This window comes from Nomascus leucogenys, chromosome X, assembly GCF_006542625.1.
Source record: "Nomascus leucogenys isolate Asia chromosome X, Asia_NLE_v1, whole genome shotgun sequence".
Lineage (NCBI taxonomy): Eukaryota > Metazoa > Chordata > Mammalia > Primates > Hylobatidae > Nomascus > Nomascus leucogenys.
The window spans coordinates 78,418,912-78,491,000 of NC_044406.1; positions in this window are offsets into that span (position 1 = coordinate 78,418,912).

The following is a 72,089-nucleotide window of genomic DNA, read 5'->3' on the forward strand; positions in this document are numbered from 1 at the left end:
ATTTCTAAAGAGATTGATATCTTAAGGACTATCAATCAGAAGTTCTGGAAATGTAAGACATACTCAGGGAATTACAAAATACAGTGGAAAGAATTTTCAATGATAGACTAGAACAAGTAGAAGAATGACTTTCAGAGCTTGAAGACAAGGCTTACGAATTAATTCAATCAGAGAAAAACAGAAGAAATAAGAATCAAAAGAAATAAACAAAGTCTTCATAATTACAGAATTATCTAAAATGACCAAACCAAAGAATAATTGGTGTTCTTAAGGGAGAAGGGAAAGCTAAAAGTGTGAAAAACATTTTTGAGGTAATAATTGAGAAAAACTTCCATGGCCTTGCTGGAGACTTATATTCAAATAGAAGAAGCTCAAAGAACTCCTGGGAGATTTATTGCAAAAAGGTCATCACCAAGGTTTATATTCATTAGGCTATCTAAAATCAATATGAAAGAAAGAATTCCAAGAGCAGTGAGACAAAAGCATCAGGTAACCTATAAAAGAAAACCCATCAGACTAACAGGAGACTTCTCAACAGAAACGTTATAAGCCAGAAGGATATGGGGTCCTATCTTTAGCTTCCTTAAACAGAGTAAGTGTCAGCCAATAATCTTGTATCCAGCAAAACAAAGTTTCATAAATGAAGGAGAAATAAAATCATTTCCAGTCAAACAAATGCTGAGGAAATTTGTTACTATAAGACCAGTAGTACAAGAAATGTTAAAAGAAGTCATAAACCTTGAAAGAAAAGCTTGATATGTACCAAAATAAAACCTCTTGAAAGCATAAAACTGAAAAAGCCTATAAAACAATAACAAAACAACAAAAAGCCAAGTATCTAGGTGTATTAGTCTGATTTCATACTGCTATAAAGAACTGCCCAAGACTGGGCAATTTATAAGGGAAAGAAATTTAATTGACTCACAGTTCAGCACAGCTGGGGAAGCCATGGTAAACTTACAATCATGGTGAAGTTGAAGAGGGAGCAAGGAATCATCTTCACAAGGTGGTAGGAAGAAGAAGTGCTGAGTGAAGGGGGAAGAGCCCCTTATAAAACCATCAGATCTCATGAGAACTCACTCACTATCATGAGAACAGCATGGGGGAAAATGCCCCAATGAGCCAATTACTTCCCCCTGGTCTCTACCTTGACATTTGGGGATTATGGGGCTTATAATTCAAGATGAGATTTGGGTGGGGACACAAAGCCTAACCATATAATTCTGCCCCTGGCCCCTCCAAAATCTCATGCCCTTTCATGTTTCAAAACAAATCATGCCTTCCCAAAGTCTTCATTAATTGCAGTATTAACATGAAAGTCCAAGACCAAAGTCTCATCTAAGACAAGGCAAGTCTTTTCTGCCTATGAGCCTGTAAAATCAAAAGAAAGTGACTTCCTAGATGCAATGGAGGTACAGGCATTGGATAAATACAGTCATTCCAAATGGGAGATATTGGCCAAAACAAAGGGGTTACAGGCCCCATGGACCAAAATCCAGCAGAGGAGTCAAATATTAAAGCTCTGAAATGATCTTCTTTGAATCCATGTCTCACATCCAGGTTACACTGATGCAAGAGGTGGTCTCCCACAGTCTTGGGCAGCCCTGACCCTGTGGCTTTGCAGAGTACAGCCCGCATCCCTGCTTCTCTCATGGGCTGGCATTGAGTGTCTGTGGCTTTTCCAGGCACATGGTGCAAGCTTTCAGTAGATCTACCATTCTGGGGTCTAGAGGATGGTGGCCCTCTTCTCACAGCTCCACTAAGCAGTGCCCTAGAGGGGACTCTGTGTGTGGGCTCTGGCCCCACATTTCCCTTCTACAATGCACTAGCAGAGGTTCTGCATGAGGACTCCACCTCTGCACCAGACTTCTTCCTGGACATCCAGGCATTTCCATACACACTCTGAAATCTAGGCAGTGGTTCCCTAACCTCAATTCTTGACCTCTGCACACCCACAGGTCCAACACCACGTGAAAGCTGTCAAGACTTGGGGCTTGCACCCTCTGAAGCACCAACCTGAGCTGTACTTTGGCTCCTTTTAGCCACAGCTGAAGTGGCTGGGACACAGGGCACAAATTCCCAAAGCTGCACACAACATGGGGACCCTGGACCTGGCCCAGAATGCCATTTTTTCCTTCTAGATCTCTGGGCCTGTGATGGGATGTGTTGCAATGAAGGTGTCTCATATGTCCTGGAGACATTTTCCCATCATCTTGGTGATTAACACTTGGCTCCTTTTTACTTATGCATATTTATGTGCCAGGCCTGAATTTCTTCCCAGAAAATGTGTTTTGTTTTTGACTGCATTGTCAGGCTGCAAATTTTTCAATCTTTTATGCTCTGCTTCCCTTTTAAACATAAGTTCCTATTTCAGATTATTTCTATCAAGTTCAAAGCTCCACAGATATCAAGGCAGGGAGCGAAATACCACCAGTCTCTTTGCTAAAGCATAGCAAGAGTTACCTCTTCTTAACCCAAAACCACCTCAGCCTGGACTTCATTACTCATATCACTATCAGCATTTTGGTCAAAACCATTCGACAAGGCTCTAGGAAGTTCCAAACCTTCCCATATCTTCCTGTCTTTTTCTAAACCCTCCAAGCTGTTCCATCCTCTGCCTGTTACTCAGTTCCAAAGTTGCTTCCACATTTTTGTGTATTTCTATAGCAGCACCCTACTCCCTGTAGTATCAATTTACTGTATTTGTCCATGTTAATACTGCTATAAACAACTGCCTGAGACTGGGTGATTTATAAAGAAAATAGACTTAATTGACCACTGTTCATCATGGCTGGAGAGGCCTCAGAAAACTTACAATCAAGACAAAAGGCAAAGAAGAAGCAAGACACCTTTTTCATGAGGCAAAAGAGAGGAGAAGTGTCAAACAAAAAGAGAAGATCCCCTTAGAAAACCATCAGATCTCCACAAGAGCTCACTCGGTATTACAAGAACAGAATGGGGGAAGCTGCCCCATGATTCAATTACCTCCATCTTGCAACTCCCCTGACATTTGGGGATTATGGGGATTATAACTCAAGATGAGATATGTGTGGGAACACAAAGCCTAACCATATCACTAGGTAATAATTAATATAATGAATATGACAATTGCTCCACTTAAATGATATAATTGGCAGAATGGATAAAAGAATCAAAACCAAATATCTGCTGTCTTCAAGATACCTAAAATGTAAGAATTCATATAAACTCAAGGTAAAGGGGTGGAAGATATTCCATGCAAATAAAAATAAAAACCAAAAACAGGCAGTAGTTTTATCTATTCTTGTATCAGATAAAACAGACTTTAAAGCAACAGCAGTAATAAAAGACAAAGGGGGTCATTATATAATGATAAAAGGATCATTCCAACAAGAAGACATTACAATTTTAATTATATATATACCTAACATTGAAGATCCCAGGTTCATAAAGTAATTACTAAGGAAGAGCAAGATGGCTGACTAGATGTACACAAGTGGAACAGCTCCCATGGAGGGACTGAGACTGCTGGCATGCTTTTAAAATATATTTAGAGGGAAGGTGCTGAGAGTGGGCAGAGAAAAGACACAGAAGCTAGGCTGAAGGGGAATAAAACTGGGAGCCCCTCATTGGTTACTGTGCACAGGGACTCATTTTTTAACCACAACAACTCCAGCAGAATGGTGTTTACCTGGCAAGGAGCAATCCACTCTCAAAACAGAACTTTGGAACCCCAAAAGAAGGGAACCCCTTGACCACAGCAGACACTTAAGGTGGCAGGGAAAGCTGCTCAGTTAAGTGCTGGGGCAGCAAGCTAGCTGATGTGAAGCCCATAGGGTTTGGTGTGGTATCATCTAGTGGAGCATGGTCAGAGATGGCCATCACTCTAGGCTTGACATGCTCCCATAAGAGATGTTAGTCCTAGGGGAACTGTCAGACCTTGTCTCTGCAGGGCAGTCTTGCACTAAGATGGGGCTGGCCCAACCTGAGCACTCCTTGGTCTGCTGGCCTCTCCCAGGGCCACAGCCTGGCCATGCCTGCTTAACAGGGAAGTCTTGGGTGACCTGGGGGGCACACACCATAGCTTCTACAACAGTGGATTGTGCCTGATCAATAGAGAGCCCCAGCGAGGTGGCCTCTACATCCATGAACCAGGCCACATGTTCCCTCCTGATACTGCAGCTTCCCCAAAGCCCACAGCATCTCCCCACAGGTGTGTGTCTATATGGGAAGGTTTTGCTTTACTTGCCTTGCCAGCATGCAGAAGTGTAGTCCACCACCAGCACCCCCCAACTAACCACCATTGCAGATACAGCCTTGGTGGGCACAGAGCCAGCAAACCCAGCCCCCGAATGTACCACACCCTTGTGCTAAAACTGCACAGAGAACAGTGGACCTTTTTACAACCTGAGTAATCACAACTGCTTGCAGGTCACAGAAAGGACACCCAGACCAGTGCCGGCCAGCACTCCAAACCAAATCAACACCACCTTCAGTGCAATGGTGCACACAGTCTCCAGCAGGAGCCCCCTGCGTCGCCCAGAGTTTTCTTGCATCTGCCACTGTGGTGAATGCTTGCAGGGAGGCAGGCACACCTGCATTTACTAGCACTCTACTGCAGGTGCTTCCACTCTCCGCACCTTCTGGTGCAATGGACTCCATAACTCAAGGAGACAAAGAACAATGTCTGGAACTGATACAAGTCCCCTACTTCAAGCATGAAGTCCAGGAGTTGAAAGCTGATCCTTGGCAACCCTAAAACATCCAGGAAATGAACCCAGTTAGCTGAATCCACCTTATGACACAATCAAACCCTCAAGGTCATCAAATAGCATAAAAGAGAAAAAATTCATAGGTTAGCAATCTCAAAGATAGAAGGTAAATAAACCCACAAACATGAGAAAGAAAAGTGTAAGAAAGTGAAAACTCAAAAAGTTAGAGTGCCCTCTTTCTTGCAAATGACTGCATCATCTCTCTAGCAAGGGTTCAGAACGGGGCTGAGGCTGAGATGGCTGGAATGACACCCAATACAAGGAGCTAAAAACCATAATAAAACAATGCAGGAGCTGAGAGACAAAATAGCCAGTCTAGAGAAGAAAATAACCGACCTGATAGAGCCAAAAAACACACTACAAGAATTTCTTAATGCAATCACAAGAATTAATAGCAGAATAGACCAAACAGAGGAAAGAATCTCTGAGTTCAAAGACTGGATTTCTGAAATAAGATAGGCAAACAAGAATAGGGAAAAAATAAATAAAAAGAAAGAACAAGACCTCCAAGGAATATAGAATTATGTAAAAAGAAAATAATCTATGACTGATTGGTGTCCCAGAAAAAGATGGGGAAAATGGAACCAACTTGGAAAACATAGTTCAGGATATCATCTATGAGGACTTTCCAAAACTTGCTAGAAAGGCCAACATTCAAATTCAGGAAATGCAGAGAACCCAAGTAAGATACTTCACAGAAAGATCATCTTCAAGACACATAATCATTAGATTCCCCAAGGGTGAAATTAAAGAAAAAATGTTAAAGACAGCTAGAAATAATAGTTAGGTCACCTACACAGGAAGCTCATCAGACTAACAGCAGACCCCTCAGCTGAAACACTGGAAGCCAGAAGAGATTGAGGGACAGTATTCAACATTCCAACCCAGAATTTCATGTTTGGCTGAACAAAGCTTCATAAGCAAAGGAGAAATAAGATCCTTTTTGAACAAGCAAATGCTGAGGAAATTTGTTGCCCCCAGACTGACTTTACAACAGCTTTTGAAGGAACCACTCAATATGGGGAGGAAAGACCATTATCAGTCATTAAAAAAACACACTGAAATACACAGACCATTGACACTATAAAGCAACCACATAAACAAGTCTGTAATATAACCAGTTAACATCATTATGACAGGATCAAATCAACACATATAAATACTAACTTTAAATGTAGATAGAATAAATGCTCCAATTAAAAGACACAGAATGGCAATCTGGATAAAGAACCAAGACTCATTGGTACAATTTCTTCAAGAGACTCATCTCATATGAAATGACACAGAGAGGCTCAAAATAAAGGAATAAAGAAAAATCTACCAAGCAAATGGAAAACAGAAAAAAAGCAGAATTTGTAATCCTAGTTTCTGACAAAATAGATTTTATATAAACAAAAATCAAAAAAGACAAAGAAGGGAATTGCATAGTGACAAAGGGTTAAATTCAACAAGAAGAGTTAACTATTCTAAATATGTATGGACTGAAACACAGGAACACTCAGATTCATAAAGCAATTTATTAGAGACCTACAAAGAGACTTAGACTCTCACACAGTAATAGTGGGAGACTTTAACACCCCAGTGACAATATTAAACAGATAATCAAGACAGAATATTAATAAAGATATTCAGAACCTAAACTGGATCAAATGAACCTTACAGGTAACTATGAAACTTTCCACCTAAAAACAACAGAATATAAAATCTTCTCATTGTCACATAGAGCATACTCTAAAATCTGTCATATAATTGGAAGTAAAACACTCCTCAGCAAACATAAAAGAGCTGTAATCTTAACAAGCAGTCTTGTAGACCACAGCAACATTAAATCAGAAATCAAGACTAAGAAATTTACTCAAATCCCTACAATTAAATGGAAATTGAATAACCTGCTTCTAAATGACTTTTAGATACATAATAAAATTAGGGCAGAAATCTTTGAAATAATGAAGACCAAGCTACACCATACCAAAATCTCTGAGACAAAGCAAATGCAGTGGTGAGAGGGAAATTTATAGTGTTAAATCTCCACATCAAAAAGTTAGAACGATTTCACATTAACAACCTAACATCACAATTAAAAGGGCTAGAGAGCCAGAGAGCCAAGAGCAAACAAATCTCAATGCTAGCGGAAGACAAGAAATAACTGAAATCAGTGCTGAACTGAAAGAGCCAGAGATACACAGAAATTCCAAAGATCAATGAATTCACATGCCGTTTTTTAAAAAATAATAATAAAATATATAGACTGCTAGCTAGAGAAATAAAGAACAAAAAAGAGAGAAGATTCAAATAAACACAATCAGAAATGACAAGGGACATATTACCACTGACCTCATAGAAATACAACCATCAAAGAATATTATGAAGACCTCTATATGCATAAACTAGAAAATACAGACAAAATAGATGAATTACTGGACGTATACACCCTCCCAGGAATGAACCAGTAAGAAAATGAATTCCTGAGAAGACCAATAACAAGCTGTAAAATTGAGTCAGTAATAAATAACCTCCCGCTTTTCTAATTCTTTTAATTGTGATGTTAGGATGTCAATTTTAGATCTTTCCTGCTTTGTCTTGTGGGCATTTAGTGCTATAAATTTCCCTCTACACACTGCTTTAAAAAATCAATGAATCCAGGAGCTGGTTTTTTGAAAAGATCAACAAAATTGATAGACCAATAGCAAGACTAATAAAGAAGAAAGAGAAGAATCAAATAGATGCAATAAAAAATGATAAAGGGGATATCACCACCCATCCCACAGATATACAAACTACCATCAGAGAATACTACAAACACCTCTACTCAAATAAACTAGAAAATCTAGAAGAAATGGATAAATTCCTTGACATACACCCTCCCAAGACTAAACCAGTAAGAAGTTGAATCTCTGAATAGACCAATAACAGGCTCTGAAATTGAGGCAATAATCAATAGCTTACCAACAAAAAAAAGTCCAGGACCAGATGGATTCACAGCCGACTTCTACCAGAGGTACAAAGAGGAGCTGGTACCATTCCTTCTGAAACTATTCCAATCAATAGAAAAAGAGGGAATCCTCCCTAACTCATTTTATGAGGCCAGCATCATCCTGATACATTCACCATTCTTAATGAATCTACAGTGACTATTTAGATTATTGGCTGATTTGATCCACCTGTGCAGAACTACTTGCCTTAGTGGAATCAACTAATTGGTTAATCAGATACTTCTGAACTGAGCTAATTGACTGATAGGAATCACAGGGTTTCAACAACAAAAAAAAAAAAAAAAAAAAAAAAAAAAAAAACCTCCCGACCAAAGAAAAGCCCAGGACCAGATGAATTCACAGCTGAAATTTGCCAGAAGTATAAAGAAGAGCTGGTACCATTATGGCTGTAAATATTCCAAAAATATGAGGAGAAGGGACTCCTCTCTAAGTCATTCCATGAAGCCGGCATTATTCTGATATTAAAACCTGGCAGAGATACAACCAAAAAGAAAACCTCAGGCTAATATCCTTGATGAATATGAATACAATAATTCTCAACAAAATACTAGCAAACTGAATCGATCAACACATCAAGATGCTTATTCACCACAATCAAGTAGGCTTTATCTCTGGGACTGAAGATTTATTCAACATATGCCAATTTATGTGATTTAGCACATAAACAGAATTAAATACAAAAACCACGTGAGTATCTCCCTAGATGCCGAAAAGGCTTTCAATAAAATTCAACATTGATTTATGCTAAAAACTCAAAATGAAGTAGTTATGGAAGAAACATACCTAAAAATTATAAGAGCCATGTATGACAAACGCATAGCTAATATCATACTGAATGGGCAAAAGCTTCAAGCATTTCCCTTGAAAACAGGCACAAGACAAGGATGCCGTCTCTCATAACTCCTATTAAGCATAGTATTGGAAAGTCTTACTCAGGGCAATCAGGCAAATGAAAGAAACTATCCCTGTTTGCAGATGACATAATCCTATATGTAGAAAACCCCATAGACTCAGCCCAAAAGCTTCTTTTTTTTTTTTTATTATTATACTTTAGGTTTTAGGGTACATGTGCACAATGTGCAGGTTTGTTACATATGTATCCATGTGCCATGTTGATTTCCTGCACCCATTAACTCGTCATTTAGCATTAGGTATATCTCCTAATGCTGTCCCTCCCCCCTCCCCCCACCCCACAACAGTCCCCGGAATGTGATGTTCCCCTTCCTGTGTCCATGAGTTCTCATTGTTCAATTCCCACCTATGAGTGAGAACATGCGGTGTTTGGTTTTTTGTCCTTGCGATAGTTTACTGAGAATGATGTTTTCCAGCTTCATCCATGTCCCTACAAAGGACACGAACTCATCATTTTTTATGGCTGCATAGTATTCCATGGTGTATATGTACCACATTTTCTTAATCCAGTCTATCGTTGTTGGACATTTGGGTTGGTTCCAAGTCTTTGCTATTGTGCATAGTGCCGCAATAAACATACGTGTGCATGTGTCTTTATAGCAGCATGATTTATAGTCCTTTGGGTATATACCCAGTAATGGGATGGCTGGGTCAAATGGTATTTCTAGTTCTAGATCCCTGAGGAATCGCCACACTGACTTCCACAATGGTTGAACTAGTTTACAGTCCCACCAACAGTGTAAAAGTGTTCCTATTTCTCCACATCCTCTCCAGCACCTGTTATTTCCTGTTTTTTTAATGATGGCCATTCTAACTGGTGTGAGATGGTATCTCACTGTGGTTTTGATTTGCATTTCTCTGATGGCCAGTGATGATGAGCATTTCTTCATGTGTTTTTTGGCTGCATAAATGTCTTCTTTTGAGAAGTGTCTGTTCATGTCCTTTGCCCACCTTTTGATGGGGTTGTTTGTTTTTTTCTTGTAAATTTGTTTGAGTTCATTGTAGATTCTGGATATTAGCCCTTTGTCAGATGAGTAGGTTGCAAAAATTTTCTCCCATTCTGTAGGTTGCCTGTTCACTCTGATGGTAGTTTCTTTTGCTGTGCAGAAGCTCTTTAGTTTAATTAGATCCCATTTGTCAATTTTGGCTTTTGTTGCCATTGCTTTTGGTGTTTTAGACATGAAGCCCTTGCCCACGCCTATGTCCTGAATGGTATTGCCTAGGTTTTCTTGTAGGATTTTAATGGTTTTAGGTCTAACATTTAAGTCTTTAATCCATTTTGAATTAATTTTTGTATAAGGTGTAAGGAAGGGATCCAGTTTCAGCTTTCTACATATGGCTAGCCAGTTTTCCCAGCACCATTTATTAAATAGGGAATCCTTTCCCCATTTCTTGTTTTTGTCAGGTTTGTCAAAGATCAGATAGTTGTAGATATGCGGCATCATTTCTCAGGGCTCTGTTCTGTTCCATTGATCTATATCTCTGTTGTGGTACCAGTACCATGCTGTTTTGGTTACTGTAGCCTTGTAGTATAGTTTGAAGTCAGGTAGCGTGATGCCTCCAGCTTTGTTCTTTTGGCTTAGGATTGACTTGGCAATGTGGGCTCTTTTTTGGTTCCATATGAACTTTAAAGTAGTTTTTTCCAATTCTGTGAAGAAAGTCATTGGTAGCTTGATGGGGGTGGCATTGAATCTATAAATTACTTTGGGCAGTATGGCCGTTTTCACAATATTGATTCTTCCAACCCATGAGCATGGAATGTTCTTCCATTTGTTTGTATCCTCTTTTATTTCATTGAGCAGTGGTTTGTAGTTCTCCTTGAAGAGGTCCTTCACATCCCTTGTAAGTTGGATTCCTAGGTATTTTATTCTCTCTGAAGCAATTGTGAATGGGAGTTCACTCATGATTTGGCTCTCTGTTTGTCTGTGATTGGTGTACAAGAATGCTTGTGATTTTTGTACATTGATTTTGTATCCTGAGACTTTGCTGAAGTTGCTAATCAGCTTAAGGAGATTTTGGAGACTCAGCCCAAAAGCTTCTTAAGCTGATAAACAACTTCAGCAAAGTCACAAGATACAAAATTAATGTGCAAAAATTACTAGCATTCCTACACACTAACAACAATCAAGTCAAGATCCAAATCAGGAATCTACTCCCATTTACGATTGTTACAAAAAGAATAAAATACCTAGGAATACAGCTAACTAGGGAGAATGAAAGATCTCTACAAGTAGAACTATAAAACACAGCTCCTTGAAGTCAGAGATGCTACAAACAAATGGAAAAACATTCCATGCTCATGAATAGGAAGAATCAATATTGTAAAAATGAACATACAGCCTAAAGCGATGTATAAATTCAACAATATTCCTATCAAACGACCCTTGACATTCTTCACAGAACTAGAAAACACCATTTAAAAATTCATATAGAGCTACAAAAAAACCAGAATAGCCAAGGTAATCCTAAACAAACAAACAAACAAACAAACAAAAAACAACAAAAAACAAAGCTGGAGGCATCATGCTACCCAACTTCAAACTATACTACAGGGCTACAGTAACCCAAACAACATTGGACTGGTACAAAAACAGAAACACAGACCAATGGAACAGAATAAAGAACCTGGAAATAATATTGCACACTTACAACTATGTGATCTTTGACAAACCTAACAAAAACGAGCAATGGGAAAGGAATTCTGTATTCAATAAATGGTGCTGGGATAACTGGCTAGCCATATGCAGAAGATTAAAACTGGACCCCTTCCTTACACCATATACAAAAATTAACTCAAAATGGATTAAATACTTAAATGAAAAACCCAAATCTACAAAAATCCTGGAAGATAACTTAGGCAATACCATTCAAGACATGGGCACAGGTAAAGATTTTACAATGAAGTCTTCAAAAGCAATTGCAAGAAAAGCAAAAATTGACAATTGGGATCTGATTTAACTAAAGGGCTTCTGCACAGCAAAATAAACCATCAGCAGAGTAGGCAGACAACCTACAGAACGGTAGAAAATTTTTGCAAACTATGCATCCCACAAAGGTCTAATACCCAGCATCTATAAGGAAGTTAAACAAATTTACAAAGAAAAACCTCATTAAAATAGTGGGCACAGTACATGAAAGATACTTTGGAAAAGAAGACATACATGTGGCCAGCAATCATATGAAAAAAAGCTCAACCTCACTGATTATTAGTGAAATGCAAATCAAAACCAAAATAAGATAACTTGTCACACCAGTCACAATGGCAATTATTAAAAAGTCAAAACATAACAAATGCTGGCATACATATACAGTGTTGTTTGGAGTGTAAATTTGTTCAACCATTCTGGAAGACAGTGTGGCAATTCCTCAAAGACCTAAAGACAGAAATACCATTCAACCCAGCAATCTCATTACTGTGTATATACTCAAAGGAGTATAAATCTATTATAAAGACACATGCACACATATGTTCATTGTAGCACTATTCACAGTAGCAAAGACATGAAATCAACTTAAGTGCTCATCAATAATAAACGGTATAAAAATAATGTGGTACCTATACACCATAGAATACTATTCAGCCATAAAAGAATGAGATCATGTCCTTTGCAGGGACATGGATGGAGTTGAAGGCAATTATCCTTAGGAAACAAATGCAGGAACAGAAGACCAAATGCCCCATGTTCTCATTTAGAAGTGAGTGCTAAGCTATGACAACATGTGGACACATAGAGGGGAAAAAAACACAATGGGGTTTTTCAGACGGTGGTATGTGGAAGGAGGGAGAGGATCAGAAAAATAACTAAAAATAACTAGGCTTAATACCTGGGTGATAAAATAATCTGCACAACAATCCCCCATGACAAAAGTTTACCTATGTAACAAACTAGCACTTGTACCCCGGAATTAAAAGGTAAAAAAAATACTACAAGACCTAAAAAATGAGGTAGATAGCAACACAATAGTAGTGGAAGACTTCAATAATCCACTGGTGGCAGTAGACAGATTGAGACAGTCAACAATAACAACAACAATGACAACAACAAAATGTACCTAAAACTACACTCTACAATAAATGAACCTTACAGATGTTTATGGATCATTCTACCTGAGAACTGCAGAGTATACATTCTTCTCACCAGCACTTGGAGCACTCTTCAATATAATCCGTATAATTGACCACAAAACAAGTCTCAATAAATTAAAAATATCAAAATCATATCAAGTATATTTTCAGACCACAGTGAAATAAAACTAGAAATCAACTTCAAAAGGAACTCCTCAAACTTTATACATACATGAAAATTAAACAATTTGTTTCTGAATGATTTTTGAGATAACAAAATTAAGATGAAACATTTTTTAAGTCTTTGAAATGAATGATAATAGTGACACTGGTTACCAAAACCTCTGGGATCCAGCAAAAGCAGTGCTAAGAGGAAAGTTTCTAGTGGTAAATGCCTACATTAACAAGTCTGAAAGACCACAGATTGACAATCTAGTGTCCTGCCTCAAGGAACAAGGCAAGAAAGAACAACCTAACTCAAAGCAAGCAGAAGGAAAGGAATAATAAAGATCAGAGCAGAAGTAAATGAAATTCAAACAAACAAAATACAAAAGATCAATGAAACAAAAAGCTATTGTTCCTTGAAAAGATAAACAAAATTGATAGACCATTAGCAAAATTAGCTAAGAAAAGAGAAAATTCATATAAACTGAATTATAAGTGAAACTGGGGACATTCCAAATGACACCACAAAAACACAAAATATCATTTCAGACTACTATGAACACCATTATATATACAAACTGGAAAACTTAGAGGAAATGGATAAATTCCTGGAAACATGTATTAGTCTGTTCTGACACTGCTAACAAAGACATATCCAAGACTGGGTAATTTATATAGGAAAGAGGTTAAATTGATTCACAGTTCCACATGGCTGTGGAGGCCTTACAATCATGGTGAAAGGTGAATGAGGACTAAAGTCCTGTCTTACATGGTGTCAGGCAAGAGAGCATGTGCAGGGGAACTCCCCTTTATAAAACCATCAAATCTTGTGAGACTTATTCACTATCATGAGAACAGCATGGGAAAAACCCACCCCAATGGTTCAATTACCTCCTATTGGGTCCGTCCCATAACACATGTGAATTCTTACAATTCAAGATGGTATTTGGCTGGGGACACAGAGCTAAACTATATCATTCCACCCCTGGCCCCTCCCAAATCTCATGTCCTCACATTTCAAAACCAGTCATGCCTTCCCAACACTTCCCCCATTGTCTTAACTCATTTCAGCATTAACTCAAAAGGAACTAACTCCATGGTCTAAAGTCTCATCTGAGACAAGGCAAGTATCTTCCACCTAGGGGACTGTAAAATCTAAAGCAAGTTAGTTATTTTCTAGCTACAATGGGGGGTATGGGCATTGGGTAGATACGCTCATTCCAAATGGGAGAAATTGGCCAAAACAAAGGGGCCACAGGCCCCATGCAAGTCCAAAATCTAACAGGGCTGCCAAATCTTAAAGCTATGAAATGTTCTCCTTTGACTCCATGTCTCACATCTAGGCCATGCTGATGCAAGAGGTGGGTTCACATGGTCTTGTCAGTTCTTCTCTGTGGCTTTGTAGGGTACAGTCCCCATCCCAGCTGCTTTCATGGGCTGGTATTGTCTGAAGCTTTTCCAGGCACACAGTGCAAGCTGTGGTGGATCTACCATTCCAGGGTCTGGAAGATGGTGGCCCTCTTTTCACAGCTCCGTGAGGCAGTGCCCCAGTGGGGACTCTGTGTGGGAGCTTCAAATCCACATTTCCCTTATGCACTGCCTTAGCAGAGGTTCTCCATGAGGGCCCCACCCCTATAGCAAACTTCTGTGCAGACATCCAGGTGTTTCCATACATCCTGTAAAATCTAGGCAGAGGTTCCCAAACCTCAGTTCTTGATTTCTGTGCACCTGCAGGCCCAACACCATGTAGAAGCCACCAAGGCTTGTGGCTTGCACCCTCTGAAGAAATAGCCTGAGCTGTACATTGGCCATATTTAGCCACAGTTGGAGATGCTGAAACGCAGGACACCAAGTCCCTAGGGTGTACAAAGCATGGAGTCCCCGGGCCTGGCCCACGAAACCATTTTTTCTTCCTAGGCATCCAGGTCTGTGATGGGAGGGGCTGCCATGAAGGTCTCTGACATGCCCTGAAGATATTTTCCCCATCATATTGGTGATTAACATTTGGCTCCTCATTACTTATGCAAATTTCAGCAGCTGGCTTGAATTTCTCCTCAGAAAATGGGTTTTTATTTTCTATCTCATTGTGAGGCTGCAAATTTTCTAAATGTTTATGCTCTGCTTCTCTTTTAAACATAAGTTTCAATTCCAAACCATATGTTTGTGAATATGTAAAACTTATGCTTTTAACAGCATCCAAGTCACATCTTGAACTCTTTGTTTCTTAGAAATTTCTTCCACCAGATACCCAAAATCATGTCTCTCAAGTTCAATGTTCTGCAGATTTGTAGGGAAGGGGCAAAATGCCACCAATCTCTGTGCTAAAACATAGCAAGAGTCACCTTTACTACAGTTCCCAACAAGATCTTCACCTCCATCTGAGACCACCTCATCCTGGACTTCATTGTCCATATCGGTATCAGCATTTTGGTCAAAGCCATTCAACAAATCTCTAGGAAGTTTCAAACCTTCCCACATCTGCCTGTATTTTTCTGAGCACTCCAAGCTGTTCCAACATTTGCCTGTTAACCAATTCCAAAGTTGCTTCCACATTTTTGGGTATCTTTACAGCAGCGTCTTACTACTCAGTACAAATTTACTGTATTAGTCTGTTCTCATGCTGCTAATAAATACATATCCATGACTGGGTAATTGATAAAGGAACGAGGTTTAATTGATTTACAGTTACACATGGCTGGGGTGGCCTCACAATTATGGCAGGAAGCAAATGAGGAGCAAAGTCATGCCTTACATAGCAGCAGGCAAGAGAGCATGTTTAGAACTCCCTTTTATAAAACCATCAGATCTTGTGAGAATTTTTACTATCACAAGAACAGCAAGGGAAAAATATATTCCCATTATTGATTCAATTACCTCCCACTGGGTCTCTCCCACAACATGTGGGGATTATTACAATTCAAGGTGAGATTTGTGTGGGGACACAGAGCCAAACCATATCAACATGTACCCCCCTAGATTACATCAGGAAGATATATAATCTCTTAATCTCTTAGAAGATTAATAACAAGCAGTGAGATTGAATCAGTAATAAAAAATTACCAACCAAAAAATCCAAGGCCAGATGGAGTTAAAGCTGAATCCTACCAGGTGTTCAAAGAGGAATTGGTATTAATCCTACTAAAACTATTCCAAAAGATTAAGAAAGATGGAATCCTTCCCAATTCATTCTATGAAGCCAGTATTACTCTGATACCAAAATCAGAAGAGGATATAACAAAATAAGAAAACTAGAAACCAACATCCTTGATGGACATAGATGCAAATTCTCAACAAATTACTAGCTAACCTAATCAAACAGCAAATCAAAAAGATAATATACAATCATCAAGTGGGTTTCATCCCAGGGATGCAGGGGTGGTTTAACATATACAAGTCAATAAATGCAATACTCACATAAACAGAATTAAAAACAAAAACTATATGATCATCTCAATAGATACAGAATAAGCATTCAAAAAAATCCAACATCCCTTTATAATAAAAATCCTCAACAAACTAGGCATAGAAGGGACTCAACTCAAATTAATAGAAGTCATATGTGACAAACCCACAGCCAACATACTGAATGTAGAGCAGTTGAAAGAATGCTTTCTGAGAACTGGAACAAGACAAGGATGGCCACTTTTACTACTTCTATTCAACATAGTATTTGAAGTCCTAGCCAAAGAATTCAGGCAAGAGGTATAAATAAAAGGCATCCAAATTGGAAAAGAGAAAGTCAAACTGTCACTATTAACCAATGATATAATTATATACTTAGAAAACTCTATAGATTCCTCCAAAAAACTCCTAGATTTCAAAAACAAATTCAGTAAAGTCTCAGGTTACAAAGTAAATGTACACAAATCAGTAGCACTTCTGTACACCAACAATGATCAAGCTGAAAATAAAATGAAGAACTCAATCCCTTTTACAATAGGTGCAAAAAATAAAATAAAATATCTAAGAATATATTTAACCAAGAAGGTAAAATTCTCTATAAGGAGAACTACAAAACATTGCTGAAAGAAGCCATAGATGACTGAAACAAATGGAAACACTTCCCATGCTCATTGATTGGAAAAATCAATATTGTGAAAATAACCCTACTGCCCAAAGCCATCTACAGATTCAATGCAATTCTATCAAAATACCAACATCATTTTTCATAGAACTAGAAAAAAAAACAATCCTTAAAATTCATATGGGACCAAAAAAGAGCTCAAGTAACCAAAGAAAATCCTAAGCAAAAAGAACAAATACAGAGGCATCTCATTACCAAATTTCAAGTAATACTACAAGGCTGTAGTTACCAAAACAGCATGGTACTGGTATAAAAGTACACATAATAGACCAATGAATGAGAATCAATAACCCAGAAATAAAGCTAAATACTTACAACCAACTGATGTTCAACAAAACATACAATAAAATAATTTGGGGAAGAGACACCCTATTAATAAATGGTACTGGGAAAACTGGCTAGCCACATGCAGAAGACTGAAACTATATTCCTATCTCTCACCTTACAGAAGAATCAACTCGAGATGGATTAAAGACTTAAATCCAACAACTAAAACCATGCAAAATTTTAGAAAATAACATTGGAACAACTCTTCTGGACAGTGCCCTAGAAAAATAATTTATGTCTTAAACCCCAAAAGACAATGCAACAGCAATAAAAACAGAAATAAATGGGACCTGATTGAATTTAAAAGCTTCTGCATGGCAAAACAAATAATCAGCAAACAGACAACTCAAAGAATGGGAGAAAATATTTTCAAACTATGCATCCAGCAAAGGACTAGTATCTAGAATCTGCAAGGAACTTAAACAAATCAGCAAGAAAAAATCAAATAATCCCATCAACAACTGGACAAATGACATAAATAGGCATTTCTCAAAAGAAGATATGCAAATGACCAACAAATATATGAGAAAAATACTCAACATCACTAATCAAATTAAAACCACAATGAGGTACCACCTTAGTTCTGAAAGAATGGCCATTATGAAAAATTCAAAAACAATAGATGTTGATATAGATGTGATGAAAGAGGAATGCTTATACACTGGTGGTGGGAATGTAAATTAGTGCAATCTGTATAGAAAACAGTGTGGAGATTTCTTAAAGAACTTAAAGTAGATCTACCATTTGATCCTGCAATCCTACTACTGGGTATCTACTCAAAGGAAAATAAGTCATTATCAAAAAAAAAAACATGCATGTATAAGTTTATTGCAGTCCAATTCACAATTGCAAAGATATGGAACCAACCTAAGTGGCCATTGATCAATGAGTGGATAAAAAAATGTGGTATATACACACCATGAAATACTACTCAGAAATAAAAAGGAATAAAATAATGTCTTTTGCAGCAACTTGGATAGATATGGAGGTCATTATTCTAAGTGAAGTACCTTAGAAATGGGAAACCAAAAACCGTATGTTCTCATTTATAAGTGGGAACTAAATTATGAGTACATAAAAGCATACAGAGTGATATAACAGACTTTGGAGATTCAGAAGGGGGAAGGTAAAGGGGAGGAGTGGGATGAAAAAAGCTACATATTGGCTACAGAGTACACTATTCAGGTGATGGGTACACTAAAATCTCAGAATTCACCACTGTTTAATTCATCCATGTAACCAAAAACACTTGTACCACAAAAGCTATTGAAATAAAAAAAAGAGCAAAATAATAAATAAGTTAATTAATATTATTTTAAAGTGAAATAAACAGCATGAATGCAAGATACAGGTGAAGAAAGCAAAGTTTTAAGCATCAAAGTAGAAAAATATAGCTCTGATTACCTTAATTTCAAGGTAGAGGGTGTTGATAATGAACTTAACCACAAGGAGGCAAGAAGGAGAATTTACAAAAAAGAAAAACAGAGTATGGGATAATAAGCCAAGGCAGAAATATTACAAGAGTGATTTACACATACTTAGTTTCGGGGGTCAGGGCAAGGAGAAGTGAAGTCAGCAAGATGTCATTCTTGGCCTTACCTCTTCTCTTTAAAGCTAGTAGAGGGAGAGTGATAGCCCCCTTCTGCTTCTGGCACTGGAACAGGAAAGCTACAGGAGGAACAATGTAAAATTCCAAATAAACTACTCTTCTGATTTTGAAATGTGGATTATATGCAGATAAAGTTACTATTCTCTGAATGAACAATTCAAATATCTAGGAGACTTGCATTTAACAAGTACCTTAAGTGCTATCCTGATTTAATTTGTTATTCTTATTGTTATTACTATAATAAATCACTTGAAATGATTCTTGTAGGTGGAGCAAGCAAGTATCCTTTATCCAACTTAAAAAGGATGCGAAGTTTATAATCAAAAGGATAAATATTCTGAGTTGTACGAAGAATCATTGTGAAAAAAATTAAGATTAAAAGAAAAAGAATGGATCAAAGTGTTCTTTACATATGCTGTTTTTATTCAACTGAAAATTAACATATGTTGGGAAGATACCCTTAAAGTCACTTCTGTATATTTATCTCTGGCTTGTGTTTAATTAGATAAAAATCAGATTATCCCTTTTATTTTGAGCTGCAAGATGTTAGTGTTGTCTCTAAAGTATTTGCTGCTTCCCCAGAATGACACCTTTCATTTTGATATTTGTGGTGAAGGAAAACAAAAGAAAAATTGCCAGAGTCTCAAATGATGACTAAAAAAATTAAAATTATACCTGATAATGAGTAAAGTTTCCTAAGATTCGCCAGAAAATAAAGTTTGATACTGTCTTAAACAAATATCAGGAATTAACTAGGGTAACCAAGACCAGATACATAATTTGTGGAGCCCAGTGCAAAATGAAAATATGGGGTCTCTTGTTAAAATTTTAAGAGTTTCAACGCAGCAACAGCACAACATTAAGAAAAGCTCAGGGTCCTGATGATAAATACCCAGATTGTATGCTCACAAAGTCAATCCTGGGGGAAAAGTAGTCTTAATAAAGACTTCATTTTTAACCTTTTATTATTAAACGATTATTTAATTATAGCACAGTAATTGCAAAGATGAGAGGTCTTATGTACCCTGGAGTAGTCCCTTCTCATTCTGCTAATAAAGACTTACCTGAGACTGGGTAATTTATAAAGGAAAGGGGTTTAATTGACTCACAGTTCAGCATGGCTAACTGTGAGGGAGTCCTCACAATCATAGTGGAAGGCAAAGGAAGAGTGAAGTCACATCTTACATGGCATCAGGCAAGAGAGCATGTGCAGGGGAACTGCCCTTTATAAAACCATCAGATCTAGTGACACTTTTTTACTATTATGAGAATAGCATAGGAAAAACCTCCCCCCTTGATTCAATTACCTTCCACCAGGTCACTCCCACAACACATGGGGATTATGAGAGCTACAATTCAGGATGAGATGTGGGTAGGGACAGAGCCAAACCATATCATAACCTTTACTCAGTTTCCTCCAAAGGTTATATCTTACAGAATTATAGCACACAATCAAAACCTGAATATTGACATTGTATAACAATGTCAATAACAAATTTGTATAGTTCTACGCCATTTCCTTACATGTATAAGTTCAAGTAACCATCACTGCAAAAAAGACACAGAAATATTCCATTACCACAAAGGTCTATCTTGTGTTCCTCTTTGAAGTCACACCTTCCTTCCTGCTTACCATTGTCCCTAAGCCCTGACAACCACTAATCTCTTTTCCATGTTCATAATTTTGTCATTTCACAAATGGTATATGCATAGAATCATATTGCCTTAGTCTGTTGGTGTGGCTTTAATAAATTACTATAGTCTGGGTGACTTAAACAGCAAATATTTATTTCTCATGGTTCTGGAGCCTGGAAGTTTGAGATCAGTATGCCAGCCTGATCAGGTTCGGGTGAGGGCCTTCTTTCTGGCTAGAGAGAAATATTTCAAATATCTTTCTCTTTTTATAAGGGTGCTAATTTAATCATGAGGATTCCACCCTCATGACCTAATTAGGTCCCAAAGGCCTCACCTCGAAATCTCATTACATTTAGGTTTAGGGTTTCAACATATACTTTTGGGGAGGGGCACAAACATTCAGTCAAAAGCACATATATTATATAATCTTTCAAAATTTGCTTTTTTCACTCATTGCAATTCTTCGAAGATTCATCAAAGTTTTGCAAATATCAAGTCTATTCATTTATATTACTGACTACTATTCTGTGTTATGGATATACTATCATTCTATGGTTTGTTTAGCAGTGAAGTCTAATTCAGAAGAACATCTGAATTTTTCCCAGTTTTGGGGTACTATAAATGAAGCTGCTATGAACAGGTTCTGTGTAGACCTAAGTTATCATTTCTCTAGGGTATATTTTCAAGAGTGTGATTGCTGGACCATATGCTAAGTGAATTTTAGTTGTACAAGAAACCACCATACAAATTTCCAGAGTGGCTGTGACATTTTACATTTCTACCAGCCATATATGAAAGATCTAGTTTCTTCACATATGAGGCAGCATTGGAGTGAGATCAATTTTGAGGGAAAGTGAGAAAACAGGGAATCCTGTATTTGGTAAATGAGTTGAGTTGTTTAAATGTGGTATCTAGAACTTTAAAATATTAGTCAAGAAAAGACAAGAGGGAAAAGCTTCGTACAAAAGAAAAGATCACGAGAATAAGGAAAGTCTCAAAGGCACTTTACCACAAATTTTTCATCTGAACTTTATAGGTATATTCACCCATTCTATGGCTTTTAAACAGGGATAAGTAAAAGGCATAAGTTTCTGCATGGCTCTTCCATCATGAAATGCATTCTTTAATACCATTTTCACTTTGAATAAGTTTTTTGTAAAAACGTATTGTGTATTCTTATGGTTAATGATACTTGTCATTCATTTGAATTGCTGAGTCTAGAAGTCTGACCACATTCTATTATCCAACTGGTCACCAGATTCTATCAGTTCTACCTCCATCATGTCTAGGTAATTATGGATCATTGCTATTGCCACAGCTTCTTAATTCTTCAAAGTTCCAGATGCTGAAGTCTATTTGCTCTACTCACACTGTTGCCAGAGTTGACTTTCTTAAGCATAAAACAGTTTCTCCAATTTCTGTGCTTAAAAATATTTGCCGGCTCCTGAATGTAAAGTCTTAACTCAATTACATGGAATTCAAAAGCTACACTAATTTGTTATCATTCTCAATCCTCTCTGTCTATTTCTAATATAACATTTTAAAAGACTATAGTTGTAGATCATCAATGTTACAAATTCATGCCATAGTTCCCCTTGTTCTTTCTTTCCTCTGCTCTCTTTGAGATCTTACTTTCATTTAATGCTTTCTTGAATTATATGCTCTTCATTGAAAGCTCCAGGTAAAATTAACAATCCCTTTCCCAGATATATGTTGATAGTCTATTCATGGTACTAACTACACCACAAAACTGTAAAATTGCTATATACATATAATTCCTCCAATAGATTATAAATGTCTTGAGAGTGCAGACTGAGCCCTACATCATTGTCCCCACTCCCAGTACTGGTGAAATACTTGGAATACAAATTCAGTAAATGGAGATTGAATTGCATTGTATCAGAGAATGGGAAAAGAGTATCAAGCAGTACTTCCAAAACTGCTAAAAAAACATAAAATAAAATGGCAAAGACTAAAAAGGCCAATTAAATACAATATTTTTCATTCTTAAGGAATAATGAAATATTAGAAAAAATGTTATGTGAAAAATGGCTCTAATTTCATTAATCTGATAATTGGCTCTTCACCTTCCTTTACCTAGTTAGATAAAGTCACAGACTTATTATTGTATAAAATAAATAAAATTTTTAAAAACTGATATATTAATGGGGAAAATATAGTCCAATGTTTCTTTTGAAAGCTCAAATTATACATGTATTTAAATACTTCCCAGTTTTTATTTAATTAATTCATCAGTTAATGTATTCATTTCACAGATTGCTGTTGAATATCTTTAATATACCAAAACCTGCAAGGTGCTAGACATACAAAGTAAATACAAAGTCTTTCTCAAGGAATTTAATAAGAGATTGGAGAAACAGACACTTAGAAACATTTACAAATCACCATGAATGGAACAATGTACACTAGTGTTGTGGGACAGGAAGTTTTGAAATACTTCCACAGAGAAGATGATACTCAAAGTGGGTATTGAAGAATGCAAAGAGTTTCTGGGGATAAATGAGAACATAATAAGTAGAAGGAAGAACACAAGAAGCATGGCATTGCAACGGTAACTGACTTAGGGCTATACTGGTCTTAGACTTGGAGATGTAGCTATGGAAGTAGGATTATTGTTGTGAATATGCATCCTTATATGGCATATTTTCCTTATATTTTAAGAATTAAAATTGTTTCTTTGAATTTCAATAACAGCCTAGTTATTCTTACAAACATGTTTTGTTTTTCTATCATTGATTAGAGTCATTAATAAAATTGCTTACAGCTTTAAAATAATTGTCTATTTATTTTAGCTCAACAGCTTCGTATAAAATGGTAAAGACTAAGGTAGCATCAAGTATGTATACTTACCAAGATATTGTTTTATATGGGGAAAATATAACATAACCCAAGTTCGGGAATAGGAACAGTGATACATTCTCATTAAGATGCAATTTAATGACGCAATTTCTCACTAAGCTGATTATTCACCACATTTTCCTCTACAATTAATCTGGCATACTAAGTTAAGGCACATTATACGAGGTTACATGCCAACACTTTTGGAATTCTTAAAACACTGCAAAGTAATCTCAGGGAAGAATTTTAGCTCCCGGTACATATAAAATAAAAGTTAAGGGAATAATTATTTTGTATCTATGAAATACCATGAAGAGTTAGCTTGGGCCATATGTGTCAATTGTTTGCTAAAACCAGATTTCTCTTTCACATGTAACTTATCTAACTCTTTAGAAATGAATACTTGGAAGGACACAAGCAAATAATTCACAAGTGATGAAACTAAAATAGTCCCTATATAATATGTCAATATCTAAAGAAATATATATTCAAAGAAGAAAAGGCACAATTCCTTCAATTACTAAATTATCATGTTTTGTTCATAATAATAATAGCCAAAGCTGGTTGATGTAAGGAAACCAAGTGATACTCTTGTACAGTTTTGGTAAGAACATATTTGTGTAGTCTTTCCTGAAGGAAATTTAGTAACTGCCTTAAAAATGTATTTTTCTTTTACAAACTATTCAATGTTAAGATTATATTCCGAAAAAATAATCAGAGAAGTGTTTACAGACAAGTATACAAAACTATATACTGTAGTATTTTTCACAGCATAGAAAGTTAGAGACACTTTACATGTTCAACAACTGTGGATTAATTACATCCATAATGGCAAAGAGATAACGTACAGCATTCAGAATTGTAGTTTTTAAGAAACAATGTGAAAATGAGAAAAAATACTAGCAACAGTAAATATAATGTGAATAATAAACAGCAAACACCATTTTAAATGTCGAATGGTAAAATTATGGAAAGATTACTAGTTATATGTCTGCATATTTTATTCTAATTTATTAATTATCTGAGTTTATTAGAGTTCATTAGATACTTTAGAGTTGATATGCATTACTTTGGTACATAGTAAAGATACTATAAATATTTAGAAAACCAACTGTTTTATTGTTTTGGTAGTATTTTATTTGCTGAACTATAGGCGTAGGGAAATCTACGTGTTGTTGTGGAATCTTGTTATGGCACCTTATGTGACTGCTTAGTAAGTTCTTTGTGCCCATTTGAAATCAATAACTACAGTTGAAGATATTCTCTGTGGATTTTCCTTATAAGTATCTGCATACAGGGGAAATTTTGCAATTTATTTTTATCTAATGTGCATATTTTAAATTCTGCTTGCCTTTTTTCCTTTTATCAGAAAATGAAAATGAAAAGAAACATATGATCTGACAGCTTCTCCATAAGAGGAAAATCCTTAATAGCTAAATACTTGCTCAAAGTATTCCTTGAAGCAATCTCCATTTTTTTTTCACTGTTATGGTCATCAAGATAAAAAACAAAACAAAACAGAAAACAAGTTATTTTGCCTTTAAGTCTCCAAAACTGGCTGTATTCTCAACTTCTATTTGCATATGTAGTTACAGTCTCAGAATTTCTCCAACTTAAAGCAAAACGTAGAGGCAATATAAGACTATTGGCTTAAGAGATTGAAAAGAAAGGATGGATTTTCCCATTTTATTTAGAATTCAGATTCTTTTTGAGCCATTACTGTCCTTTTCTCTTGGTATCTACCCAATGGCCTAATGTTTAACTATGCGAGACATTCCAAGACTATTTATATATATAGTCTTATTATATATATATATATTTTTATATATATAATACACATATTATATATATAAAATAGTATTATATATATAAAATAGTATATATATTTTATATATATATATACACACACACACACAATAGTGCTGTGTTCTGAATGTGTGTGTCCCTGCAAAATTCACATATTAAAACTTAATCCTCAATGCAATAATATTAAGAGGTATGGACTTTGGGAGTTGATTAGCTCATGAGGACTCTGCAATCATGAACGGGACTTGTGCTCTTGGGAGCTTGGGGGCCCTTTTGCCATGTAAGGATGCAGCAAAAGGCACCATCTATGAAGAAGAGAGCAAACCTTCACCAAAAAATCTGCTAGTATATTGATCTTGAACTTCCTAGCCTCCAGAACTATGAGAAGTACATGTCTATTATTTACAAATTACCCAGTATACAGTATACTGTTATAGCAGCCCAAAGGCAGTGACACAATAGCAAATCTTACATTAAAATCATTCTTAGATTTGATCTAGAAAATATTGCTTTGCTACATATGAGAAAACAAATATACCAGATTACCAAGAAAGATACTTCATTATGGATTTTCTGACTTCCAACTTGGGGCTCTTTCAGTGATACGGAAGTGAAAATTAAAAATAAGTGTGAAGTACTAAAATAAATTCAACAGAAAAACACCCCCAACTCCATTGCAAGCTAGCTCACATAGTCTGAGAAAACCAATGCTAAACAACATATATGTTATTTTGTTTGGTTTGCTTATATCTTCTGAGATAGCAAAAATCCAAATCTGTTGTTCTCCTTGTCTCGGAGCTGACCCTTTTCAGCAGATGATATCACCTCTAAGGTAACTAAGAACAATGATTACTTATGGAAGTAAATCAAGACTATTCCTATCAAAATTAAAAAATAAAATGTTGAATATTACAGAGAAATGCAGCAACAATATATGGAGTCTAGTAATATGATGGACAGCTCTGTAATCATATTAATTTCAAAATACTTAATATAGTCTTTTCCAAATATGATATAAGCAGATGGATAGACTAGCTGTGTACTTTCATTGCCTCTGCTTTACTGATGCAGAACTCTTAAAACAAGCTTCCAAATATTGTTGGTTCTGTGCTTATTGAGTGTGAAATTGAAAGCAAAGCAAACCAAATGCTGTGACGTATATCCATTTTCCATCCTCCTTGGTCTTTCAAATCAATTATTATTCAAAATTACCCTTTATAATCAAAATTCTTTGTATAACAACTGATATGCCATTATCTTAAACTAATATTACCACGTTCTTTTTTTCTTTTGTTTTTGGTAGAGATGGGAGTCTCACTATTTTGCCCAAGCTGGTCTTGAACTCCTGGCCTCAAGTGTTCCTCCCGCCTCAGCCTCGCAAAGTGCTGGGATTACAGGCAGAAGTCACTGCTCCAGGCCACATTATTTTTATGATTATTATGATTACTACTTTTAATAGTTGTACTTTGGGTTCTTGGGAACCCAGAGAAATAACATTCTTCACAAAGTTAGTTCAAACGATTTTTTTTAAGCTTAGTGCTACCGTTCTAAATGACTTTTTAAAAAAAAAGCGTTGAGTATTTTAAGAAACATATAAATTGGATTTTGTGATTATCTGAATTGGTGTTTTAGTTAGCAATGTAACGAGAGTAAAAATAACTAAACATTAAACTTTCTAATAGATTTCAGTTCAATACTAATACTACAGGGTTGATGCCTGCATTTCTTAGAAAGAGCAGAAAAATAAATATATATGTACATTTAATTATAAACAGAAGGCAGAGTTAGTTTACAACGTTTAAAAAAAATAAATCTAGATTGCATACTTTAATTTTCACCATGCAAAAAGTTGGAACTTGTAACTTCCAATGAGTCAATCTTTGGCTATTTTTCACAATCCACAAGTCCATAGTTTTTCTATAAAATAAGCACTAGTAATAAAAATCACAGGACACTATTTAATATGTTTGGTTGTATTATAATATTTAAAGTAATTGGAGGATAAAATACTTTCTTTTAAAATATCACCTTTTCAGTATCTGTTTCAAAAATATAGAATAAATTTAATTTTTAAAATTCTCAAAGTTTTCTATAACATCTTGAAATCATTTGTGATACTGTGATGCTGCAATACCAGAGTGCACCAGACTAAAATAAAACAAAACAATCAAATATACAAACATAAAAATAAAACCAGCTAAGTACATATGGGTGAATATGGTATTTTTATAGCATTAATTTACGGGGTAGTTAGACATTTCTTTTATTTTTGCCATTCGTGGGGTGTGAGTGAATTATAGATGATATAAGAATGTTAGTATATTGATAATCATTGAATCTGGATGATGGTATATGGAGGTTCATTGTGCAATTGTGTTAACTTTTTCTACATTTGAAATTTTCCATAATGAAAGTTGGAAAAAGAAACAAAACAAACAAATGAAAAACACCATAAAGTGAAAAGACAAGCCACAAGGTTGATGAATGTTTTTGCAATAAGAATCACTAAAACAAGATTAGTATGCAAAGAAAGATTAGTATGTAGACTGTTTCAAGAAAGAACAATCCAGTATTTAAAAAAGTAGCTCATATTTAAGCAATCTCAGTAATCAAAGAAATTTATATTAAGACCGTAGTAAAATGTCATTTACCTGTAATTGGCAAACAACTAAGCAATCTGATAATATCAAGTACTGGAGAGTATGGGGATCCAAGGGAATACATGTCCATAATGTCTATTGCAGTAATGTTCACAATGGCAAAATGATGCAAATAGCCCAAATGTCCAACAACCAGAAAAAACACAATTGAATTAATGTTTCCTCACAGAGTGCAATATTGCACATCAGACCATAAAATATTACTGCACATAACACAGAAAAGTCTTAAAAGCATAATATTGAGGGCAAAAAAATAATATGCATCATTTACAGTGTGGCAAAGTTTTTACATAACTTACCTAAATACTTCATTATTTAAGCCTACATACGTTTGTGAAAAAACTGTAACAAAAACAGCAAAAGAGTAAAAACACAAGATTTATTAGAGTGGTTATCTCTAGTGGGCTTATAGGTGATTGTTATATTATTGTGTTAAAATTAACACATATATTACACATCAGTTTTGTATCAAATAATATATTTAAAAACGCAACAGCATAAACAAAAAGAAGAATCATTAACCTCCTGCCCCTCTTCTCCATAGAGTTTCTGAGTAGAAATTTCTACCTGACGTGCCAAATATGGGGTTCTGCTATAAAATCAAAAGCACCCATCTTTTCAATTTATCGCTTATTCACTCTAAAATGTAATGGTTTCCTATGTTCTAAGATGCTATTCCTAAATTTGCATTGCTGGACTGTGTAGAATAAACTATTGGCTCAATATCTACCGATAATGGGGTCCAGAAAGTGCATTTGTAGCAAAGCATCATAGGTGGTTTTTGATGCTGAGTCAGATTGGCAACAGTGGGAGTAGAACCCAGTTATACATGTACTGCCTTGGTTCTGCTTTGGGCCTTGGATAAAATTGCTCTCCCCCTTTAGAGAGACAGGCCAATGTCAAGTGCACCCAAACTCACAATGCAAATATGTTAAGGAATCATTTCTATTTTTACTTATCCAAAGTTTATATTTACTCCTCTTAATATACTTCCAAGTTTTATAAGACTTGTTTTTCTTTCTTATAAAATGTGGGATTGCTAAAATATTATTTTTTTCATTTTTCATAACTACAATCTAATAGAACCATGAAATGGGCACAAGGGTTTTACATACTCACTTCATGAAATGCAGTATGTCAAAATATATTCCTCAAACGAAAAACTTTAGTAAACTGCATACATTACACCTGTCAAATGCAAACAAAAAATGATGGCCCTTTTTTATCAGTTTTGCAAAAGTTATTATAGGTTTGTTGTGGACAAAATACGAGTCCATCGTTTTTTTATTGTTTTTTAGATATATACAAAACAATTAAAAAAACACATACATATGTGTGTGTATGTATATATATGTGTGTGTGTATATATATGTGTGTGTGTATGTGTGTATATATATGTATACATATATATACATATACATATACACATATATATACACACACACATATATACACACACACACACACATACACACACACACATATATTTTACTTTGGAAAAATGAGCAAAAGAGCCAGCCAGTTCGTCTACTATAATAGAGCAAAAGTCACAGAAGAATTATGGTGACGTTCAAAATAAGTCTTTAAAAAATTATTGTTCAGGCTGAACATGGTGGCTCGCATCTGTAATCCCAGCACTTTGGAAGGCCAAGGCAGAGAGATCACTTGAGGCCAGGAGTTCCAGATCAGCCAGGCCATCATGGTGAAACTGCGACTCTACTAGAAATACAAAAATTACAGGCATGCTGGTGCATACCTGTAATCCCAGCTACTTGGGAGGCTGATGCACTAGAATCGCTTGAGCCTGGGAGGCAGAGGTTGCAGTGAGCCAAGATCACGCCACTGCACTCCAGCCTGGGTGACAGAGTGAGACTCTGTCATATATATATATTTCAGTTGCATGCTTGTTAACCAGGCATAGTGGCACATGCCTGTAGTCCCAGCTGCTTGGGTGGCTGAGGCAGGAGAATAACTTGAGGCCAGGAGTTTGAGGCTACAGTGAGATATGATCCATCACTGCACTTCAGCCTGAGTAACAATGTGAGATCTTGAATCTGAAAAAAAAAAATGCAGCTTGATCTTGTTGAGGGCTGGTGTGATTTTCTGAAAATGCTGAATAATATAGCACAGTTGCCAGGGTATTCCATATTATCGAGTAAGTGAGAGGAATTTGTTTAACTTAGAATTTTTACTGATCTCATTAAATACATTTTTTTTTTAGTTTACCTCTAAGTAGTGGCATTTTGAGGGAAACAATATTTTATATTATCCCTGTTTGTTTCAACTTCAGAGCAGATGTGACTCAAAATTCTATGCATACTTTGACATATTCTGTATGACAACAACTCTGTCCTTGGCTAAACTGTAGACAGGCTCCTCCGAGCCTTCTTTCAAACTAGGCACCTTCCTTTGGCCACGTCTTTGACCTGCCTCTCCCAGTTTTAGCAAAAAATCTTGCTTAATTAGCAAAGATATCTCCACCATTGATATCTGATCACCCTGGTTTGCTGACTTCTACAAGGGTCCTCTTGTTGGGTTAGCAAAAATCCCCCTAACCTCAATGTTTCCTCCTAGCAATTTTTCATCCACTGATTTCCTCACTCTGCTCTTTGGATGTAGATCCCCAGCTATCTTTACGTGTTTGGAATTGAGTCTCATCTCTCTTCCCTGTTGCAATTATATTGACCCCTATTGCAATTATCTTGGCACCTATTGCGATAGTCTTGAATGATGTCTTCCTTACTATTTTAACAAGTGTGAGAATATTTTTTTTCTTTAACAGGGATTGCAATAACAAATGATAGGAATTTAGAAGGATACACACAGTTAACCAAAATTCAATTTAACCAACAAGTTTGTATTTCTTAAAAAAATAAGTTATTAAGTCTCTTGAGGATATATTGTCACGTAGTTCACAGACTCTTTCAAAATTCTGGAACCTGGAATATAAACCTGTGAGGGAGAAAGAGGAGACGTATTTGCCCTGGGGACATTAAACTGGGAATGAAACCATGGCTGAAAGGCCCTGGGTGTAGAAACTACATGCTAGTTTGGAGTGGTAGGGATCTTTCAAAAGATATGTAGAAATGGTAGCAAGGAAGAAAGACAAGTAAGAAAGAGAACTTTAAATTTAAGTCTTAAGATCTCAAGCTCCCTAGATTTGCATTTTTATCATAGGTTATGCTAAAATGTCTTTGCTGAAAATTAGTGTCCTTAGAAAACTTTCTCTCTTTTCATGATAGTGATTCATCAAGCATTAAGTTGATTAATACATATATATTAGTGTATTGTCTGAGTTCTTTAACAAAATAGAAGTTCCATTAGGGTACTTCTTAGTTTCCCTAGTTTACCACTGTATTTCCAGTGCCTACTTGCCCATCACATGGGAGACACTCAATAAATATTTCTTGAGTTAATGTGTTAAGTAATGTTTAGATGTGTATAAGAGACAACTAGTCTTAATGAGCACTCCTTTGAATTCATCTATAGATTTTTCATTTATATTATGTTGAACCAAAGAAATGTTCATTAAGATTATATTGTTAACTTCTTCTGTATTAATGCGTAATATAAACACAAAAACCTTGTCAACTTAATGGTTTATACTTTTCCTGAGCTAATAGCATATATATAATGATTTCTGCTTCCTTGTTTATGATGTGATGACAAGGGTAGCTGTGCCACTGTGGGCCACAGGAGCACCACATTCCAGGAAGCACTAGTCACACATGCCAACTTACATGTTTGGCAGGCAGAACAATGCTGGGCCTTTGACTGAGAAATAATTCTGTTCTCTTCCTCCCCCAAACATGCTGTTAGAGCTAGAGGTCCTATTAATTTCCTGAGTTTTTTTTTTAACCTAAATCTTTATTGGGATATTAGAAACAAATAAAAAACTATACAAAAGTCAACTCAAGAGGGATTAAAAAAAACCATGAAACTATTAAAATGCTAGAAGAAATCCAGGGAAAACTCTTCCTGACATTGGTCTAGGCAAAAAATATATGACCTCAAATGCACAAACAACAAAAACAAAAATAGACAAATGGGACTTAATCTTCAAATGTTCTACAAAACAAAATAAATAATCAACAGAGAACAGACAACTTGCAAAATGGGACTAAATATTTACAAACTATGAACCTAACAAGGGACTAATATCCCGAATTTACAAGGAACTAAAATAAATAAACAAAAACAAAAACACAAACAGCAGCATTAAAAGTGGGCACAGGGCATAAATAGACATTTTTCAAAAGAAGAGATAAAAATGGCCAACAAGCATATGAAAAAAATACTCAATATCACTAGTCATCAGATAAATGCAGATTAAAACCTTAATGAGATATCATCGCAAACCAGTCAGATTGGCTATTATTAAAAATGCAAAAAACAACAGATGTTGGCAAGGATGCAGAGAAAAGGGAACACTTGTGCACTGTTGGTGGGAATGTAAATTATTACAACTTCTATGGAAAACAATACGGCTATTTCTCAAATAACTAAAAGTAGAACTGCCATTCAATCCAGCAATTCCAATACTGGATGTCTACACAAAGGAAAATAAATCATTTTATGAAAAAGATATTATGCTTGTATATCACTGCACTATTCACAATAGCAAAGACATGGAATACTTAAATGTCAATCTACAGATGATTGGATAAAGAAAATGTGGTATATATACACACAAACTACACATGCACACACACACACACACACAAACACTGGAATATTATTCAGCCATTAAAAGAATGAAGCCATGTCTTTTGTAGAAGTGTGGATGGAGCTGGAGGCTATCATCTTAAGAGAAGTAACTCAGAAAGTCAAATATTACATGTTCTTGTTTATAATTGGGAGACAAATTATGTGTACACATGGATATAGAGTGTGGAAATAATAAATATTAAAGACTTGGAAGGGTGGGAGGAGGATGACAAATAAGAAATTACTCAATGGTTGCAATGTACACTATTCAGGTGATGGTTACACTAAAAGCCCAGACTTCACCACTATGCAATACGTTCATGTAACAAAACAGCATTTTTACCCCTTAAATTTATAGAAATATGAAAATGAAAACAAATTGAAATAAAATGTCTGTTATAAAAATGGTTCAGTGCTTGTTTACATGGAACTGTGTCAGTTAATTATGAGACCAGCTAATTCAACATTAGGGAGTTGGCAGTGGAAACAGAGAGAGACACTAAATGAAAGAGAACTGCATTATGGCAAAGATGAATACAGCAAGGTACCAGACTAGCATAACATGGTGCATACATCGAAGAGGTGGTTCAAGTTTTATGGCTTCGAGAAAAAAGGGTTATGACATAGTCAGAAAATTTGGAAAAATACTTACAAAGTGCATGTCAAGATATAGACAAGAAATGTTTTCATTATTGTGCCATTCAGATTTGTTAAATTTGCCTTTGTATTCCCGATGTTATCTATTTGATGATATGAACCTTCTTTATGTAACAGATCTTCTTTCACTAAATCCAGTTGTCACTTTTTTTTGGTGCTTGTGGGGCATCCAGTCAACTTCAGACAGCCTCTAATGTGGTGGTCATGTTGATACTATTGTTTCCTAACCAGGAGTATGAGAATACTGACCCTGCCAAATGGAAGTAAACAGAAAACAAACAGAATAAAACACTTTACAGGAAATTTCAAACATATATAAAAGTAAGGAGAATAATATAATGAAGCCCTGGATGTACTCATGACTCATCCCCAACTCATCCCCAACAATTAACTCATGAGCACTCTTGTCTCATATATACCCACACTGATGTTGTCACTTTCCTTTTTACATTGTTATTAAACCAATTTCATAAATTATATTACATTATATTACTCAATCCGTCAATATTTTATATGCTCCTCAAAAAGATAAGTACTCCTCCAGAAAACATAAACACAATATCATAATCAAACTTAAATTTTTAAAAATGTCATTAAAGTTAAAATTTTGTAAAACAATATCTCACGTAAAATTTGCATATCTAAATGGTGAGGAAGGATTTCTCTTAAATTATTCAATTGCTGCAGGTTATTAGAGAAAATTAAGGGAATGGTTGTATTACATGATACAAGGGCCTTAACTTTACAAGTCCAAAAAAGTGGCCCTTTGATAAAGAGATATTGCTTTTTGTAATGAAGACACTGAAAATGTTTGCTTATCTTCATGGATAGCAGGCATATTATTATGAAGTTAAATGAAGCCAATATTGTTGAAGTGACAGTGTTCAGGTATAGTGTAAGATAATGGGCCATTAGTTAATGTGCCAGATTCCTTGTACATAATTGGTCAATAATGTGTTACAAAATTACAAGAAGAAACTTTTCATCTTAATATGGAGAGTTCAAACTTTTCTATTACTCAAAAATATAATACACACTATTATAGAGTTTATATAAATAGAGGTAACAGGCACAGTTTTATGAGGCTTTGGGAAAAATATTCCATGATGACCTTGAAAAGCCTGCAGAATTATGTGATGTCGATAATTCCTTTTCAATTTTTGTGTGACTGTAAGGCATAAAAGCCTCTCTTAAGGATCTTGTAAGTGAAGAAAATGTTTAAGTGTGTTCACATTGTCTACAGAAATGTCACAATAGAGAGAAATTACTACAAAGTGAAATAATCATCAATTGTCTAACATGTTGCAGACCTATCTTTTTTACTGTTACAGGTGAAATTTTATAAATAATTCATTCATATTTAATGGGCAGAAGGCAGTTATATGGGGCTTTTTTACTATAAAGATAATTGATTCAATTATAAGGAAATGTGACAAAATGATGGAGGATTATTTGGGAAACCTTTAACTCTCTTGGTATGCAGAAGTAAATTTAGGGAGGTGCTCTAGCATTAACACTTAGAAAAATTTTACAGTTATTATTTATCCAAAACCTGAAATATGTCACACAATATTATGCAGACAAAGACACATACAAAGACATACATATTCACACTTATTTCTGAGTTCCCTATTCTTTTCCACTGGTCTTTGTTTCCGTTTTTGTACCAGTGCCATGCTGTTTGGGTTACTGTAGCCTTGTAGTATAGTTTGAAGTCAGGTAGCATGATGCTTCTAGTTTTGTTCTTTTTGCTTAGTATTGTCTTGGCTATAAGGGCTCTTTTTTATCTCCTTATGAATTTTAAAGTAGTTTTTTTCTGATTCTGTGAAGAATGCCAATGGTAGTTTTTTGGGAATAGCATTGAATTGATAAATTACCTTGGGCAGTATGGCCATATTCACGATATTAATTTTTCCTATACATAAGCATGGAATGTTTTTCCATTTGTTTGTGTCCTCTCTGATTTCCCTGAGCAGTGGTTTGTAGTTCTCCTTGAAGAGATCCTTCACTTCCCTTATTAGCTGTATTCTCGGGTATTTTATTCTCTTTTTAGCAATTGTGAATTGGAGTTCATTTATGATTTGGCTCTCTGCTTATCTGTTGTTGATGTAAAGGAATGGTTGTGATTTTCGCACATTCCTTTTGTATCCTTAGACTTTGCTGAATTTGCTTATCAGCTTAAGAAGCTTTTGAGTTGAGAATATGGGGTTTTTTAGATATATGATCATGTCATCTCCAAATAGAGACAGTTTGACTTCCTCTCTATTTGAATACCATTTATTTCTTTCTGTTGCCTGATTGCCCTGTCCAGAACTTCCAATATTATGTTGAATAGGAGTGGTGAGAGAAGGCATGCTTGTCTTTTGCTGGTTTTCAGCTTTTGCCCATTCAGTATGATATTGCCTGTGGGTTTGTCATAAATGGCACTTATTATTTTGAGGTATGTTTTATCCATACCTTGTTTATTGAGAGTTTTTAACATGAAAGGATGTTGGATTTTATCAAAGACTTTTTCTGCATCTATTGAGATAATCATGTGGTTTTTGTCTTTAGTTCTGTTTGTGTGATGAATTACATTTATTGATTTCGGTATATTCAACAAGCTTTGCATCCCAGGGATGAAGCTGACTTGATCATGGTGAATAAGCTTTTTGATACACTGCTGTATTTGGTTTGCCAGTATTTTATTGAAGACTTTTGCATTGATGTTCATCAGGGATATTGACCTGAAGTTTTTTTTTTCGTTGTATCTCTGCCAGGTTTTGGTATCAGGATAACTCTGACTTCATAGAATGAGTTGGGGAGAAGTTCCTCCTTTTCAATTTTTGGTAATCATTTTGAAATAAATGGCACCAGCTCCTCTTTGTACCTCTGGTATAATTCAGCTGTAAATCCATCTGGTCCTGGACTTTTTTGTTTGTTTGTTTGGTAGACTACTTATTACTGCCCCAATTTCAGAACTTGTTATTAGTCTATTCAGGGATTCAACTCCTTCCTGGTTCAGTTTTGGGAAGGAATATGTGTCCAGGAATTTACCAACCTCTTCTAGATTTTCTAGTTTATTTGCATAAAGTTGTTTATAGTATTCTCTCATGTTTATTTGTATTTCTTTGGGATCAGTTGTGATATCCCCTTTATCATTCTTTATTGTGTCTATTTGATTCTTCCCTCTTTTCTCCTTTGTTTGTCTAGCTAGTGGTTTATCTATTATTTTTTTTCAAAAAAAAAAACAGCTTCTGAATTTGTTGATTTTTTGAAGGGTTTTTTGTGTCTCTATCTTTCTCAGTTCGCTCTGATCTTGGTTATTTCTTGTCGTCTGCTAACTTGGAGGTTTGTTTGCTCTTGGTTCTCTAGTTATTTTAGTTGTGTTGTTAAGATGTCAATTTGAGGCCACACACATTTCTGTCTGCATTTTCTCTATGGCACAGCAAGGAGAGGACAATACTTGCAAATCACGACAATTAAATTAAATAGGCAATGTATTTAACTCCTGCATACACTTTTCCAGATTCTCTGAAACCTGGCCAGAATTTTTATTTGTGAAACCTGGCCAAAATTATTTATGCATGGGCAAGGACTTCATGTCTAAAACACCAAAAGCAATGGCAACAAAAGCCAAAATTGACAAATGGGATCTAATTAAACTAAAGAGCTTCTGCACAGCAAAAGAAACTACCATCAGAGTAAACAGGCAACCTACAAAATGGGAGAAAATTTTCGCAACCTACTCATCTGACAAAGGGCTAATATCCAGAATCTACAATGAACTCAAACAAATTTACAAGAAAAAAACAAACAACCCCATCAAAAAGTGGGTGAAGGACATGAACAGACACTTCTCAAAAGAAGACATTTATGCAGCCAAAAAACACATGAAAAAATGCTCATCATCACTGGCCATCAGAGAAATGCAAATCAAAACCACAATGAGATACCATCTCATACCAGTTAGAATGGCCATCATTAAAAAGTCAGGAAACAACAGGTGCTGGAGAAGATGTGGAGAAATAGGAACACTTTTACACTGTTGGTGGGACTGTAAACTAGTTCAACCATTGTGGAAGTCAGTGTGGCGATTCCTCAGGGATCTAGAACTAGAAATACCATTTGACCCAGCCATCCCATTACTGGGTATATACCCAAAGGACTATAAATCATGCTGCTATAAAGACATATGCACACGTATGTTTATTGCGGCACTATTCACAATAGCAAAGACTTGGAACCAACCCAAATGTCCAACAACAATAGACTGGATTAAGAAAATGTGGCACATATACACCATGGAATACTATGCAGCCATAAAAAAATGATGAGTTCACATCCTTTGTAGGGACATGGATGAAACTGGAAACCATCATTCTCAGTAAACTGTCACAAGGACAAAAAACCAAACACCGCATGTTCTCACTCATAGGTGGGAATTGAACAATGAGAACACATGGACACAGGAAGGGGAACATCACACTCTGGGGACTGTTGTGGGGTGGGGGGAGTGGGGAGGGATAGCATTAGGAGATATACCTAATGCTAAATGACGAGTTAATGGGTGCAGGAAACCAACATGGCACATGGATACATATGTAACAAACCTGCACATTGTGCACATGTACCCTAAAACCTAAAGTATAATAATAAATAAATAAATAAATAAATAAATAAATAAGTAGAACAAAATTGTTTTAAAAAAAGGCCAATGTGTTTATAAGGATTTTTCTATATTAAAGGTAAAATTTCAAGGCAATAAGGGACAGATTATTCAATAAATGGCATCGTTAATTGGTTATATGCTTAGAAGGAATACAGTTAAAATCCTGTAGCTCAGAAAAAATTTGTAAAGAAATATTTGCAATGGAAATAAAAGACAAGATATTAGTATTCAGAATGAAAAAATTCTTGAAAATCAATTAGAAAAGAAATAGAATAATGAGTGAAAAAATATGTGCTGCATTGGCTAAAATGTGAGGAAGTAGGTGCTCTCACCTTACACACAGCTAGTGAGAATGTATTATAAATTGGTACAACCATTTTGAAGAACAATTTGGCCATACCAACTTAATAATTATAATTGTTTTTGTTTGTTTTCATTTACCAAACTTCAACAAAACACACTAAAACTTACCCAAGATCATTAAGGAACATCTGAAATAATACAAATATTTCATGTTAATGGGTGAAAAAGCTAAACATTTAAGATTTTTATCTTAAATGTTGTTTTTGTCTTAAATATAGTGAGACAGGGTCTTACTATATTGCCCAGACTTGTCTTGAACTGGACTCAAATAATCCTCCCACTTCAACTCCTGAGTAACTGGGACTACAGGCATGTGCCACAGTGCCTGTCAATAACTGTAATATTTCATTTGCTATTACCAAGCAATTGTATTTTGGGGTATCTATTTTAAGGAAACACTCACACAGGTGTTAAAGGAGGCAAGTACACTTATATTAATTCCTACATAGTAAAAATGTTAGGTTGAAAACATATCCTACTATTTTCTATAATGTATTAACAAGCAAATAGGGAAATGTGGCTGAGGAACACATACAAAGATACACACAATCATGCCTTCTAGTCAAAGTTCAAATTCATAACCTGAATTCAAGTAAATTCTGGTGTTGTCTAACCCATTTACTCTCTCACTTTCCTAGTCCACTATTTGACACCCTTTGTCTGTCTCTTAAAACATTCAATCATTTCCCTACCCTCTTATTCAGTTTGATTTTTAGCTAATTATCTTACATCCTGCATCGTTGAGAAAAGAGAAGAAATCAAAAGAGAACTTCCACAAGATTATAAAATCATATTTACCTTATAGCTGACCTACATCTATATACTTTGTTTTCTTTATTATTGCTATGGAGACCCTTAGTAAAGTCCAACTCCTCCATTTATGCACTTATCACATTCCTTCTCACCTAGCGAAGATTATTTTTCAAGCAGTTATTACCCACAATGCATAACTATTTTTACTCCAGATTGCATTATTCATAACATCATACAAACATAGTATTTATCCAAACTTATCCAAAAGAAAAAATTCTGACTGTAACCCAGTTTCGCTTTCAAATCCCCTTTACAAAAAAACTGCTTTCTTCAGATTCACCTGCTTCTTTTCCTCTCCTTCCATTCTCTCACAACGCACAGCCAGTGAGGTTTGTGCTCCTGGGGAAGATGTTTCTCTACCAAAGTGGTTCTTGACAAGCTCATAATTAACCTCCACATTGCTAAGTAAAGTGGTCAACCTTCAGTTCTTGTCTTACTCAACTTTTTAAATTTGACTTTTGGGACACCACAATCTCTTCATTCACTTGGCATCTCATTGCAATCTATCTTTCAGTCTTTTCTCCATTTTCCTTTTTGTCTACACAACTTCAAAAGTTTAGAAGGCCTCAGCAATCAGTCTTCATAACTCTTCTTTTTTTCTATCTTTATTCCTTTTTTTTGTGGGCTCTTCTTCACCCATGGTTTTAAATACTGTCCATATACTGATGACTCTGAAATGTATATCTGTAGCCTGGACCACACTCCTGAGATAAGAGTCTCACGTATCCAAATGCCTACTTGATATATGATCTGGGATATCTAATAGGCATCTCCAACTGAATACATCATAAATGGAGTCCGATCTTTGCAAAATAGGACCAGTAAATGGCAACTGCAAATCATTCAATTCATACTTGAGTCCTATTCGTTTCTCAGATGGTTTGAGACACAATAGTCATTTCATCAGAAAATCCTATCAGTTCTGCCTTCAAAACAAATTAATACTCTGACCACTTTTGCTTCCACTGTCACTACTAGTTCATACACCAGCATAATTTCTAGATTATTCCAGTAGTTATCTGACTTTCCTGTTTCTTTGCTCCCCCGCCCCCCCACAGATATGTCTGCACATGTCACTCAAAGGGACCCTGTTAATATAGGTCAGATTCCACAACTCAAAAATCTCCAATTTCTTCCCAGTGCAATAAGAACAAAAAGTAAAGCTATTTTAAAATGGCTAAAACACCGTACATGTTCTCAGGCTTCCCACCATTCCCTGTCTACTCTCTCTGATCTAGCTACTCTTTTTCTAAAATAAACACCAAATCTGGAGAGTGTCTATATTCATTGTTGTTTTTGCCTGAAAATTTCTTGCCCCCAATTTCAAGTGGCTAATACCCTCACTTCTTTCAGGCCTCCAGCATTCTTTATCCATTTAACCTGCTTCAGTTTCTGTATTGCACATAATTACCATCTGATGGTTTTATATATATATATATAAATATATATATATATATATATATATATAAAATTGTCTGTTAGCCCCTCTAGAATGCAAGTCTCATGAAAGACAATGTCTTTGTCAGTGTTATGCATTGATGTATCTCCAGAACCTGAAACATTCCTTGTAATAAAACAGGTGTTAATAAATATAAATTGGCTATATGAATGGATATATAAATGAAGTAATAGAAGGTGGAGAAATAAACAAAGCAATAAGAAAAGATAGAGATTGAAGGCAAGATAAAAAAGGCCTAAGTTTTCCTTGCTTGTTTTTTTTTTTAAATGGGAGAACTAAGAAAATGTATATACTAAGGAAAAGAGAAAATAAAGAAGTTTAAGATTAGCATATAAATGGGGTCATTAATAAAAGTTGGAGGTAAAGAGTTGGAACCAAATTTGGTGAAGACATCATGCATGGACTAGAAAAATATAATTAAATAATTTAAAAAAACAAAAAGTTGGTACCTGTACATGAGATTAGTTTGTAGAGTAATGGGCAAAAATGTAAGATAAATATCCCTCTATTCCCTCTAGATTTCCTGTGCATTTCTGACAAATCATCTGAAGCCATTCAGTGTGGTGGAATGAGGAAAACAATACAAATTTTGAAAACCAATTATAAATAATGAGAAAGAAAGCATGGTACAAGCACATATAAGTCTGAATTACAGAACTAAAGAGTCATTTAATATTGGAAACTGATGTCACAGGGGCCCAGAAGTGCTCAGAAGCTAGGGTGTAGGAAAAGAGAATTTGATGGTTGTATTAATACAGAATTATTGACTTAAGGCACATGACGTTGAGAAAAGACAGTCAATAGGAATGGCAAGAGAATAACTAATATGATATATCTAAGATTTGGCTGGATATGAAACTTAGAGACTTTAGAGCCAAGGGTGGTTTTCAATGGTAAATGAATGGAATAAAGTTATCAAGAGACTTGAGGTCATTTTGGAGCTGGGAGATCAGGTATAGTGGGCAAAGGGACATTTCTTGAACATTGAATGAGTTTGATAACTTGCAGTAAATGTACATGTTAGAAACACATATCATTTGTTGTTGCCTGAGGTCTAGTGGAATATAATCTCTTCTTAGCATGATCTACCACTTTCTTGCTTCTACCTTCTCTATTGGCCTCTATTACTCTTTAGTGCTTCATATTATATTGGTTTGTTGCTGATTCATGTCAATTATGAAAAGAGGGGAAGCGGTAGTGAACATTGAAGACTTGGACCAACACTGACCTGTTTTAGCTGTTTTGTTTTATAGCAACTTTGTGGAGATATAATTCATATATTATACAATTCAATGGCCTTTAGTACATTTGCAGAGTTGCACAGCCTTTACCACTGTCTAACTCCAGAATATTTCATTAACTCAAAAAGAAACCACGCAACCTTTAGTGATCATCCTCTAAATCTTTCCATCCACCCTATTCTTAGGCACACAATAATCTATTTTTTGTCTCTATATTTACTTATTGTAGATAGTTCACATAAGTAGAAACATACAATATGTGATCCCTTGTGCTACCCTTTCACTTAGCATAATGTTTTGAAGGATTATCCACGTTGTAGCATATATCAGCACGTCTTTCCCTCATATTGCTGAATAATATTCTATTGTGCTATGGCCTGAATGTTTGTGTCCCCAAAAAATACATACACTGAAGACTAACCACCAAGGTGATAGCATTAAGAGGTGTGGCCTTTGGAAGGTGATTAGATCATGAGGGCTGAGCCCTCATAAATGAGATTAGTACCACAATAAGAGAGGCCTGACGGAGCTTGTTTGCCCTTTTCACCATGTGAAGACACAGCTTGAAGGCACTATGAGGAAACAAGACCTCACCAGACACTGCTGATATCCTGTACTTGGACTTCTCAGTCTCCAGAACTGTGAGAAATAAATTTCTGTTGTATATAAATTAAGAAGTCTAAGGCATTTTATTATGGCTGCCTGAATGAACTAAGAGACATTGTATGAATATACCATATTTTATTTGTCCATTTATCACTTGATGGACATTTGGGCTGTTTTCTATTTTTTTATATTATAAATAATATAGCCATTAATATTGTATAAAGACTTCTGTGTGGAAAAAAGTTTTAATTTCTTTTTGGTATATACCTTGGAATAGAATTGCTGAATTATATGTTACTACCTAAGGAACGACCAAACTGTTTTCAAAGAGGCTGAACAATTTTACATTCCTGTCAGTAATGTATGAAGAATCCCATTTCTCTGCATCCTAGCCAACACTTGTTATTATCTGTCTTTTTAATGACAAGCATCACAGTGTGTTTGAAGTAGTATCTCATTGTGGTTTGATTTTCATTTTCCTTACAGCTGATAATGTTGAGCATCTTTTCATGTGTGTATTTGTCCTTCCTATATCTTCTTTGGATAAATGTCTATTCAGATTCTTTGTCTTTTTACTGTAGAGTTATAAGAATTATATATCCTAGCTACAAGTTCCTTTTTATATATATGATTTACAAAACTTTTTTCACTAGGCGGGTTGCCTTTTTACTTTCTTGAAGGAATTCCTTGAAGTTCAAAATTTTTAACTTTGATGATGTCTAGCTTATGTGTTGTTGGTCCTTATCCACTTGATATCATATCTAACAAACTAATGTGTAATCCAAGTTCACAAAGGTTTATGCTTGTGGGTTTTTTCCCCCTAAAAGTCATTTATAAAATGAAGTTAGTATTAGGAGCAAGAAGTGTCCATTAGATGAAGACTTTCTGAAAGCAATGTTCTAAAAGCAATTTTGATTTTCTTTTAAGCTTATTCTGTTTCATCTTGTTTGATTGTTTGTTTTGATTGGAGGACAATGAAAGCCTGCACTGCTCTAACAATGGATTATGCTAGTGTTAATACAGGGATCTTTGAAAGGTAAAATTAAGTGAAGGGAAAAAGCAAGAGACAAGGCAAAAAATGATTTTATTAAAAGCCTAGGTGATGGAGGGGAGGTAGCATAAAGAGCAGAGCTGATTCTTAGCTCAGATAACATGTGAAATAAAAGTAGACGAGACATACAACAGATAGCAAAAAAAAAAAAAAAAAAACCAGAGGATTAACATAAGAGCAAGGAGAAACTTGGCTTAATGAAGTCAAAGAAGAATGAAACATAAACATAAAAAAGACTACCTGTTAAGAAATGTGATAAGTGAGTTATATGAGTTACTACTCTGGAAATCTTTGGGCAGCAAAGCTATACCTTACCTTTCATTGCACTCAATAAACATTGAACAATTAACCTATGTTCCAATATGATTAATAGGCAATTAAAAATTCATTTTTCATTTCTCTATGAGAACTATATTCCCTCTTAGTTTTCATAATCCTGGGTGTACGTCTTACTACTGGTTACTCTATTTATACTTCTGTTAAATTTGCTGTCTTATTCTTAAAACTTACTAGCTATTGTTTATGAAATTTTTCAAAGGCTATTCAGCTATGTCAGAGCCGATATGCTTATTTGGTCTAAAAATGAACACACTAATTACCTTTTTTATAATATTTTAGAAAAAAATATTTTGACAACTATGCAGTTCATGATACACAAACTAATCTAATGGAAAGAGGGTGAAGAGTAGTAAACAACCTGGGGCAGAGGATTCCATTAATTGATTAATCAACAGTGATTGATTAAATGAGTTTTAAAAAGACATTTAATACTTCGCAAATTCCCTGTGATTCATCACAATAACCACACACACACACACACACACACACAATTTTCTCCAGGCCAGAGAATAACACTGGAATGAAATATGATGGTATTATAGAATTTCTGCAGTTAAATCTATTTACTTTTTTATTATTGATATTTCTCAGGTTTATAGAAAAGGAGAGGAAATGTCCATCTAGCACGTTACTATGCATGCCATTTAGTCTACCACTGAATTACTAAAATAACTGAACTTGTGATCCCACTCATTACTCATTCTTTGATTTATGATCAATCAATTTAATTAATACAATTATTATTTACCATTCAGACCACAGTAAGACACATTGCATGGATATAGTCTTAGAGTAATTAACTACTCAAATAAATCTGTTAGGATGCAAACAATGGTTAATGATCTTTGAATTTCAATTATTAAACTTCTTGATTCAATGCAAGTCAGAGAGTTTTGTTTTCTTATAACAACAAAAAATAAATATATCGTCACTGAAAAAAAATAGATATATGGTCAAGTTGAAAAAGAAAAAGAAAACAAAAATTACTCAAAATGTCACTTCCCTGGGGCAATCAACAACAATATTTAACAGTATTTTTTTATTTCTTATCTGCTTATAAAATACTTTAAAAAATGGATTCTACTGTAGGTGATTTTGTGAGTTTCTTTCTTCTTTCTCAGTAAACTTATGGATAACTTTTGTGTCTATACAGAACTCCATTATCATTTTAAATGAGTGTAAAGTATTCCATCATATGCATTTTGCACATTTCTTTAACAAACTCCTATTTGAGGATAATTTGTCTATTCCCAAAAAATTTAAAAATTCCCAAAATGTTCTTAAAGCTTGTTATACAGTTTGCCAAAAAAAGAACTATAATTATAAGAATGCCCCCAATATGTAATTTTTAAAATAAGCAAGTAGATTTTTTTATATTGATAATGAGAAGAGAATATAGACAATCATGGTCGTTTTGATTTCAGAAAAAAACAAAGAAGTTTCAAAAGAGTCTTCCCAAAGAGTGGGTGAAGAATGAGCAGGACACTGACGGTCATCTCCGCACACACCCTTTGAAATCACTAAAATGAATCATCCTAGGAATGGGAGCACTCTCTGTTTGTAGAGATTTTGTCATAAAAATGTACAATATGGAGATATTGAACCTAATGTCAGAGTAAGATTAAATACGGAGTAGAAGATTCAGTTGTAGAAAAAAGTGTAGGTTCCAAGATTATGATTAAGTTTGCCCTTAGATAGGCGCACAGAACTGGTAGTTCAGCTAGAAGCCATAATTTCTCATGAGATTTTCCATGTCCCATGATATTGCAATGCTGAGTTTGGTTCTTCAGGGGAGAAATTCCTGTGACCCTGAGGTTAAGGTTTGGCATAGAGCAAACTGTACATGCTCAGAGTTCACTCTTTTTCCCTTCAATTACATTATTCCTCTATGAAGTATCCTTTTACTCTTCTTTTCGCAGTAAGTATTCAGGCTTGATGAATACACACACAGACAAGGGTCATCATGCTTCCTTGCTTTATAGACTATACTCATACTTAGTCTTTTGCTTTAAAACACCACTGCTTAAATTATTTTATAAAAAACTTAAAGATTTAAATGGTTAACTTCATATGATATAAATATGTCTAATATGATGAAACTTAAATAAGATTTGTGTTTGATGCATTTGATTTCTTCTGCTACTTGTTAAAAGGAAGGATATAATATTTCAAATAAAAATATCTTCTTCTCTAACAAATAATAATCTAAAATTGCTTCATCCCATAGAATATTAAAACTTCATGTGCCAGTAAACAAAATATAACATACTCTTTAATAAATCATTGTATAATATGATTTCAGCAATTATAGTATTGTGTCCCAAAACTTTCACTAAAAGCAGTCAAAAACTAGCATTTATAAAAGTTAGAAAACAATGGACAGAATACTGTTACATTTACATATCTAAATAATGTTATAATTAAAATGCAGAATAACAATAGGCAGTATTAAAGTTTTTTCCTCGTTTATTCAAGATCTGTATCTTCAGGCTACATATTTTTATTGTTAAAAGTCCTTTTCTGAAGATGAATACATTTTACCCCATCAGTCATTTTTAACTTTACATTAGGAGAGACATCCTCTAGGAGCTGCTTATAAGCTTTGGAGTTAGATTAGACTTAGACTTGGAAAATATATTTGAAGTTCTCTGAATCTTACTTTTTTTTCATTAAAAAAAACTCTAGCTTCATGGCTTCATGACAGGGTTCCTGTGAAAAATAAAGTCTGATTAAATAACATGATGCAAGTATACAGCAAGCGCAGCGTATAATTCATCAGTCTACTTTGCTGTTTCCTTCATATTCTTTATAGTTATACATAATACTACATAGACTACATGCCAAGTAGTCTACCTTCTCTTGACACATAGTCTCCACACCAAGCCATTTCAGCAGCTCAGTTAAACTACTGGAATCGTGGAACTGCTTGACACCATTTAAAAACCGATGCAGGTTTCTAATTGAAAAAGATACTCTCTTCATCTTTTAAACAAACCTAATGGGGCTTGAGATTAAAACTCTGTTGAACAGTATAAAATTCTATATAATGAAAAATACATTCCAAGAAAATGATAGATTATTTTAATGAAGAATATAATTTTTTATGATGTCTCAAAATAAAATTCAATCACTTGTAAAACATATTGGGTTTTCAAGTACAATTATGTATACACATGTATGTATATGTTTGTGTGTCTTACATATATTTTTCCCTTATTGATCATGAGTCTGTATTTTATATTTATATATGACTACTATGAATAACAAGATCTGTCTTCTTTGATCTGAAATATCCACATAAGGATATTACCTTGATTTCTGCCTGATTTTCAATGCATGAAAGATAAAATAACTATTAGATTTAATCAAATTATAAAAGGTTTGCCATCTATATTTCAATTGTTCTAACTTACAATTTATAAAAAGTATTAGAGATACATATGTACAGAGTTTCAAACTTTAACTTCCTCTGGTTTAAAAAATATAAAGCATGTCCATGACTAGAAGTTAAGCTCTGCTCTCATTTAAATAAAATAATTCAATTATCATTTGTTTTGCATCCTACCACAAAATCACATTCAAAGTATACTGCAATATTACTTCAAATTAATTTATACTAACCAGTATAATATTCAAGAAAGGTATACAATCTAGTTACTAAACAAAATTCCTTTAGTACAATTATTGCTTCAGTGAAATATCTATTTAAAGCCTAGAGTTGGATTAAATAACAAGATGAATAAAAAAATTTATGTGACAAAATGAGTGTCAACAATATAAAGTAAGGTAGGCTTTATTTGTTTTAAACCTAAAATAATCCTGAGCTATGTGTCAACATTGGAACCATCATTAATATTTTAAAAAGATAACTATACAGAAATGCATGAAGTAGATTACTCATTATCCTTTCATATAAATATTACCATTTGTTTCTTACATATTCAATGAAAAACATGCAGTAAGGGGTCTGCTTTATTGGCAATGTGATAATTTTACAAACAATTGAAATAAAAATTGTGAATGAAAACAAGGGAACATACAGATAATGTAATATATTGGCTGTCAGTTTATTATAATATATACATTTGTACAGTTACTGACTTTTTGAAAATTTCAAATTAGTAAAAATGGATTCATAACATTCTTATCACTTATCAAAATAACACTTATGGATTCATATTGATTTATATTTATAATTATATGTATGCAGCTAAAATTTTAGAGGGAAATATTATTCCCAATATACCTCATTAATAAATATGCAAAGGTCTATTATGCAATGATGGTATAATGTAATCACTGTAGGTAGTTTGACACAATATGCAAATTACCTTACCTTTTGAGGAATTCTTTTTTTTTTAGACAGTCTCACTCTGTCGCCCAGGCTGGAATGCAGTGGTGCCATCTCGGCTCACTGCAAGGTCCACCTCCCGGGTTCATGCCGTCTTCCTACTTCAGCCTCCCGAGTAGCTGTGACTACAGGCGCCCACCACCATGACCGGCTAATTTTTTGTATTTTTAGTAGAGACAGGGTTTCACCGTGTTAGCCAGGCTGGTCTCCATCTCCTGACCTCGTGATCTGCCCGCCTCGGCCTCCCAAAGTGCTGGGATTACAAGCGTGAGCCACTGTGCCTGGCCGAGGAATTCTTTATCAGAGATACTAAGGAGGTATAATTAAAACTATGTGGGCTGGGCAGAGTGGCTAATCCCTGTAATATCAGCACTTTGGGAGGCCAAAGAGGGAGGATTGCTTGAGCCCAGGAGTTTGAGGCTTTATCACTACAAAAAGTAAGAAAATTAGCTGAGCATGGCAGAATGTACCTGTGGTCCCAGCTACTTAGGAGGCCGTGGTGGGAGAACTCGCTTGGGCCCAGGAGGCCAGGGCTGTAGTGAGCCCTGTTCATGCCACTACATTCCAGCCTGAGTGACAGAGTGAAACTCTGTCTCAAAAATAATAAAAATTAAAATTAAAAATAATTAAAATTAGAAATTAAGCTATTTAATAAAACAGCACAACATTTTATTAACAGTTTCTGGAGGCAACTGTTGTGCATATATTGACTCTCACAGGATATGTCCTATGATCCACGGAAAGCTGCACATCTCTCAAATCTTAGTACATGTTAATCTTATTTAACATTAAATGATATTTTTAATTATAGGCCTTGGGCATAATATGCAATTATCTGAATAAAAAAGAAATCCATCATATTTACAGAGAATTTTAGCAGTAAAAGATGAATTACAAGAGGATATAGGTTTCAGTCTCACTTAACTAGAAACTCTAATCAACTAACCTAGAGCTTTGAGATTTAAAAGTAACTGAAATTTTATTATTTTATAAATTTTATTCTCACCTGTATTTTCCAAGTAACTGAAGAAGAAACATTCACTAACCAATATTATATTTCTATGCTGATTTTCCAGATAAAGTTAACATTTAACAATTTTTTACAGCATAATCCTAAACAAATATAAATAGTTTAAACAAGCTAGATTAATTAGAATACTTTTTCAGTTACCCAATGTTTATTTCAGATGTAGTTAAATTATAAACGTCAAAATATTACAGAAAATCAAACTGCTACTCAACCCACTAACTTGATAGATAAACATATAAAGCAATTTCGTTACAAACGAGCATTTTAATTCTGTCTTTTTCTTCTGCTTTCCAAAATAAACTTTGTATAATTGATTGATATCAAATACAGTGATGGCGTGAGTAGAGGAGGGAATAAATGACCTTAGAAAAATGGGGCAAAAAAATATGAAACTCAGGTATCACAGAAATGTAATACACGTACTCTTTCATATTCTTGTGACCTTTTGAAACATCAACACATTGAAAAAACACTCTTATCAGTTTCCTATTTTAAAATTACATTATTTAAGGATGTGCAAATTTGTCTAAGGATAAGGCTGTAATGAAATGCTATCTTCTCTTAGTTAATAGATATTCAATCAATAACTGATGGAAGAAGGAGGATTCCTTTAAATAATTTATTAGGCCTTTCTGTTTCATATCCTTGAAACATAAATTAGTGTTGCTTGATTAGATGACCCTCTGAATTACAACATGAGACTATTCTATTTAGAAAAAGCTTTCTCTTTTATATTCCTTTTGATCTTATTATTTTCCCCCATTTTTGACCTCTAACTTTCAGATAAAAAGAATCTACAAAATTGGATTGGAGTTATAAAATTATATCAGAGCAATACATATCTACTTGGTGCTCATCATAGTATAAAAATTGATATATTTTTCAGTAAAATTTTAAACTAAAATCCTTGAGTTTGAACTGACAAAGTTTCTTGTTTCCTTGCAAATAAATGTCCTGTCAAAAATCTAAATTTTATATAAAACAGGAAGTGATGAAGGAGGAAAGTATTTTTCTTTTATTTATTTACAATTATTGTATAAAATACAAATATGTGTGTGCGTGCTTTATATATATATATATATATCAGGAACTTGGCTAGAACCTTAAGCTAAAGGCTGGAATGTCATACAAATTTTGTTTAATTTAAAAGCAAACATTTATTTTGTATAGCAACCAAAGAGAAAACCAAAGAAGCCCAGTGGATCAAATTCAGCCATCACTGACTATAGTTTCCCTAAGACTCTTGAAATGGAAAAGTAGCATATACTCAGGACCAAAGTAATATCTGATATATTCAAATTTCTGATAGGCTACCTGTGTATATATTCTGCCAATAAATAAACTGTGTGACAAACACACTCTAATGTAGCCCTACATGGTCTCTGGCTTCTGATGTTTACATCTTAGTGTAATTCCTACTCCTTGAATACGGATGGGACCCATGTCTTGCTTCTAAACAAAAGAATTGGGCAAAAGTGATGGGATTTCACTCTCCACATTACATTAGGCTCCATATTCCTAGCAGACCTGCTAGCTTGATAAAGAAAGTGGTCATGTTGGAAAGGCTCACATGGCAAGGAAGTGTGAACAGCCTCTAGGTGGTAGTATGGGAAGCCTCTAGCGTCTAAGGATAGCTATGAATGGTCAGCAAGAATCCGAAGCCCTCATTCCTACAAAAGTGAAGAAATGAATTCTGACAACAACCTGAGTGAGCTTGGAAGTGGATTTTCCCCACTCAGGCCTCCAGATAAAAACTTTGCCCAGGTGATAATTTTCACTTTTGCAGAACCCTAAAGGGAGTGCCTACTAAACAATGCTGAGACCCCTGATTCACACAAATTGTGAGCAAATAAATGTGCGTTGTGTTTACCCACAAAGTATGTGATTATTTCTTATTCAGCAATATAAATTAATATAAACACTTAATACAATAAAGACAAAATTTCAATAATGCTGACTTTGGGCAAAATATTAAGCATCTTCATGTTCCTGTTTTATGAAAAGATTTAAATGTTTTACTCATGCCCTGAAAAGGCATCTATGGATTCTAGTCCAACATTAATTTACATAAATTTCTTTTTTTTTACTTTTATGTTCAGGGGTACATGTACAGTTTTGTTATATAGGTAAATTTGTATTATGGGGGTTTGCTGTACAGATTATTTTGTCACCCAGGTAGTAAGCCTAGTGGCCGTTAGTTATTTTTCCCGATTCTCTCTCTCCTCCCACACTCCACCCTCTGATAGCCTAGTGTGTATTGTTCCCCCCCGCTTTTTTTTTTTTTTTTTTGAGACAGAGTCTCACTCTGTTGCCCAGGCTGGAGTGTAGTGGCGTGACCTCGGCTCACCGCAACCTCTGCCTCCTGAGTTCAAGCGATTCTCCTGCCTCAGCCTACCCAGTAGCTGGGACTACAGGAGTGTGCCACCATGCCTGGCTATTTTTTCTATTTTTAATAGAGTCAGGGTTTCACTATATTGGCCTGGCTGGTCTCGAACTCCTGACCTCGTGATCCACCCTCCTTGACCCCCCAAAGTGCTGGGATTACAGGCATGAGCCACCATGCCCGGCCTGTGTTGTTCCCCTTTATGTGTCCATGTGTTCTCATCATGTAGTTCCCAAATATAAGTGAGAACATGTGGTATTTGGTTTTTTATTCCTGCATTAGTTTGGTATAAATAATGGCCTCCAGCTTTATCCATGTTCCTGTAAAAGGCATGATCTCAAGCATTTTTATTTCTGAACAATATATCATGGTGTATATGTACTACATTTCCTTTATCCAGTCTACCATTGACAGGCATTTAGGTCGATTCTATGTCTTTGCTATTGTGAATAGTGTAACAATGAACATACCTGTGCATGTGTCTTTATGATAGAATGGTTTATATTCCTTTAGGTATACACACAGTAATAGGATTGCTGGGCCTAATAATATTAATGGTTTTAGGTCTTTGAGGAATCACCACACTGTCTTCCATAATGGCTGAACTAATTTACACTCCCTACAACAGTGTATAGTATGTATTCCTTTTTCTCTGCAACCTCGCCAGCATCTGTTATTTTTTGACTTTTAATAGCCATTCTGACATGGGAAATAGAATCTTGTGATATTCATTTGCAACTGTCTAATTATCAGTGATATTGAGCTTCTTTTTATATGATTGTTGGCTATATGTCTTCTTTTGAAAAGTGTCTGTTCATGTACTTTGCCCACTTTTTTATGAGGTCGTTAGTTTTTTTCTTGTAAATTTGTTTAAGTTCCTTATAGATATTGGCTATTAGACTTTATCAAATGCATAATTTTCAAAAATTTTCTCCTATTTGTAGATTGTCTGTTTACTGTGTTGATAGCTTCCTTTGCTGGGCAGAAGCTATTTAGTTTAATTAGATCCCATTTGTCAATTTTTGCTTATATTGCAATTGCTTTGGCATCTTCATCATGAAATCTTTGCCCATATCAACATCCTGAATGGTATAATCTAAATTTTATTCCAGGGTTTTTATAGTTTTGGGTTTTACATTTAAGTCTTTAATCCATCTTGAGTTAATTTTTGTGTAAGGTATAGGGAAAGGGTCCAGTTTCAATTTTCTGCATATGGCTAGCCAATTATCCCAGCACCATTTATTGAATAGGGAATTCTTTCCTCATTGCTTGTTTTTGTCAGGTTTGTCAACGATCTGGTAGTTATAGGCTCATGTTCTTATTTCTGGGTTCTCTATTCTGTTTCATTGGCGTTTGTGTCTGTTTTTATACCAGTACCAAGATATTTTGGTTACTGTAGCCCTGTAGTATATTTTGAAGTCAGGTACTGTGATGTTTCCAGTTTTGTCCTTTTTATTAGGATTTTCTTGGCTATTCAGGCTCTTTTATTCGTTCCATATGAATTTTAAAATAGTTTTTTTCTAATTCTGTGAAGAAAGTTAGGAGTAGTTTAACAGGACTATCATTCAATCTGTAAATTGCTTTGGGTAGTATGGCCATTTTAACGATACTGATTCTTTCTGTCCATGAGCATGGAATGTTTTCTCATTTGCTTGTGTCATCTCTGAATTTTTTTTTTTTTTTTTGAGACGGAGTCTCGCTCTGTAGCCCAGGCTGGAGTGCAGTGGTGTGATCTCAGCTCACTGCAAGCTCCGCCTCCTGGGTTCACTCCATTCTCCTGCCTCAGCCTCCCGAGTAGCTGGGACTACAGGCGCCCGCCACCACACCTGGCTAATTTTTTGTATGTTTAGTAGAGAGGGGGTTTCACCATGTCAGCCAGGATGGTCTCAATCTCCTGACCTCATGATCCGCCTGCCTCAGCCTCCGAAAGTGCTGGGATTACAGGCGTGAGCTGCTGCGCCAGCCCATCTCTGATTTCCTTGAGCAGTGGTATGTAGTTCTCCTTGTGGAGCTCTTTCACCTCCCTAGTTAGCTGTGTTCCTAGGTATTTTTTTCTTCTTTTTTTTTTTTTTTTTGAGACAGATTCTCACTCTGTCACCCAGGCTGGAGTGCAGTGGCAGGATCTCGGCTCTCTGCAACCTCCACCTCACTGGTTCAAGCAATTCCCCTGCCTCAGCCTTCTGAGTAGCTGGGATTACAGGCGCATGGCACCACTCCTGGCTAATTTTTTTGTATTTGTAGTAGAGACTGGGTTTCACCATGTTGGCCAGACAGTTCTCGAACTCCTGACCTCAAGCAATCCGCCCGCCTCGGCCTCCCAAAGCACTGGGATTACAGGCATGAGCCACCACGCCCAGCTGATATTTTATTCTGTTTGTGGCAATTGCAAATCGGAATTTGTTTCTGATTTGGCTCTCAGGAATATTATTAATTTTTGCACATCATTTCTGTATCCTAAGATTTTGCTGAAGTTGTTTATCAGCTTAAGAAGCTTTTGGGGCCGGGAGTGGTGGCTGACGCCTGTAATCCCAGCACTTTGGGAGGCCGAGATGGGCGGATCACGAGGTCAGGAGATCGAGACCATCTTGGCTAACACGGTGAAACCCCATTTCTACTAAAAATACAAAAAATTAGCCAGGCACGTTGGCGGGTGCCTGTAGTCCCAGCTACTCGGGAGGCTGAGGCAGAAGAATGGCGTGAACCCAGGAGGCGGAGCTTGCAGTGAGTTGAGATCGCGCCACTGCACTCCAACCTGTGGGACACAGCAAGACTCTGTCTCAGAAAAAAAAAAGAAGCTTTTGGGCTGAAAATCTGGAATTTTCTAGTTGTAGGATTATGTCATCTGCAAACAGGGATAGTTGAACTTCCTCTATTCCTATTTGGCTGCCCTTTATTACTTTCTCTTGCCTGATTGGGCTGGTCAGGATATCTAACATTATGTTGACTAGTATTGGTGGGAGAGGGCATTCTTGTCGTATGCTCGTTTTCAACGGGAATGCATCCAGGTTTTGCCCATTTAGTATGATTTTGGCTGTGGGTTTTTCATAGATGGCTCTTATTATTTTGAAGTATTTTTCTTCAATACCTAGTTTGTGGTGAGTTTTTAACATTAATGCGTGTTGAATTTTATAAAAAGTATTTTTTTCATTTATTGAGATAATTGTCTGTTTTTTGTCTTTAGTTCTATTTATGTGATGAATCACATTTATTGATTTGCACATGTTGAATCAACCTTGCATCCTGGGGAAAAAGCCTCCTTGATCATGGTGGATAAGCTTTTTGATGTGCTGCTGTATTTGGTTTGCCATTATTTTGTTGCAGATTTTTGCATTGATTTTCATCATGAACATTGGCCTGAAGTTTTCATTTTTTGTTGTGTCTCTGCCAGGTTTTGGTATCAGCATGATCCCGGCCACATAGAATGTGTTAGAGAGGAGTCACTCCTCCTCAATTTCTTGTAATAGTTTTAGCAGGAATGGTACCAAATCTTTGTACATCTGGCAGAATTCAGCTGTGAATCTGTCTCGTTCTTGGCTTTTTTTGGTTGGTAGGCTATTTATTTCCTACTCAATTTCAGAGCTTGTTATTAGTCTGTTCAGGGGTTCGATTTCTTATTGGTTAATCTTGGGAGGCTGTATGTGTCCAGGAATTTATCCATTTCTTCTAGATTTTCTATTTTGTGTTCATAGAGGTGTTTACAATACTCTCTGACGGTTATTCGCATTTCTACGAGGTCAGTGTTATTATCCCACTTGTCATTTCTATATTTATTGTTTATTTAAATCCTCTCTCTTTTCTTCTTTATGAGTCTAGCTAGTAGTCTATTTTATTTTTCAAAAAACCCAGCTCTTGGTTTGTTGACCTTTTGAAGTTTTTTCTGTGTGCATCACTATCTCCTTCAGTTTAGCTCTGATTTTGGTTATTTTTATTTTTATTTTTATTTTTTTTGAGACAGTCTTGCTCTGTCACCCAGGCTGTAACGCAGTGGCACAATCTCAGCTCAGTGCACCCTCTGACTTCAGGATTCAAGTGATTCTCTTGCCTCAGCCTCCTGCATGGCTGGGACTGCAGGCACGTGCCACCACCTCTAGTTAATTTTTTTATTTTTAGTAGAGATGCAGTTTCACCATGTTGCCCAGGCTGTTCTTGAACTCCTGACCTCAAGTGATCTGCCTGCCTTGGCCTCCCAAAGTGCCAGTATTACAGGTGAGAGCTACAGCACCCAGCCTTCATTTTGATTATTTTTTATTTTTTTATTTTTTATTTTTATTTTTTGAGACAGAGTGTAACTTGGTTACCCAGGCTGGAGTGTAGTGGCATGTTCTTGGCTCACTACAACCTCCATCTCCTGGGTTCAAGCAATTCTTGTGCCTCAGCATCTCAAGTATCTGGGATTACAGGTGTGCACCACCACATCTGGCTAATTTTTGTATTATTAGTACAGATGGGGTGTCACCATGTTGACCAGGCTGGTCTCAAACTCCTAAGCTCTAGTGATCAGCCCACATCGTCCTCCAAAGTGCTGGGATTACAGACACTAGCCACCGTACCCAGCTGCTTTTAGTTATTTCTTGTCTTCTGCTATCTTTGAGATTTGTTTGCTCTTGGATCTCTAGCTATTTTAGATTTTTAAATTGAGCTCTTTCTAACTTCTTGATGTGGGCATTTAGCACTATAAATTTCCTCTTAACTCTGGGTTAGCTTTTTCTAACCACACAGAAAGAATCTTTCTTTCTCCCAGAGATTCTGGTATGTTGCATTTTTGTTCTCATTAGTTTCAAAGAACATCTTGATTTCTGCTTTATTTTATTATTTACCCCAAATTCATTCAAGAGTAGGTTATTCCATTTCTATGTAATTGCATGGTTTTGAGTGAATTTTCTTATTCTTATTTTTAATTTCTAATTTGATTGTATTGTGGTCCAAGTGATTGTTTTGATTTCAGTTCTTTTGCATTTGCCGAGGAGTGTTTTACTTCAAATTATTAAAATTCATTAAAATTATTATCGATTTTAGAGTATGTGCCATGTGGCAATGAGAAGAATGTATATTCTGCTGCTTTTGGGTGGAAAGTTCTGTAGATATCTATGAGGTCCATTTGATCCAGTGCTGAGTTCAGATGTTGAATATAAGTGTTAATTCTCTGTCTTGATGATCTGCCTAATGTTTTCTGTCAGTGGGGTGTTAAAGTTTCCCACTATTACCGTCTGGGAGTCTAAATCTCTTTGAAGGTCTCTAAGAACTTGGTTTATGTGTCTGGGTGCTCCTGTGTTAGGCCCACATATATTTATAATAGTTAGATTTTCCTGTTTAATTGAATCATTTATTATTATGTGATGCTTTTATTTATCTTTTTTGATCTTTGTTGGTTTAAATTATGTTTTGTCCAAAACATGATTATATCAACAGAGAGGTAAACTCAACTGTTAGCTTCCCCTCCTGATAAACTCAAAAGACTGCTTGGTTGTATAATTACTGTTGATCATCCTTATTGGAGAAAAAACAACAAAAAGCCAAAAAAAAAAAAAAAAAAACCCAAACAACGACAACTCAAGACTGACACTCTTTGGACTATTTGTAGTGTTCCTTATTCATGCCGATATTATTTTATAAGAATACTTGGACAATTCTTAACATAATCTTCTGGATAAAATCAACGCAAAGATCCAAAATGATGCACAAAATGGAACCATTAGAAATTATTATATCATGTTAATTTCTCACATTATAGAGTTGGTTAGTTTTAGAGATCTGTTAAAACTGTAATAAAAGAAAATACAGACTAAAGTAATAGCAACTGTGTAGGTCTTTGTCACTTACCTAGATGGCACTTTGCTGAAGTTGCAGTTATTACATAAATATATACATTTTTGTACTGGATCAAATCTGAAGAATTGGCCCTAATTTAAAAAGTAAATACCTCTATTTGCTGCTATTGTGAAGAGCAGTTGGCTATTTGTCAGTCTCTACAATATTCCCACAGGACAAGGACATTTATAAGTATTTCTATAATAGGCACATATTCACATAATAATTTGAGAAGTGGGAATTTCAGAAGACTCTAATTTGTTTCTCTGAGGTTCAGGTGAATTTTACTAGTAAGTTGCATTTCTACGAAACTACAGAGAAGTCTTAATAACATGTTCATCTATAAACAGCTCTACAAAAATGCAAGCTACTTTGTGGATCACAGAAGAAATTCGTAGATTTTTTAAGTAACCTATGTGTCACTTCAATTATTCTTTTTTTGGTGAATATTTTACAGTGAATAAGCCCCAGTCTTTGAGACTAAGTCAGCAAAACTATCCTAATGATGATCACCTCAATCTATACTATACTTGGGAAAAGCATTTTCTACTGTACTACGATTTATTGCTGTGCTTTGAGTCATTTGTTTGCATAGTTAAGCTGCTACCAATTGTTTCAGCATAGGAATGGCTTCCAAGAATATATCTGAAGTATGTTGTGCCAACTCACCTGGCATGGTGGCAAGAAGGAGCAGAGAAAGATGTTCTATAGTAATATGAACATGTTCCACAACACTGGAAGAATATGGATAGTAGAGAAGAAAAAAACTTGTGAAATGCACAAATTTGTGTGAAGTCCCTTGTGTTGTGTATCTCAATGTATTGAATCACGTCTTTATATACTGAGGATATCTTGTCCTGATGAATTCTGGTGATCCCTGAAAAAAATGGTAGAAAGAACATACTAAAAATTAAAGAAAAGATAAATTTTGAATAGAAGTAATGAAGTTTTTTTGTCATCCAAATTAATATGAAGGAGGGAATCAAATAAACATAATGAAGAAAAGATTCATTTTTTGCTCCTTTTATATGAAATGCTGATATCTTTGACACTAATCAAAACTCAGCTCTACAATGAAGATTAGAAGACAAGCTGTGTGTCTTCAATTTAAAAAAATTTACAAATACTGTACAAGAAAACTGGAAATACTGTGAAATCTTATAGCTCATGAATATAATTCAATACAGGTTTCACCCAAATTGACAAAAATTCTAAATGTTTACTCGGCCTTAAAATAAACAAGTCTTGAAGCTAAAACAAACTTTCAAAAAATATCCATAATGAAAAATTAATTTTAATCAACCATGTTACAAGGAGACTTATTTGTCTTTCTAATCTTTCTATACAAAATGTTGTTCAAATATGATTTTTCTATGAAGAGTCAAAGAGTATGGCATTGTTTCTGAATATGCCAATTTTCTTCTATTTTGATACTTGTGTTATTTGTAACTTTTTAAAATGTTAGATTAAGGAGAGACATGAGCAGGTTTCTTACTTGGGTATATTGTGTGATGCTGAGGTTTTGACTTCTAATGATCTCATCGCCCAAATAGTGAACATAGTACCCAACAGGTACTTTTTCAATCCTTGTCCCCCTTCCTCATTCCTCCTCTTTTGGAATCCTCAGTATTTATCGTTCTCATCTTTGTGTTCATCTGTATCCGGTATTTGGCTCCCACTTTTAAGTGAAAACATGTGGCATTTGTTTTTTTCTGTATTAATTCACTTAGGATAATGGCCTCCAGCTACATCCATGTTGTTTCAAAGGACATGATGTCATCCCTTTTTATTGCTGCATATTATTCCATAGTGCATATAGACCATATTTTCTTTATCCAATCCACTGGCGACAGGCACCTGGGATGATTCTGTTACCCAGGTCCTTGCTCACAGAGCTCGCAAGATGGTGGCGAGCCGCTTCCAAGATAGTGGCAAGCCTCATGTTCTCTGACCTGGGGTTCTTGGCCTCACGGATTCCAAGGAATGGAATCTTGGGCCATGCGGTGAGTTTTATAGCTCTATTAGAAGCCATGGGTCACGGAAGAGAACTGTGGAACCCAGTGACTAGTGTTCAGCTCGATTAGGATGAACCCAGGCACTTAGCCATGCAGGAACAATGGCAAGCCTTTAGCCCGATCAGGAGTGGCAATGGGCGCCTTACTGGATCAGGAGCATAGCGGACACCCTGCCAGATCCGGAGAGATGGAAGTCAGTGGCGGGTCTGCAACGATGAAAGCAGTGGTGGACAACGAGCGAAAGCTCAGGTTGAGCCATAGCAAACACGGACCAGAAGAGTGCAGTTGCAAGATTTAATAGGGTGAAATAGAGTGAAAGCAGAGCTCCCATACAAAGGGAGGGGACCCAAAGGGGGTTGCCATTGCTGGCTCGAATGCCTGGGTTTATATCTCGATCATTGGCTCCCCCACTGTGCTCTCAGGCAACAGATGATTGGCTATTTCTTTACCTCCTGTTTTTGCCTAATTAGCATTTTAGTGAGCTCTCCTTACTATCTGATTGGTCGGGTGTGAGCTAAGTTGCAAGCCCCGTGTTTAAAGGTGGAAGGGGTCACCTTCCCAGCTAGGCCTAGGGATTCTTAGTCGGCCCAGGAAATCCAGCTAGTCCTGTCTCTCAGTTCTGTGTCTTTGGTACTGTGAAAAACATGTGAGGGCAGGTGTCTTTTTGGTTGAACAATTTATTTTCCTGTGAGTATATACTCAATATTGGGATTGCTGGGTCTAATGGTAGTTCTAGTTTTAGTTCTTTGAAAAATCTCCACTGTTTCTCATAGATGTTGAACTAATTTACATTTCCACAAGCAGTATATAAGCATTCTATTTTTTCTGCAACCTCACCAATATCTGTTATTTTTTGACTTTTTAATAATTGCCATTCTGACTGGTGTGAGATAGCATCTCATTGTGGTTTTGATTTCCATCTCCCTGATTATTAGTGAGCATTTTTTCATATGTTTGTTATTGAGAAGTATCTGTTCTTTTGATAAGTACCTGTTCTTGTCCTCTGCCCACTTTTTAATTAGGTTATTTCTTTTTCTTTTTGATTTGTGTAAGTTTCTTGTAGATTCTGAATATTTTGCATTATTCAAATTATGCATAGTTTGCAAAATTTTTCTCCTATTCTATAGGTTGTCTGTTAAAATATGTAATTTCTTATCATGTATTTTCTTATTCTATGTAAGTATTTACTTTTATATCTAATTTTTAACCATTTTATATTCTTTTTCTTGAATACTTCTCTTTGAAGTGGACTCTCAAAGTGTACAAATTTCAGTCCTCTCAAAATCTAGATAATTTCTGGCAAAACTGTATTCTTGGAAGGAGAATAAATGAATATAGTCCTGGCTTTACTTTGCTGTTGACTTGCTTTTTGACCCAAAAGAAGTTATTTAATCTAATGAGGCCTCTTTTACAATAACTTTAAAATAAAGCTATCGCTTTTAAGGACCATTTTATCATGCTGACGATCTGGAATTTTTCCTAAGCCTCATGCTCTCAGGAAACAACTCAAGTTAAAACGATCCTATCATTTTTTTGTTTTGCAAAATGGATTACTGAAAAGAGCCATCCTTCCTCATATGGCTTTGATAAGACCCAACAATGGCCACTTCCTTGCTTAACTGATAACAAGACTCCATAAAGTCCCTCCAAATCCCATTTTTTTGCCTTATAAATGATTGGCTGAAATGTTTTATCCACAAAGATCAACGGGAATAAAATACCTGTTAATGTAGCTTAAGCTTCTTTCCTTCCTCCAGACCCCTGAACATTGGTCTACCCTCAGCCTGAGACAACAGGGAACCCCTCCTCATAATATTCTGGCCTCAGGGTAAAACATTCTGTGATCTACTATTGTCTCATACCACCCTTTCATCCTACTTCCCCCACACTGGGTTCTTTCAAGCCTTGTTTTCTTCTCTCTGTAAAAACAAAAACACAAAAACAAAAACAAACAAACAAAAATTTCTGCCTAATTCTTGAAACACAGGCAGACCTTACAGTCAGCATTCTCCCTACTCCAGTAGTCCTTCTCCCCTCCCTTGCAATAATCCTTTTGAATAAAAGTCTCTCCTTACTCATTCTGGATTTGATTTTTATTTGGCAATGCAAAAAATGTGCCTGTTAAAGGGTTAGAGAAATGAAGCCAGCATGCTATCCGAAAATCTCAAAATTCTACTCTTTTTATGAGTGAAGCTACTGAACAAGTAAACAGCATAGTTCTCTTAACCCAATATTTAATCAGTTTTATACACTGAAAAGGCTCCATTTATGGCTGAGTCTTTTATTAAAACCAGTTGTACAATGAATGCCTATCTAAACATTGTGCATTATTACAAGAAGAGTTTTTCTGAATTGCAAATTTCATGAAAGCTTGTGTTATGCTATCCCTGTATAACTAATGTAACATTTGGGAACAAATATATTTCTTTTATAACAAAATTCATATGTTGAAATAGCTTAAATAACCGCAGAAATAGAGTACTATTCTCTGCATTTCTCTTTCGTGAAATTCTCTAGATGTCCTGTAAATGGCACTTCCGACAGCAAAGTTTTGAAAGCGTTAAGCACCCCGGGAAAGCCAGATCACAAAACATACAAAAGGATATTAAAACACAGAAACTTTAAACATATTAGTGTTAGAAACTTTGTTTTAACTAGGTACTTTCTCTTATTTTACTCCTCTGCATATCAGTTGCAAAACGTTCACACCACCTACAGCAATCTTAGATGAAAGGATTTAAAGTAAGCATGTAAATAGTGGTTCACAAAGCAATTTTTAAAAAAAATATGATTTCCTATCTTTAAAACAATTTTATATGGTGTTTTAATCTTTATTAGAAAGTACAGAAGACACTTTTTGGGTTTCTTTTAATTTTTTTTACATGTATTTGTTTGTAAATCTTTTGTCTCTACTAAACCAAGAGCTACTTACTGGCAAAAAATAATTATAATTTCTCTCTGGCTTAGTATTGAGTAGAGGCTGATAAATGTTTGAGACAGAAGGACAAAAGATATTTCACTCTGTTCACTTACATTCTTCTTACTTTTTCTAAGTATTTTTCTCCTTTTACTGATGCTTTCTCTGTTTTTGCAAAGTATTTCCAAGACATGAAAGAGCGTTCTTTACAATACGTGCCCAGTTTAAAAACTACAAAGGAAATAAGTAATTATATACTCATCACTGAGATTAAAATACAAGATCAACTATTATATCTAAAACCCTTGAATATCTCTCTCCAAATTGAGCCCTCTTTTGCACTCTCAGCTGTAACCACTAATCTAAAACTTATTTTAATTATTCTTTGCTTCACTTTATAATTCTTCCACATGTAAATATATCCTTAAACCATATATTGTTTAATTTTACTTACATTTGACAGTAACATAAATAGAATTATACTGCAAATATTTTGTAACTTGTTTGTTTCACCGAACATAAGTCATTGAGATTCATTGTGAGGTACATTCATCTTCCTTTTGTATGGCTTAGCTACACAAAGTGTGTTCTCATTCCCTGGACCAACAACATTGAGATCACCTAGAAATTTGTTAGAAATGTAGAATCTTTGGCACCACTATCAAATCCTTGAGTACAAATTTGCATTTAACAAGATTCCCAGGAGATGCACACTCAGTAATATTTGAAAATCACTTCATTGTTTGATTATAGCATAATATATTCATTATATTGTTTGTGTAATATCATTGACATTAATTGTCTTGTCTGTGATATTCGGTTGATTTCATTTATTTTCCATAAAAATCTATTTATTTATTCAACAAATATATATTATGTGCCTACTACATGCCAAGCATTGAAATAAATGCTTAGGATCCTTCAGAGAATAAAACAGAAAAAAATCCCGCTTTTGTGGTGCTTACATTCTAATGAGGGTAAAAGGCAAAAATCATCCATATATAATAAACGTATTTTATGTTATAAAGTGATAAGCGTTTGCTATAAATGGAATTGTGACACCCAAAATTTATATGTTAAAGCATTAACACCCACTGCATCAGATGTAATAATATTTGGAGTTAAGGACTTTAAATTTGTAATTAAATTAAAACAAGTCTGTAAAGATAGTCCCTTATACAATCCAACTGGTTTCCCTATAAGAAAAGGAGATTGGGACACAGAGAGAGACACCAGGGATGAGCAATCACACAGGAAAGGCCATTGAGTGCAGAAAGAGGTTGGCTCTCTGAGGGCTAAGGAGAGAAGCCTCAGAAAAAAAAATCAACTTTGCTATCATCTTGATCCTGGATTTCTGCCTCCAGAACTGTGAGAAAAATGAATTTCTGTTGGCTAAGCCACACAGTCTGTGACATTTTGTTATGGTGGCCTTGGCAAATCAATACAGCGCTTAAATAAAGAAGCAAGATAAGATGGATGGGAGTGCCAGGAATGGGGATGAGAACAATTTGAAGTAGAGTGGTCAGAGTAAATTGCATTGAGAAGGTGTCCTTTGATCAAAACCCAAAAGGTGTTAAATGAATTTCATGAGGCTCCAGTCATAGGGTGAAAAATGCAAGTAGGGAGTGTTTAGTGGATATTTTCATGGGAGAGCAAAAAGTCGGTATAGCTGGAAGAAAGCGAACAAGAGGGAGAACAGTGCGAGATGAGTTCGGAGAACTAACAGGACTTTGATTTTTAATGCAACTGAAATGGGGAGATACTGCAGTTTTAGCAGATGTGTAATATGGCATTTGTAAAGTACCATTCTGGTTGCTGTGTGGAGAGTATAATGTAGACAGCAAAATGTGACGCAGTGGGACCAGGTAGGGCTAAATTTTTGAAAGTCAATAAGATAAATAATATGCATATAAATTATCATTATTAATATTATCTTAATAAAATTAAGATACTAGGAAGAAATAAGTCAAAAGCTGAAAGTATGTATCTGCAACAACTGATCTGCCAGAAGATCATTACTATAAGTTGGTGCAAAAGTAATTGAGATTTTTGCCAAAATCACAATTACTTTTGCACCAAACATAGTAATGACCTTTCAGCAGATTATTTGTTGCAAATACATACTTCCAGCTTGTCACTTTTCTTTTTTCTTTCTGGTATCTTAATTTTAAGGCCTGATTTTTGTTTTATGTTTAACCCTTTTTGTGTCTTGTTTACGAAACCTTCCCCACTTCAAGACTATAAAGCTACTTTTTTCTTAAAAACTTTAAAACTTAATTGTACAGATATGTTATTATTTCATCTGGAATTAAATTTTGTGTGTAGTTTTAGGTAAAGAATTCATTTTATTTTATTTTTCCACACAACCAATTGTCTAGCACCATTTTTCAAATAGTGCAGTTAATACTTATCTGCAATGCCAGTTCTGTCATATGTAAAGTTTATGTAAATGTTTGGTCTATTTCTGAGCTTTTTTATTAGATTTGTTGGTCAATTTGTCTATTCTGGCTAATTCCAAATAATCTTCATTAATCTACCTTTTAAATAAGTCTTTATTTCTGTTGATTACGTCTCCAACTTTGTTCTTAACAGTGTTTTATTCTTCTTTTTTACATTCATGTAATTTTTAGAATAAATTTCCGGCCAGGTGCGGTGGCTCATGCCTGTAATCCCAGCACTTTGAGAGGCCGAGGCGGGTGGATCACGAGGTCAGGAGATTAAGAACATCCTGGATAACACAGTGAAACCCCATCTCTACTAAAAATACAAAAAATTATCCGGGTGTGCTGGTGGGCGCCCTTAGTCCCAGCTACTCGGGAGGCTGAGGCAGGAGCATGGCGTGAACCTGGGAGGCAGAGCTTGCAGTGAGCTGAGATTGTGCCACTGTACTCCATCTGGGGTGACAGAGCGAGACTCCATCTCAAAAAAAAAAAAATTTTCCCACTTGGCCCTATAAAGATTGTGTTTACTAGGTGTTTGTCTTAGTGTATTAGTCTGCTATAAAGATATTACCTGAGATCGGGTCATGTATAAGGAGGTTTAATTGACTCACAGTTCTGCATTGCTGGGGAGGCTGTGGGAAATTTACAATCATGGTGGAAGGTGAAGGGGAAGCAAGGCACATCTTACATGGCAGCAGGAAAGAGAGAGAAAGAAAAGGAGAAATTGCCAAACACTTTTAAAACCATCAGATCTCATGAGAACTCCCTCACCGTCACATGAACAGCATGGGGGAAACCACTCTCATGATCCAATAACCTCCCACCAGTTACTCCCTCGACACTTGGGGATTACAATTTGAGATGACATTTGGGTGGTGACACAGAGCCAACCACATCAGTGTCATTTCCCAATTGTATAATAAATCTGTTACCAGGCACTGCATCACAGTTCCTCTCTCCCTATTAACCTAGGTACTACTTCTAGGAAATAATGGATTACAAGCCTAGGTGACTAGCAGCACTCAATAGAAACAGGTTTGTTTTGTAAACATCTGAAAGTTTGAAAAAGCTCAACTGGAGTAGTAAAAGATTGAAATCAAGTAACCACGAAATTATGATTTGTGCTACTACACTTTTACTTCTCCTCCTCCTCTGCTTCATTGTTATTTTCATCATGTCATTAACACAACAGAAGTAAATAACATTTATGAGTGTTGAGTACTTCTTTAATCACTTTAGATATATTTTGTCCAATCTTCTTTATACTCCTATAAGATACATAATGTTAACTACTTTAACATATGAGACATGAGGATCAGGGAGGTTAAGCATAGTGCCCACATTTGGTACCTGGGAAAGGGGTGAAATATAGAATTAAGATAATCAAAGCCACATTACTTTACATGCAAAAGTTTCGCTCAGTCTTTGTTAATTTCCTAAATTAGAAACAAATGGCCTTGCAGTTACTACTTCATTTTCTGCTTTTGATACTGCTATATAGAAATTTAGTATTTAAAATAAAAAAGAATACTAGACAGCATGAGTAGATTCAGAGAATTATCAATGATTTAATCGTTATTTACCAAGCACCTGAATTACTGTGGATTATTATTGGGCACATTCTGATGTCATTTTATAAAGGTAAATTATTTCCTCTTCAAAGTTGTGACCTATCTCATAAAAGTGGCATAAGAATTAACTAATTAAAGAGCAAAGAGCTCTTTGAGAATATATTATACTATGTAAATACTGAGTATTGAAAAGACAAATTCTAGAGGTTAGCAAAATACTAATGTGTCAACACCAGTTTTTTTTTTTTTTTTTTGCAAGGTTTTGGTTTTCATCGTTGTTCTTTTATGTTGTAAAATATGTATTGAAACATTTGTCATAAAATGTCTTGCTGCTAAATGTAAGAAAGCCTAACAGGTTTTACTTTTTCAAAATTAATAAATATTCACATTTTATTTTAAATCACAATGGTTCTCATGAAACTGAAATTATATTATTCCAGAAGTAATCACAGCCTTTCAGAAGTAACTGGAGTCTTTTTGAAAATACATTTTATAAAACCTATTAAGTGGTCATTTTTTCTTATGGTTCTTTCTTTTACCATAGTAAATTTGTTATTTATCTTTATTCTTTAAAGGAATTATTCAAATATGTCCATGCTTTATTAAATAATAAGTACTGGGGCATTATACTAAATTATTAGAAAGTATAAATGATAAAATGTGTGCTATTTTGAGCATGTTTAGATTTCACAACTATATTTACACATAAAATATCATAATAAAAAGCAATTATTGAAAAATATAAAATCACACATGAGATTATGTAGAGATTTTAAAGAAGCTTGGGAATTGCCTCCACTTCAGTATACATCATCAAAGCACGTTTTAGATACCTGCAAATAGTTCTTTGGCTTTGACATTTAGTATTGCAAAAAAGAAGTCTGAAAATTAAATGTTTCTAAGGTCTGATAGGATATTGTTTTCACAGATGAAAAATTTTAGTAAAAAGATATTCTTAAATATAAGACATGTATTAGGGTTCTCTGGGGATATACATATATACATATGTATATATGGGGATGTACATATATATATATATATATACACATACATTCATGTAATTTTTAGAATAAATTTCCAGCCAGGCGCGGTGGCTCATGCCTGTAATCCCAGCACTTTGGGAGGCCGAGGAGGGTCGATCACGAGGTCAGGAGATTGATATCATCCTGGATAACACAGTGAAACCCCATCTCTACTAAAAATACAAAAAATTGTCTGGGTGTGTATTTATATATATATACATGCATATATATATACATACATATATATATATGTACATCCCCATATACACATATATATGTATATACCCAGAGAACACTAATACATGTCTTATATTTAAGAATATATTTTTACTAAAATTTTTCATCTGTGAAAACAAACAAAATGTCCTATCAGACCTTAGAAACATTTAATTTTCAGACTTTTATTTGCAATACTAAATCTCAAAGCCAAAGAACTATTTGCAGGTATCTAAAATGTGCTTTGATGATGTATACTGAAGTGGAAGTGTTTCCCAAGCTTCTTTAAAATCTCTACATAATCTCATGTGTGATTTTATATTTTTCAATAATCGCTTTTTATTATGATATTTTATGTGTAAATATAGTTGTGAAGTCTAAACATGCTCAAAATAGCACACATTTTATCATTTATACTTTCTAATAATTTAGTATAATGCCCCAGTACTTATTATTTAATAAAGCATGGACATATTTGAATAATTCCTTTAAAGAATAAAGCTAATTAAGTAACAAATTTACTATAGTAAAAGAACCATAAGAAAAAATGACCACTTAATAGAATTTATAAAATGTGTTTCCAAAAAGACTCCAATTACTTCTGAAAGGCTGTGATTACTTCTGGAATAATATAATTTCAGTTTCATGAGAACCATTGTGATTTAAAATAAAATCTGAATATTTATTAATTTTGAAAAAGTAAAACCTGTTAGGCTTTCTTACATTTAGCTGCATCTATCTATTATCTATCTATCTATCTATCTATCTATCTATCTATCTATCTCCTATTGGTTATATAAGCTATTGTTCTATCAATATATCAGAACATATATGTGCATCAAGAGAATTATAATGAAGAATTGGCTCATGAGACTGTGGAGACTAAGTCCCATAATCTGCTAAATACAAATTGGAATCCATAGAAGGCCAATGGAGTAATTCAGTTCTAGACTAAAGGCCTGAGAACCAGTGGAGCCAAGGGTATAATTTCCAGTCTGAGAATCAAAGAAAATGAGTTGAAATGTTTCGGTCACTGCAGCAGGAAAAAAAAAAAGAGTGATTTACTTTTTCCTCCTCCTTTTGTTCTATTTAAGCCCTCAGGAGACTGGAAGATGCCCATTCACATTGGGGATCCACAATCTACTGATCCACCAATTCAAATGCTAATCTCAACTGGAAATACCCTCACAGACACGCTCGGAAATTACATTTAATCTGGGCACCCCTTGGCCAGTCATGATGACACATAAAATTAACCATCCTAATTACACTCCTTGTCCTTTCGGCACCCATATGCATCTCCTTAAACGATACTTAATCTTCAAGTAAAGATTATAACAAGATCATAACACTGCCTAACATTATACAAGTACCATGCAAAAAAACAAAAACATACTTACTTCTTCTCAAAAGGGGAGGCAAATTCTTTGGTCGATGTTTACTCTCCTCCTTGACATCATGTAACCTAAACACTATGATGTAACATGATGTAAAATTAACACTACTAAAATTAAATTTGTATGAATTAAAATCAATATTTTTATGTTACATCATAAGGGAATAAGAAAGTAAAAAAAAAGATTTTATACACACACACATATACACATGAATATATGTATGTACTCATAGGAAATTAAGGAAAAAATTATAATTCTCCTTTCTGTAACTGATCACATGGTCGTAGTGGTTATTTATAACTATCTTCTTCTACTACCTATTTTCTATTCTCTTTGACTTCAGCAAGCACTTCAACTGAAGTTTGGGTGTTCAATGAAGCACCCAAAGTTCATTGCTGAAGAGTCTGGGCTATTAGCAGTCCTGCTTAGATGGATTGTTACAGGTTTCTATTTAGATTGTTATAGTTGTCCATTCAAGTTAATCAGAAGGCACGGGGATATTAAGAGACACCATAAGAGATCTCCTGTATTCTAGACATACTCTTCCTTATCTCCATTATGGAGTAGCAGTCCAATATCTCCCTTGGTAATCAGGACCAATCATCTCAGCCAACATTGTAACTTCCATCTTTGTTGATTCGGAGATGTGAAGAGCCCTAAGAGGCCAGGTGGAAGTCTTAATTTCAAGTTCAATGAAATGATTGTTACATCTCCTGGTGGAAGCATTCCTCCCTCAGGAACTAAGACCTCTAGGCCAGCAGAGCATAAAATAAAATCACAGAAACAGGAAGCAAAATCTTGCTGGTTGGTCACTATGGATGCTAGTGAACAGTGTCACTCCATTTCTACCACTTGATTCTTGGACCCATGAATCCTGGCTATGAGAAAAAACAGCACCATATATTAGACGCTGATTCAGAGCACGGCCTTCTGGAAAACCTTTCCCCAGGCTTGCACGATGTTTACATTTAGCTGTCATTGTAACTGAGTCTTCAAAAGGCTATTCCACCATTCTATCAAGCCAGCTACTTCAAGATGGTGTGCATCATGGTAAGCCCAATGAACTTCATGGTCATGGACCTATCTATTGTCACATTTATTTTGTTGTAAACTGAGTTTCTTGTGTGTGTAGGGTGTCATGACAGTGACTGAGACATTTTGTAAGTCCCCAAATGGTAGTTTTTGGCAAAAGAACTGCATGCAGAGAAGGCATATTAATTTCCAGAGTAAGTGTTTATTCTACAAAGAATAAAATGCAGCTCCTTTCTTGATGGAAGTGGTCAAATGTAATCAACTTGCCAACAGGTAGTTGGCTGATTACCCTGGGTAAAGCTACCATCTCGGGGACTCAGTTCTTTTTGATGGCAGACTGGACACTCAGTGGTGGTCATAATCAAATTGCCCTTGGTGAGTTAAAAGCCATGTTGCTAAGCAAGTCTCCATTTCTGCTGTCATGGCCACTTTGTGAGCCACTGAGCAACGATGGTGTGGCAGGGGAAAGAGGCTGACTAGTATCCAGAAAATGGGTATTCTACCCACTAACCATTAAAATTATTTGCTGAGGTCACTTTTTAGTGAGTAATCACATAAGACACAAAGCCTTCATAATTTTTGCCCATTCAGAGAGGTCTAACCACAAACCTCTTCCTCAAATGTCTGTCATCAATTTTACAATTATGTTCCTTCCAAGTCCCTGACCAACTAGCCAAACTACCGGTCACAGCCCATGAATCAGTATGCAATTGCACCTCTGGCCATTTCTCCTTCCAAGCCAAGTGAACAACTGGGTGCACTGCTCCAAGTTATGCCCACTGAGAAAATTTCCCTTTGCCACTGTCCTTCAGGAATATACCAGAGGGGGGCAGTAGATCTGCAGCTGTCCACTTTTGAATGATGCCTGCATATTATGCAGATGTAAACAGGGTTTAAGTTTTCTCTTCCTGTGTCAACAGATCATAAGTTATTCACCACGAGGTCATATGTAAAGGGTAAAAGAGAGAAAGTAGCATGGTAGGAATAAGGACAATAGGTACCTGACCCACTTCTTCATGTAACTTACTTGTGTCTCAGGATCTACTCAGGCCAAGTAATTCATATATCAATTCTGTTTGATGATGTAGTGTTGCTATGCATGCTCAATTTTATGAGTTTTTGGGTTAGATAACACCCAGTTTATGATGGGAAGCTTAGGTTACATGGTAACTTGGTGGAGATGGTTAAGCGTTCAGTCTTTACTAAAGCCTAGTCACAGGCCAAGAACTGTTTCTCATAAGGGGAGTAGTCATCTTCAGAGAATGACAGGATTCTCCAAAATTTTAAAGACCCCCACTGCACCTATAAGAGGTGGCCAAGGTCTTCAAATAGTATTCCTATCTGATAAATCACATGGTGCAAGTGGAAGAGCAGCTCTTATTGTGAGTCCCACTCCAAATCAACAGCTTTTCTAGTCACTTGGTAAATGGGCTGAAACTACACACTCAAATGAGGAAGATGTGGCCTTCAAAATCCAAAAAGGCCCATTAGGAGTTGTACCTATTTATTGGTTGTTGGAAGGGCCAGATGCAACAACTAATCCTTCACTTTAGAAGGAATATCTCGAGGCCCCACTCATACCACTGCACCCCCAGAAATTTGACTGAGGTAGAAAGCCCATGAAATTTAGTGAAATTTATTTCCTGTCCTCCCTGACATGCAGATGTCTTATCAATAAGTCTAGAGTAAGCAGTACCTCTTCCTCACTAAATCCATTCAGCATAATATCATCAATGTAATGGACCAGTGTGCTATCTTGCGGAAGGGAAAGGTGATCAAGATCCCTGTTAACTAAATTCTGACACAGGGCTAGGGAGTTGATATAACCCTGAGGCATGACAGTGAAGCTGTATTGGTGGCCTTGTCAGCTGAAAGCAAACTGCTCTGGTCAGCCATAGGGACAGGTTTGGAGAAAAATCATTTACCAGGTCAATGGCTGCATGCTAGGTATCTGGGGATGGCTTAATTTGCTGAAGCAATGAAAACACAGCCGGTCTGAGGGCTAAAGAAGATGAAGTGAGATGATCTAGCTCAAACACTGAGGCAAAAAAAAACAGTCTAATTCATCATTCCTTGTTTTTTTGTTATATACAGGGTCTCAGTGGATCAGATAATGTCTACCCACTTTGGGGAGGCCAATCTATTTTATTGA